General features: G+C 52.6%; 8 protein-coding genes across 12 annotated transcripts; 2 read left to right on the top strand and 6 right to left on the bottom strand.

The window, feature by feature from the left end:
* Window positions 1–7,692: 7,692 nt before the first annotated feature.
* Window positions 7,693–12,578, bottom strand: Jrk (Jrk helix-turn-helix protein). 2 transcript variants are annotated; one of them, XM_021659829.2, is made up of 2 exons: window positions 12,313–12,578; window positions 7,693–10,943 (listed from the first exon to the last, which is right to left on the bottom strand). In XM_021659829.2, exon 2 carries the CDS (start codon window positions 10,512–10,514, stop codon window positions 8,841–8,843), a length of 1,674 nt encoding a protein of 557 aa, XP_021515504.1. In that variant the 5' UTR covers window positions 10,515–10,943; window positions 12,313–12,578; the 3' UTR covers window positions 7,693–8,840. The 2 variants fall into 2 exon arrangements, with proteins under 2 accessions (XP_021515504.1, XP_060245261.1); XM_060389278.1 differs by lacking the exon at window positions 12,313–12,578 and adding an exon at window positions 11,521–12,296.
* A 5,061-nt stretch (window positions 12,579–17,639) lies between these two features.
* Window positions 17,640–20,070, top strand: Psca (prostate stem cell antigen). The gene is made up of 3 exons (XM_021659633.2): window positions 17,640–17,876; window positions 18,977–19,084; window positions 19,454–20,070. The coding sequence occupies exons 1-3, from the start codon at window positions 17,825–17,827 to the stop codon at window positions 19,663–19,665; spliced, it is 372 nt and encodes a 123-aa protein (XP_021515308.1). The 5' UTR covers window positions 17,640–17,824; the 3' UTR covers window positions 19,666–20,070.
* Window positions 20,071–24,042: 3,972 nt separating this feature from the next.
* Them6 (thioesterase superfamily member 6) lies at window positions 24,043–27,198 on the top strand. Its single transcript, XM_021659552.2, has 2 exons — window positions 24,043–24,667; window positions 26,329–27,198. Exons 1-2 carry the CDS (start codon window positions 24,155–24,157, stop codon window positions 26,437–26,439), a joined length of 624 nt encoding a protein of 207 aa, XP_021515227.1. The 5' UTR covers window positions 24,043–24,154; the 3' UTR covers window positions 26,440–27,198.
* Window positions 27,199–29,461: 2,263 nt separating this feature from the next.
* Slurp1 (secreted LY6/PLAUR domain containing 1) lies at window positions 29,462–35,371 on the bottom strand. The gene is made up of 4 exons (XM_021659414.2): window positions 35,264–35,371; window positions 30,827–30,991; window positions 30,336–30,455; window positions 29,462–29,771 (listed from the first exon to the last, which is right to left on the bottom strand). Exons 2-4 carry the CDS (start codon window positions 30,882–30,884, stop codon window positions 29,617–29,619), a joined length of 333 nt encoding a protein of 110 aa, XP_021515089.1. The 5' UTR covers window positions 30,885–30,991; window positions 35,264–35,371; the 3' UTR covers window positions 29,462–29,616.
* Window positions 35,372–36,699: 1,328 nt separating this feature from the next.
* On the bottom strand, window positions 36,700–39,183 carry LOC110562634 (ly6/PLAUR domain-containing protein 2). Of its 4 annotated transcripts, XM_060390558.1 has the most exons (4): window positions 39,115–39,183; window positions 38,741–38,869; window positions 37,396–37,515; window positions 36,700–36,978 (listed from the first exon to the last, which is right to left on the bottom strand). In XM_060390558.1, exons 2-4 carry the CDS (start codon window positions 38,796–38,798, stop codon window positions 36,773–36,775), a joined length of 384 nt encoding a protein of 127 aa, XP_060246541.1. In that variant the 5' UTR covers window positions 38,799–38,869; window positions 39,115–39,183; the 3' UTR covers window positions 36,700–36,772. The 4 variants fall into 4 exon arrangements, with proteins under 4 accessions (XP_060246541.1, XP_060246543.1, XP_021515146.1 ...); XM_060390560.1 differs by lacking the exon at window positions 39,115–39,183 and having other exon boundaries at window positions 38,820–38,933; XM_021659471.2 differs by lacking the exon at window positions 39,115–39,183 and having other exon boundaries at window positions 38,741–38,870.
* Window positions 39,184–46,991: 7,808 nt separating this feature from the next.
* On the bottom strand, window positions 46,992–50,830 carry Slurp2 (secreted LY6/PLAUR domain containing 2). The gene is made up of 3 exons (XM_021659856.2): window positions 50,727–50,830; window positions 47,612–47,716; window positions 46,992–47,341 (listed from the first exon to the last, which is right to left on the bottom strand). The coding sequence occupies exons 1-3, from the start codon at window positions 50,776–50,778 to the stop codon at window positions 47,205–47,207; spliced, it is 294 nt and encodes a 97-aa protein (XP_021515531.1). The 5' UTR covers window positions 50,779–50,830; the 3' UTR covers window positions 46,992–47,204.
* A 1,128-nt stretch (window positions 50,831–51,958) lies between these two features.
* Lynx1 (Ly6/neurotoxin 1) lies at window positions 51,959–57,203 on the bottom strand. Its single transcript, XM_021659838.2, has 5 exons — window positions 57,044–57,203; window positions 56,663–56,798; window positions 56,012–56,194; window positions 55,699–55,800; window positions 51,959–55,564 (listed from the first exon to the last, which is right to left on the bottom strand). The coding sequence occupies exons 3-5, from the start codon at window positions 56,061–56,063 to the stop codon at window positions 55,368–55,370; spliced, it is 351 nt and encodes a 116-aa protein (XP_021515513.1). The 5' UTR covers window positions 56,064–56,194; window positions 56,663–56,798; window positions 57,044–57,203; the 3' UTR covers window positions 51,959–55,367.
* Window positions 57,204–61,721: 4,518 nt separating this feature from the next.
* Window positions 61,722–63,338, bottom strand: Ly6d (lymphocyte antigen 6 family member D). The gene is made up of 3 exons (XM_021659626.2): window positions 63,086–63,338; window positions 62,400–62,498; window positions 61,722–62,230 (listed from the first exon to the last, which is right to left on the bottom strand). Exons 1-3 carry the CDS (start codon window positions 63,135–63,137, stop codon window positions 61,998–62,000), a joined length of 384 nt encoding a protein of 127 aa, XP_021515301.1. The 5' UTR covers window positions 63,138–63,338; the 3' UTR covers window positions 61,722–61,997.
* Window positions 63,339–66,085: the final 2,747 nt, after the last annotated feature.

Raw genomic sequence — 66,085 nt, 5'->3', positions numbered from 1 at the left:
TTCCCCTCTCAGGATCTGCTGGTTTTGAGGCCCATCATGCCACTCTAGACAGGGAAGCAGAGACTGAACGGCAAAGGGAGACATTGATGAAACTTTGATTGTGTACCTTGAAATGGATTATTCCCTATAATATGAAAGCTGCCTTTGTTAGGATGTATTTTTAAAATGCCACGCAGTCAACAGATCCGATATGAGGAGATTTATTTGGGGGAAGGAAAAGGGAGAGGAGTTAGGGCCTGAATGGGCCATGAGGGTAGACAGACAGTGGGAGAGTGTAGGAGAAGAGAAAGAGGAGCATGGTGGGGGAGGGCAAGAGAGAAAGTCAGAGAGATCAGGGAAGGGAAGAGAAACTGAGGCGGAGGGAGAGGCTGGGAGTGGCAGATAGTTTATAGCTGGAGCACCTGGCTCAGGTGATGACATAGGACACAGGTAGTGACATGGGACGTTGTTAGGACCCTGAAGCCTTCTGAGGGCAGGCTAGTTGAATTGCCCGCACACCAACATAACAGTCTTAGTCTTCAGAAAGCCCAGTACATATTTCTAAAGCTGCTTGTTTGCTTAATATTGTCATACATATGTACTGCATTTAGATCATTTCCATCTCAGTGACTCCTCAGACACCTCCTATACACACCATTCTCTCTCAAACTCATGACCTTTTCTTTAACTATTACTGTTTTACACACACACATGCTTACACAAGATTATTTATATGTACAACTTGTTAATTCCATTTGATCTTATTCATATGTGCACAGCCATCTGCATTGGATAACCCCTCAAGGAGTTTATCCCTAGAGAAAACGGATTTTTTTCCTGACAATCATTGACTGCCTGCACTCTTCATCTAGGATCTTGTGACATTCAGCCATCAGTGTTGGCAAATCAACTGATATTGTCATTTTCCAGGTCTTGTTTGACAATAATGCTATTGGGCTTTCATATGTCTAAGTGGCATCTTGTAACAGTCACCCTGATCCTCTCGCCCCTACAGTCTTTCTGACCCATCTTCAATGTTTTCTGAGCCTTAGATGTAAGGGTTGTACTATAGATGTGCTAATTAGATCTAGACAAACCACGGTATTTCATTCTCTACATTTTGACCACTTGTGGATCTCTGTAAGTCTCCATCTAAGGCAAAGACGAGCTGTTTTGATGAGGGGCAAGAACTACACTTATCTGTGGGTATAATGATACATATTTAGAATACAGTTAGAAAGTATATTTGATTTAGAAAAAAAAATGATAGCATGAAGTTCTTCTCTATGTGTATGACCTCTCCAACCACAAACAGTTGTCTGGGTTTACAGAGAAGGGCATGAATTCCCTCCTATTGAGTGGACCTTAAATATAGTTAGACATCTGTTGGTTAAATACAAGATACAAGCGTCTCTGTTGAATCACTGGGGATCTTTTGTGGGCCAGTGATGACTGTGGGTCTCGGGCTTAACAATGTATATTGACTTTGTTATATTGATTAAATGTCCCTCTTTGAAGCTTGCACAGCACCTTCCGATTCTATGAGAACTAGGCTTCCTGGAAAGGGTAGTCTCAGCTTGATTCCTCCAGAGCCTACATTTGAAGAGTGTGGTGTTTTGAGCCATGGAGTCTTAAGAACAAGTTACGGATGGGAACCAAAGCCAATTACAATTGTTTATGTCACTTGGGTAATGTCTTTGACCCAACTGAACATTAATTCCAGGGGAGGTTTCCCTTGCCTGACACTAGTTTGTTAGTCCATGGCTCTCGGGGAGATCATGAGCATTTTTATCCCATGAAGCATAATTCAATTTAAACCACATGATTTTAATCTTACCGGTAATGATAGCCCCATGACCTTAAGAGACTCCCATTGGCATCTTTTATGGAAGATCTATGTATTCCAGGCCAACCTAGAAGTCATGAAACTCCTGAATCAGCCTCCTCCGTTGTGTACCTTACAGGTATGTCATCATGTCTGAATAACCCAGTGTTTTAAATTCGTTTGCTTTATAGCAGCATTTTGGTTACTGCTTAAGTTATTATCCTAGGCAAAATATGAATGAAAATAAAGCAATGCCTTTATTATCTATCAATGAAAACTCAAAAATATTGGCCTGTAGGTAAGGGGAGTCAAGGGAAGGGAAGCCGAGTCTCTTCCCTGCCTGCTTCCCATGAGCACCCACAGCATGTAAGCCACTGGCTTACAATTTAGGACTGGATTGCAACTGCCACAATAGTTAGTGGGTCAGAATAAGAAAGAGGAGGCTGTTTGAAGTCCAAGCACAGCTTCCTCCAGGACAGCAGGTGGAGCTACAGAAAGCTGAGGGCTAGTGGATAGTACAGCAAGAAATAATTGCATCTCCTCTGCCTAAGAATCACAGTGTGCTGGGAGCTGTTTCAAACCCTAAAGAAATGCAGTAAAACACTCGGGCCTGCTCTTCTGGGAACATTCAGGAAGCCCCTTCCATTGGGCCAAATCCTGTCCATTTCCAAATAACCCATTTTTTTTTTCTCCCTTCATGGGCCCAGGTAAAAACAGAGCAAGAGTTCCATGTGAAAGTCCTCCTGGTCTGCATCCCCGTGGAGCTCCTGCTTTCCACTGACCTGGTCTCTCTATCCCTCCAAATTGAAACTCTTTGATCGGCACTTCAAGCAAGGCCAAGAGGACAGTGATTGGTGGCCTGTGGTCTAGTTCCTATGAGATTATAGACTCAGGAGGCAACTGGCAATGGAAATATCATAAACTCTGTTTTTAAATACAGATGAGGAATTGGCCTCAGCTGTTCACAGGAAGAAGGAATTTCTAATCAAGTAAGCCATGGAAGGGGTTTGACAGACATATAACAACAATAGCAGGCTGTTCAGTGAGGGCGACAGTGTCAGATGCACAAATGGATGGGTGGTGAATGGGTAAAAGATGAAAGAGTAGCTGAGTGGATAGATGTGTGTAGACAGTTGGGTAGATGGAGACTTGATGGATGAGCAGAAAAGTAGATGAGTGGGTAGATGGCTGGATAATACATGGATATTAGATAATGGGTGGATGAATGAATGATGAATAAGCAAACATGGATAAATGGGTGGGGAGATGGTGGGTGATGGATGGTTGAGGAATAGGTGGATAGATGGATGGATGGATAGATGGATGGATGTACCAATGAATGATGGATGGGCAGACATAAATGAATGGATAGACAGATAATGAAATGGAAGATTTTTGGATGATACATTAATAGTTACAGATGATGAATGGATGGATGATAGATGTTTGGATGATAGATGATAGATGGGTAATAGATGGATGGCACTTGGATGATGAAAGATGACTAAGATAAGCAAGCAGACGGATGAATGGATGAGCGTATGTGTTGTGTGGTTGGATGGACAGACAGATCTATAGGTAGATAGAAGACTGTATAGTGTATGCGATGAGTGGATCAATGAGCAGATAGATGGGTAGGTGACCAGGTTTGTAGATGGCCAACACTGTCTGTGAACACCTGGTTCACACTTGCAATTGATGCCTTTCTTCTTCTGAGCCCATGGCAAACACACAAGGGGTCAGGGCCTTTCTCCTCATGTTGCCTTCTGACTTGGTACCCAGGCCACTGCGGCAGATGCTCTTGCGTACAGTGCTATCTCCAGGGCATGAACTTTACTTAGTAGGCACTGCACAAATTCAAAGAAAGAGACAAAGCCAGTCACCTCTGATGCTGCAGCCATTGGCGGTCACATGAGCAACCAGCCTTTGGCATGACTTCTGTTGAGTGTTCCTTCCTCTTGGCTCCTTTCCCAACCTGCTTTGCTGCCTTCTCATAAGGCTTGCCAAGGAGCACAGCGATTGGGAGACAGAAAGTGAAGAGCAGAAGCACAGGCAGGCATTTCTTCCTTCCCTCTCTGCCTTGTGTGAATTCTCAGGCACTGCTTCCAAATCCCAGGGTGACTGTCTCCTTTTTCATCCCTGCAGGCTTCCTCACAGTCTAGGGTTCCTGGTGGCCCCAGCCTGTTCCCTGAAGTTTCCTGACCCCATCCCAGACTCCAGAGTGAACACCTCCTCCTTGGGTCTAGCTGATTAAGCCACATATACCATGAGGTACCATTTCAGCCATCATTATATTCACACTTATTTCCCTGACAGAACTTGTAGCCTCATTAAACACCAGCTTCCTACCTGCCAGGTCCTGTCAGCCTCTACTCCTCTTTCTATCCTGGGACTCATGTCTTTCTGAGATGTGTCATAGACAGTGACCCCACACAATTTCCTGTGCCTGACTTGTTTCACCAAGCAGATCCTTCAGGAGTCAATATGCAAATGACCCCTAGCCTTACTGTGGAAACATCAGTACCAGCCTTACCCAGACTTGTAGGGAATGGGGTGAATAAGCCTCAGAAGAGGTCTGGTAGATATGGATGCTGTCAGGCCACTGAGAGATGAGGTAAGAGAGGACACCGAAGGCCTACAGAGGTTAGCACAGGGTTAGATGCTGGGCATGGTAACAGACATAACTATCCTTTATAAAGCTTTTAAAGGACTTACAATGACATTCTGATCCCATTTATCAAATAAGAAGTTAGGCCTGTCAGGCCATAGTGCCACTTAATGTCAGCAAATAAAATCCAATTAGTAGGAAAGGCTCAGAAGTCCTTGACCAGAACAGGAGCTAAGGGCCTGGCTTCCTCACCATGAGAGAAGCTGCCTAGCAGAGTGTGACCTTGTGGATGGATGGCAGAGTGGCCAAGCTACAGTGGAGCCTGACACAGAGTTGACATAGTATATAGGGACCAGGTAGCCAAAGCAGAAACTGTAGTAAATGGGCATGGAAGAGCTGGGGGTCCCTTCAGCAGGGGTACCTTCCAAATACCCATGAGGGCAGGGATTCCCAGGAAGGGGAACAGGTAGGTGGCTGGCTGCAGAATGTCCAAGGCTTGAGAGAGGCTCTGGCATGCTCAGGTTTGCTTGTATAATTGCTACTAAAACAGAGATGGGAGCCTCGGGAGTTTGTGCAGGCTTCACCAAGCACAAACCTGCCTAGCCTTAGAGGACTGGGAGAAAGGTATGTAGGGTGTTCCTGTAGGAGAATGTGTCGGGGGCTGCAGGTGGGTGTATCCTAATAGTCTCCTTAGCACATCTTAGGATGTTCACAGAGCAAGGGTTTTCTCTCCTACCACAGGTTATGTCTGCCCTCCCAGCAGAGGGCACAATCAAACTTTCTGTTTCATGTCTGTGCAGAGATGGCGTGCAGGAAGAGAGCCCCCTAGTGTCTGTCATTCGACTCCACGCTGCTCCTCTCATGGGTACTGGTTTGTTGTTCCTCCAACCTTCCCAGAATCCTTCTGCAGGAAGCCACAGCCCCAAATCCTCAAGCTTCACTGTGGCCTGCTTCTTAGGAATCCCAGACTAGAGAGCACATGCCTTTCCCCAGTGGTAGGACTGAGTCAATTCAGTATTCGGGGCAACTGCCTGCCCTGATTCAGAGATCACAAGGAACACAGGTAAGAGGAATTGTAATGGCTGAGAAGTACACAGTGAATTACTACCACTGCAGCTGGCAGTGGGGACACAGTTCTATTGGGTGATGTTTCTATCGAATTCCATGGAAGGACTTTTATTCATGTATGTAGCTGCAGAACTCAACTTCTGTCTTTTCTACCTCCTTTCCTTTGTGAGATGTGGACAAAGCTGTCTCTCAGGGGCAGCTCCCTTCAGCCAGGCAAGGTCCTCCATGGGCCGGTGCTGGGCTAGGGGTACAGATGCAGGATGGTGCTAAAGGCTGAGGCTATGTTCTCAGTGATGCAAGAACATGATGCAGCCAGGGCGCTCGCTGGACAGGAGGTTGCGTGCTTAGTGGGAGGATAACCCTGGCCTAGGAGTCCTACTGTCAACTTCACCCAGAAGGTTCAGCATCCATACTGAGCCTCAGGACCTTGGAATAACCCCTATCCCCATCATACAGGAGCTCCCATGGCTTTCCAGCCTGAGGATGCTCCCCGGAAGGGGCACCATATCCTGGTTTACCTCCCTCCCCTGAGGCCTAAGCCTCTCTGCCATTAAACGCAAGATAAAGGGTAAGGAGAACTAGGGGTTACATCTTTGGATTGACAGCTGGCTCTGTCAATCATCAGGGAGCCCTGAACTCCCTACTTAAAAACCTATTATCCCACAACCAGCATGACATTCACTGGGGATGCAAGGAATGCTCTGGTGGGGCTGGTGGCAGGCAAGGACAAGCAGGCAAAGGGCCATCATGTAAATGAGCTGGAGCCAGCACTAACGGCAGTCCACTGCACAGCCACAGCTCCACCATCTCCCACGCGTCACAGGTACCACCTCGCTAAGCTCAGGGTGTCCTTTCACTAATGGTCGGGGTTACAAGAGGAAGATCCCAGCTCCAGTCCCCAGACTTGGAGGCTGCCTCCCCCCAGGGTCCTCTTCTAACTAAACCTAGACTCAATCTTAATGAAGGTGACGGCAGCCATCATTGCCCCATCCAAGTTCTTGTCCCATGCCTCACCCGGCTACTCACATGGTACCCAGGTCCTGTGCATCTGGTCATGGAGGACCTGTGCTGCTTCCCAATGGGCTCTGACTAGGTAACTGGGCAGGGCACAGACTCTTCTTCTACCCACTCACCCAGTTAATCCACCAACTTGCCCACCCATTGCTCATCATCCTCAATCCACAGGACAGAGGCTGTGGCTTCCTGTTGTGAATGTAGTTGTGTGGCGACAACATACGGGGCTGTGACGGGATGCTTCTGCTCTTCTACCAAGCAGCAAGTGCTGGTTGGGAGGGGTGTATGTCCTACTCAGGCCCTCATTAGTAGGAGCAACTAGATGCCTGTAGGACTGTCTTCCCTGGACACCCGCAAAGGGCCAGGCAGGGCTCAGGTAACCATGCCCCAGAAGAGGGAACTATACACCTTGGAAATAACCTCTGCCTCTCACTAGACAAGAAGCCACTATGGACATCAGCTCCTGTGCCCAGCTAGAAGCAATGAAGGAGCAATCTGGCCCTGCTGAGAACACATGGTTTGCCAGTCTCTTGGAAGTAGGGGGCCAGAGCTGACAAATTAATCTCCTCCCAGGAAGTGAGGTGACATGGAAAGATTCTCACAAATACACAGGGAGAAAAGGCTATGCTGGGGGCAAAGGAAAAGCCAGGGAATTCTGACCCCTGGGGTCCAAGAGCCTGGTTCATGGTAAGGCAGCACATGCCTGTGATCCTAGGACACAGGAGGCTGAAGCAGGACTGCCAGTTCTAGGTCAGCCTGAGTTACATAGGTGTCTGAGCATGTTGGGGAAGTAGACAGCATCTCCGGGGGACCAGAGCACATTCTGCCCTGGAGAGCTTGGGGCTTCCTGAGATTCTCAGTGGACATCTAGTAGGTGGCAACACCAGGAGTGGCGCCTCAAGGTCAGCCAGCACTGGTCCTAGAACATGGTCTGATGGGCACAAACCTTCTTAGAGACCCAGGAGCTCCCCTAGCCCTGTCCCATCCTCCTCCAGTGGGAACTACCCTGCACATGCCCATCATCTGAGGCTGCAGGGTAGCTGACCCGTAGCAGCTCAGGCAGCTGCAACAGAAACACATCAGTCCCCACCATGAGCCAGAAATCACACAGCACATGAGCATGCAAATGTTACCCAGACACACAACGTGGTGACAGAAGCACGAAAGTCAACAGGGACCAAAGAATCACAACAAAGACTTCTAAAAACAACCTAGTTATAATTTTCACACATGCAGGTAAAACAAGAAGACATCCATCCACAACTAGAGCCATCTAGGACCATCCTCGGTATTTGGACACACATAGAAACACAAAACCATTATTCCCCAAGCCCCTCTGGCTCTCAGAGTTATGGGCAAAGGTCTCTTGGTGAAGCAGCTGTTGACCACTGGAATGGAAACTGTGGCAGTTCAGCTGCACTCCCACAGGCAGGGCAGGTCGAGGACAAAGCCATGGTGAAAAAACATGAGAGCGAACAGCTGCAGACAAAGGGCACTGGGAGTCAGAGGCAGAGCAGCCAGTGCTACTCATCAGCTACAAGGTCAGGAAGTCATGTCCTCTGAGAACTGGTCTCCACAGAACCAACCAATGCAGACGCATACTCGACAGGAGTATGTCCCACCCATCCCCTGTTGATCTCCAAGCCACCAAGTGCTGTTCTGTGACGTCATGCAAAGTGTTCACATAAAGGCCGTTACTTCGACGTTCTGCGGAGCACAGACTTCTGGACATCTTGGCCTCTGAGCAATGCTGAAACTACCATGCAGTGTCTCGGTGGGACCTGACCCCTGAAGGTCAGGCCTGCTGCTGACACTACAGAGCCTTGCTTGTTGAATTTGTCGATGGCTGAGGTGGGTGCAGACCAAGAGGATGGCATGGTGCCTACACAACTAGTAGTGGGGGAATTGAACACTGAGGTCAGGTGCTGAAGCCAGTGCCCTCGGGACTGGGCTTGGGGTTCACCAGTTGAGAAGAGCAAGCCTCCTGAGGGCTGGAGGTGACCCCTCAAGGCACTTCAACCTGATAGCGTGGCTCAGTCTTCCAACACCAGACTTGGAAATGGCCCACTGGACCCAGCTGCAGCTAGGGGAGGCTCCAGAGTGCTGAGAGGCCACAGGTCTCCTGTCATTCAAATGATTCATTATCTGTGCTAAGAGATACAATAAAACCACTAGCCAGAACATATGGAGCCCTCTGTAAACAAGGAGCCACACTCCTGAGCTGGTGTCCCTGCCTGCTCTCTCCCTCATCTGGGTATGCTCTCCTGCCTAGCAGGCAGTCTGAGCCCCACAGCTGCACACGCTAAAGCAGGGCTGCAGATGGTCAGCAGGTGCAAACAAGGTATTTCAGCTGTCACCTGCTGTGGACGAGCAAGGCAAGGTAGAGAGAGTTGTGCCCATACATACACCGGGGCACTCCTGAAGGGCCTCAAGTTTGATCACGGCCCTGAGAGCCACCCGGGGCCGCCTCAGCTGCCGCTGTCTCCTGAACACTGTGTGCAGTGCCTGCAGCTGCCCCACCTCCTGCATGGTAAAACATGGCTGCTGCTCTGCAAACCGCACAAGTGCTTCGAAGGATGTGGCTGCCTGCTCCCAGGCTGCCTCCTCATCCTCACCAGTATCTTTCTCTGACTTTTCTGCATATTCAGTGGCCTGGGCTGGCGCCTCAGCAGCAGGGGCCTCATCCACGTCCTTCCCTGCCACAACCCGCTCTTCGGCCCTGCTGTTCTGAAGCCTGTTGCCAGAACAGGAGGGCCCTTCTTTTACAAGTTCAAGGATGTGTGCGAAAGTCTTGTGAGGCTTGATGCTACAGCACTCCGCCTCCTCCTCAGAGGAGGAGCTTTCAGCGAATGGCACGGTGGGCCACAGCTTCCTCCAGGCCCGCCTGAAGACCTGGCTAGGCACAGCATTCCAGGCACAGGCCACATTGACTATGGCATCATTCATGCTGTGGCGGGGGGGAAAGGCCTGTAAGGCCATAGGAGGATTAATAAAGAGTCTCATGAAGGCTCTGCGAATGCCTTGCTCTGTGGGCTGCAGTAAGGAGGTCACACTGGAGGGGAGGAAGATAGTAAAGACATTCTCTGACACCAGCTCTGACTCCTGTGGGTGGGCCCGGGAATGGTCCAGCAAGAGAATTGCCTTGCTGTCTTCTGGTAAGCCTATAGTTCTAAAGTGCTCTCTCACTGAGGGGACAAAAATATGATGGAACCAGTCTGAGAAAATCTCCTTGTCTACCCAGGCGTTACCCTGGGCCTTGTAAGCAACAGGCAAGTGCTGGATGCCTCTGAAGGCTCTGGGGCCGCCACCCTTCCCAATGGCCAAAGGCTTGATTCTGTGGGAGCCTGTGGCATTGGCGCACATCAAGACGGTCAGCCTGTCCTTGCCCTGTTTGAAGCGGGGCACAGTCCCATCATCCGGGGTAGAATTTGGCAAGCACCGCCAGACAAGCCCCGTCTCATCAGCACTGTACACCTGCTCAGGAGACAGCCCATGCTCAGCTGCGAGGCTCCTGAAAAAGCCACAGAACTGTTCAGCAGCTTGGTGGTCAGCCACCTGCTTCTCGCTAGAGGCATCTAACTTCTTAATGCCATGCCTGGCCTTGAAGCGCCAAAGCCACCCTCCAGAAAACACACAGGGCTCCGTCAGTCGCATCTGCTTGTAGAAGTCCTTGGCCTTTTCGATGAGCATAGGGCCCGACACGGGGATGCCCTCGGCACGTTTTACCAGGAACCACTCATACAACACTCGGTCCAGGTGCTCCAGCTTCGGTGTGTGCAGGGTACGCCGCTGTTCCAGTGCCTGGCGAGAGTCTGAGCTGGCGAAGAACCTGAGCAGCTGGGCCTTGTGGGCTTTGATGTCATACAGAGTGGACATGCCCACATTATACTCCTGCATCAGTGCCTTCCTGCTCTCCCCTCGCTCTAGCCGAGTGCAGATATCAATCTTCTCCTTCAGGGTTAGCACCACTCGCTTCCGCTTCTCCCCCTTGCCCTTGGCTGCAGCCTGCTTGGAGGCCATTGAGGAGGCGACCCAGGCTGGGCTGGGCCTGTCCTTCCCTGCCTATGTTTCTCTCTGGCTTCCTTGGCCACAGTCTCTTCCTCTCTTCTCTACCTGCCCACAAATCTGATGCCAGGCTCAAGCCAAGTCCATTCTTGGCTCTGCCCTTTGCCTACAGCAGTCTCTTGGCTGTTTCCCTTTAGTACTGGGGCCCCAGCACACTTAGGCCTCAGATCCTAATAGTGTAGTCAACTGTTATTCTCTCCAGGGGAGGTGACAGGGCTGAGCTACCCTGGACTGCTAAGGTACACTTGGCCTCCACACAGACAGCAGAAGATGGCAGCTTCTTCAACAGTGTCCAGGTTTCAGGTTAGTGAAGATTTGATGGCTTGAGCTGGGGATACGTCTCCCTGGGATTCTCAACGTTGACTTCCCCGTACATTTCAGGAACTGGAAAGCAGAGGAGAAAGAGAAACGTCACTAAGGGCACTCAAGAAGTGCTTAAGATTCAACTGGAGAGCATCACCTCAAATATCAGTGCCATTTGGCATGAGGTTTGCTAGCCAGCCTGTTAACCAGCCCTTCCTTGCAGACTAGAGAGTAAGCAGCACTGGCAACCTTCATAACTGTCCAGAAAAGGTAACCATCACAATGCATTCCTAATGAATTCTGCCTTCTCCTTCCCTGGAAACCTTATCTGGGCTGCTCCTTCCAATTAAGCATTAGATGAGCTGGAAGATCACAGAAGTGGCACAAAAGTGCACTGGGGACCACAACATAAGCGACATGAGACATTTATTCAAATGAGCAAGAGCTCTAAAGATAGACAGGGAATGACAACTTGCCACGAGCCAGCTGTGTAACCCTAATCCCTCAAGTCAGGCTCCTGGTCTGCAGAACATCCTGTTGGTCTCCGAGGGTTTCCCTTTGTACTGGCACACACGGCATTTGCTGTGTGCACCTCACTGTGGAGCAGAGGGAAATCAAGGCCACAGTCTATTCTCAGGAGAAATGTTTAATGACAAACCCAGGCTGCCGAGGAATTCTGCAGCAACTTGAGAGGCAGACAAGCTTCCAGGAGGCTCAGTTCGTGATGGCTGTATCTTTGTGCCTGCCCTGCAGATGTGTTGAGAGTGGTTAAGTGGCTGACTACACACACTTCAGAAATAAATTTTGCCAAGCTGAGTGTGGTGGCCCACACCTGACATCTTAGCACTTGGGGGAGGCTGAGGCAGAACTGCTTTGAGTACAGGGCCACCTTGGGCTACCCAGTAAATGCTAGAAAGAGATAAGAGGAAGAGGGGAAATTTGAATTTTGTACCACTTTTGGATCCTCCTAAACATGGCTGCAGAACCCCAGAAGGCTTCTATCCTTGGGACGTCAAAGGAAGCCCTGATAACCCCGGGCCAATTGAACAGAGGCTTAATAGGGGTGGGAGTATAAGCATGAAAAGCTCCTAAAGGGAGAGGCCAATTTCTTCGTGTCGGTTCTGAGGTGTCTGGAGGACAACCTGCTACCGGGCTGCAGACGGGACGACACACTGGGAGAAAAATTCAAAGCACGGGCAAGGGACGAATGAAGGGTCCCGGGAGGGGCGGAAACAACCGAGATTGCCCGGTCTGCGTTCTGGCGGAGCGCCTGGCAGCCGAGGAGACCTGATCCTGGGGAAGGGATCCCCGAGTCCCGAATTCGACTCGATCCCCAGGAGCAGAAACGACGACACGTGTCCGGCTCTGGGGCGGGAGCGCAGGCTTGGCCTCGAGTCCCGGTCGCGTAGACGGCGGCGCAGCAGCCCCAGCCCGGCCCGGCCCCACTCACCTGCGGACCCCGAGCCACCGCTACCGGCCGGAAACGCCCGCCACGCAGCTCCCCACCGGTCCGCTCCTCGCAGCCTTCCCCGATCCACTTCCGGAGACGCTCTAGATCTGGAGGCTTCGGTCTCAGTGTTGTCTCGCTTTGCTACACCGCGGCTGAGCGAGGAAGCGGCTCGGGCCCGGCAGCTCCACCGCACGTAGAACAAGGAAGGCCTGGGGGAACCTTTCATGAGGGACGGAAGCCCGGAGCCGAGCGTCCGGTCCTGGCAGCCCTGTCCGGGCGAGCACGGACGGGAGGCTTAGGACAACGCCACCTCGCGGTGGGAGGTTCCCAAAGGCCTGCGGGTTGCCGGGACCCCTTTCCATCCCTGGGACCTTTCCTTTAACTAGAGTTCAAAACGTGCCCATTTAGACGATTTTGATGATGAGATTTAAAAAGTAGTGCATCGTGGAGGCTTTGAGAGACCTTGAGGTGAAATGAACCATTTTGCATACGGAACATCCCTGAATCTTTGACGACTGAAAAGGGTGCTGTGGTGAGCTGTGCGGTGGCTCGTAAGGGTTCCCAATCACAAATCCCCTGAACCTGTGAGTACAGGCTGTTAGTACCCGTGCTGAAAGCTTAGCAGACGTGACAGAGTGAAAGTCGTTGAAGTGGGAAGTTCATTCTGATTGCCTGGTGGGCCTCCTGTAAGCACAGCGTCCGTTGTTAAAGGATCAAATGAAGGAAGAAACTGTAATGAAGATGGTGAAGTGACAGCAGAGACTGGGACCTGTGCTTTGATGATGGAGGACCATGAGCCAAGAAGTGCAAGAAGTGCTCACAGGGGCTCCAGAAGGTCAGGAAACAGCCTCGTTTTGGACTACAAGCCTGGTGACATCCTGATCTCAGTACCCTGGCCCACAGAACTGTTGTTTTGTGCCCCCACACTTTGGTCACAGTACCATAGAAACACAGATTGTGGAAACTTGCTCCTTCTAATTCACACCCTTGCCCGAGCACCCAGAAACCTTCTGCCTGCTTTCCCTACCTTCCCTTGTTGGATCCTTTGCTCTCAACATTCACGCTTCTTAAGGACCTCCAGTACAAATGTCCTAATAACATGGAAGACTGCATGCCTCCCAAATCCATGTCGCCTTCCAGAATCTCTTCCCTGATGTCCAAACTTCTGTCTTCTACCCAGCACCTGGACATAGCTGTCCACATGCACCTTGAACATGGTGTTTCTGAAACAGGGATCAGGAGCCTCTTGACCAACCTGGCTCCACCCATTGTGCTTCTAGGCAGTTCCAACTCCCCATTCCCTGAGGGTCACCCTGAACTCTCCCTCACATCCCACATCCGTCTGACCGGTTCTAATTGGCCCTGCCCCCAAAATCATTTTTTTCCTCTCTCCCTCCATCTGTCTGACTTATGGTTTGAACCCTAGTCATCTGTTGCCTCCTTCTTGGTCCTGCTGTTCTGCCCTCAACTCATCATCAACTATTGCTTCTGTGCTGTGAGCTGTCCTGAGAAAGTGGCTTGGAACAGCCATAGTCTTGTAGAGCATGACTATGGGTTGTGAATAGAGTTCAGTGTATGTGATGCAGGAGGAAACCGAGTCAAGAGCACATGGGGCACATGGTTGACTGAAACCAAGGACCCTGAGAAATATTTCTGACAAGTTTCCTGGACTCCCCTGGGGTGGCCGGCTCCGTGCCTGCATGTGGCTCTCTCCTGCCACCTTGTGAACCTGAGATCACACAGTTCTCCAGGGGTAGGGCTTGGCATGGAACTGAGGCTTGGCGCATGACTCCAAGATCCTTAATCTTATCTCAAGGACTGGGTCTACTCTAACAGTGGGTAAGGGATCAGAAAGGGAAGACTGATGTTCCCTTGGCCATGGCACTAAGAGCTCCCCTCTACTCCCTTTCACTAATGCATGGAGTCAAGCACTTGAGATCATATGTGTACCATTGCAGCTTCCTCAACAGCCAGACTTGACCTCCTGACTTATTGGCCTCCGATAAGGTCAATCTTGACAGATCACTTATCTACCCATGGTCTGGCTTATGTTGGCCATCTTTCAAGCCTCTAGGTCATACCTGCAAGGCTGTTCCCTGTGTCAGCGAGCCTTTGCCTGGAGAAGGCCTGGACTTCAGGGTTGCCCACTACTCAAGTGGAGAATACCAACCTCCACTTCCTCCTTGCAAGATTTCTCAGGCCTACCTATCTCCCTGATTTGTCTCCAAAGAGGAATGGTCGCGTGAAGACAAACAGGGAAAGGCAGGGACATTTCTGAGAGATTTAAGACAGAAGGTTAGCTGGTGACAGTTGGGAGTCAGTGGGAAGTGGGTGTTTCAGACAGAGCCATGAGCAGTGCTGAGGAAAAAGGACTTCTGGGTAAGCAGGTACCATAAAGATTAAAACTTGGATATGTCCCAAGATTGAGCAGGGCCTGTGGAGTGTCAGGTCTCCAGTCCACTGTCCAAGGGATTACTCCAATTTTCATATTTGCCCTTACTCTCACAGTACACACATAGTGTGCATTTGACTTACACCGCACACTTGGCGCATGACTGGCACAGCACAGGTTTCCATTTCTCACACAGAGCTTGCAAGGAGTGGCTTTGACTTCCAGGACCCAACATGGGGACCTTAGTAGGAGAGGATACCCAGCTTCCTGGAGGCCTGGCTACATGTGTCATATCCCTGACCTTAGGGACCATGTTTCCAAAGGCCTGCGGTGGCATAACAGAAATCAGTTGTGTTTTTGCATTCCACATGCTGACTATCCTTTTAAAAGCTACCCATGTGCAAAATTACAGTTCCTCCCAACTATGATTTGTGTCCAATGTGATGACCTCCTAAGAGGAAATAGAGGTCTTTGCTATGTGAACTGGCAGGCTCTCCTGGGGAGTATGGTGGGGCAGAGGAGGAAAAGAGAAAACAAGAAAAACTAGAGACTCGGGCAGTGGAGCCAGGCTAAGGGTGAGTCATGTCAAGGTTACACCCAGACCTCATTCACTCGTGGAGGGAGTATTCCCTTTATGATAGGCCTTTGTCAGGAAGTGTACCACCAGAAAACCCATGCTAAGGGTTTTCAGGATTGCATGTAGCGCATACCCTAAACATGAATGGCAAGAGTCAGTGTTACGTTCATAGCTCAGGTGTAACCAAGATCGGGTCTCATACTGTAACCATAATCAGGCTCAGTGTATGAATGGAATCAGGGCTCAGTGTGTAAGCAGAGTCAGCGCTCAGTCTGACCAGGATCAAGACTCAGTGTGTGGATAGGGTCAAGTTTCAGCTTGCAACCAGAGTGAGGATCATTGTGTAACCAGGAGCAGAGCTCATTGTGTGCCCATGATTAGGAAGAGTGACCAGGATCAGGGCTCAGTGTGTATCCAGGATCAAGACTCAGAGTGTGACCAGGGTCAGGGCTCAGCATGTGGTCATGATCAGACTCAAGATGGCCATGCCCAGGACTCAGGGTGTGACCACAATACTGCCCTTTTGGGGGACCAGAGTCACCGGAATGAGTGTTCAGTGTTGGGCTGAAGTCAGAGTTAGGCCTGTGGTGAGGGGTGGGGCTGTAGGGAAATCACAGCTACAGTCTTCAATATTTGAGGTGAGGCCAGTAGGCCACCCTTTGGCCAGAGGTGTTTGGAGCCCTGTGGTGCTGGCATTGCAGATGTTGAGAAGCTCTTGGCCTATGCCCACTATATCCATCCGGTGCCCCTGGGTTGAGACAAGCAGAACTATCTCTGGGCATTGATGTGGGGAGAGAAGGTTTGCTCCGTTCAAGGACCACTGCCTTTAGAGTGTTCACTTCATATCAAACCTGATCGACAAACATTTACACACCTGTAAATATTTGGGGAATGACTGTTCTGCCTGGTGCAGGGTGCCAGTGCCTCCAGTCCTGAGACAGATAAGCAAGGTCTCCAGGGGCAGCCATCCAGGTGGGTGGGAGTGCGTAGACACCCATACATGGGCACAACCAAGCTGTGGGCACTTACCGCACCCCCTGGGCAGGCAGGCCTGTGGCAGTAGGGGATGTTCCAAGGGGAAGTTCTAGGTGGGCAGAGAGCAGGAGAGCATCTTGGAGAGGGTACCGTCACCTGTCACCTTGTGTGACCTTGAAGGCAGGCTCTCGTCTCTCCCCTCCCCCCTCTCTCTCTGAGCTACAAGCTCCTTACTGCCAAAGGAGAGAATTTCCAGTGAAAAGGGGACCAGCCCAGGAGTGCTAGAAAGTTGGGCAGGGGAGATCACAGAGGGACTGGGGTAGGGCCAATCTGTGTACTGCATATGGTCCAGGCATGCTGGGGTCTTGTATGGTTCCTCAAGGCTAGAGGGGAATACTTAACACTCTTCTGCGCCTTAAATGCCAGGCTGTTCTCAAGGAACTTTTAGGGTGAAGGAATAATCAGAGACCTATTAGCAAGGACAAGAGAATATCAGAGAGTGCTGTCCCTGGTTATGGGCAAGCGGATGGTGGCCATGGCCATCATTTCTACCCAATGTCATCTTGCCAGACAACAGTGTACCAGCAGGGTCACCAAGAGAGCTTGGCAGAAAGATGGTGGATGTAGGTGAGCCTCGGGTTGAGACCAGAAACAAAGACTGCAAATAGCCCAACCAAAAAAGCCAACAACAGCAGGAAGCACTAGGCCCCTGGATCTGAGATCAGAGCTGGGGACGGGGATCCAAGCTGGCTGGGGAAGACCGACCAATAAGATCATGGCTTCTGTTAAAAAGAGGTAGCCACTGCCACTACAACCCAGCAGTGAGGCTGCCATGGGGAGAGACGGCCTGACCTCTATCCCTCCCTGCTTTATTTGGGCTGAATGCCTCCCAGACCACAGAGCAGTGTACAAAGTGAGTCTGGGGACAGTAGAACATATCCAGTGGTGGCCAGGCTCTGTACTCCTCTTTCCCTTGGGAAAGCTCCTGGAAGCTGTTTCCTGACTCTCTTATAGCTAAATTCCACATTGCAGCAAGGGACCTAAACAAGGTCCTGAAGATGGATCTCTTAGTCCAGGACCTAGCACCCTCCATTGCTCTAGGACATGAACTTATGGCTATCCAAGCTCCTCATTGGCTCTTGGGTTCCACATCTAAGGAAGGCAGCCCCAGAAACACCCCTATTCAGTGACATCTAGCAGCCACCTTTGTTCTTGGCCAAATAGTTAAGGGGAAGTAGAGAACCTCAAGAAAGTAACATTTCAGATCTGGCCTCATTTCTCTGAGCAGGGCAGGTGCAACGTGGGTGCCTTCCAGCCTTGTTCTGTGGGTGGCTACAAAAAGGCTTCTAGCAGAGACAGCAGCCCCACCCTGTAAAGACTGCCCTCCAGAGCTAGAAAGAAGGACAAAGGCATTGGGAGGGGTGTGACAGATCAGATTGGAATGGGCTGGCCCTTGGGCTTCCACTGGCTCCAGGGAACCTGTCACTGTTGAGAGTAACGGAGCCTCCCCTTCCACTTAGAGCCGTATAAAGCCTCTGGAGGCACATTCCCAGCTGCTCACTGCGACCATGAAGACTGTCCTCTTTGTCCTGCTGGCCATCTCTGTGGCCCTGCATCCAGGTACGCTTCAGACAGCCACAGGGCCGGGCTAGGGGAAAGAGTGAAGGAGAACTGTCAGAGGGGCAGGGCTAGGAGAAGAAAATGGGAGAAAGAAGACCAAATAGGCCAAAGCAACTTTGCAGTGAGGACTCTCACTACTGTCCTTTGAGAGGCAGGTTAGGAGGGGCTGAAGGGCTTCCAGAGAGGCCACAGAAGAACAGACACATGTGGCTATTGGTCCTTAGGGAGGCCCAGGGACCAAATGTTGAGAAGTGTCATAGAGGGAAGGGGGAGGGAAGGAACAGGAAAGGGTCCTTGGGATGTCTTGAAAGGGTCTGCCCCTGGCTACTTTTCCCTGCAGTGGGAGAGTTCCCCTGAGTGGGCAGTCTGTGATGATCTAGTGTGTTGGGCCCTCCTATCAAGGGACCCCAGAAAGGTCACTACACTCTTAGAGCCTCAGCTTCTTCTTCCAGACAAAAACAAAAAACAAAAAAAGCTGTCCCTAAGTCCACTAGAGACCTAAGCAAGGATAAAGTTTGTAGCCACTGAAGTCAGGTTCCTACAGACATGACTTAAACCGTAGCTTTGTCATTTTTGAAGAGAGAAGACAACCAACACACCCTGACATCTGGGGCTTCTTGCCCCAGGCACAGAGCAGGATGAGCCTGGGGACCCTACCATTGCCACACAGGATGATGGGGGCCTAGGAGGGGCTGAGAAACAAGCTGAACTTAGAGAACAAAGACAGGTGGACCTCAGGGCCTAGTAGCCTGAGGAAGTCAATGAAGCACCTCCCTCCAGCTTAGTGCCCAGTGCAGCTTTTTCCAGGTGCGACCTCTCTCAGGGCTCATGGGCATTTAATCAAAGTTTTAAATTCCTGAATAGTGAGTAACAGCACAGACTGTGGGCTCTGAGTGACCAAGCAGAGATAGGCTGGCACAGAATCCTCCATGAAGAATGCCAGAGTACTTTAGGGCTTCTGTCACCTCTATGCCTCAGCAGTCTGGAGGGAACCAGGATGGTCTCTCTCCACTCTGTGTGGGGATGAGAGTGTCTGGTAGGCCTCTCTTGAAGCGCAGCTGGCCAGCCTCTGAGCCTCAAGCCTCCTGCTTCACCCACAGGTGCCGCCCTGCAGTGCTATTCATGCACAGCACAGGTGAGCAACAAAGACTGCCTGAATGTGCAGAACTGCAGCCAAGAAGAGAACAGCTGTTGGACATCACGTGTCCGTGAGTGCCCGCTGCCCACCGCTGTCCTCAGTGCCTGTTGCCCTGCCATCCGGCCACTCTGCTGTCCTGCTTTTTCAGACTCCTTCCCCACTCCAGCTAGGCAGCAAAGAACCTAGACCTTTGGGCTTTGCTGTGATTCTTCCCCTGTCCAGCTGCCCGCCTACCCATGAATCTACACATTCCTGTTCAGCCATCCCCAAACTCATCTCCACCTTCCTACCCTCCACAACCTCCTCCCCTGCTCACTCATCCACCAAACATTTCTGGTACCCGGTGGGGTTGGGTCTAGAGCTTTAGCGTGCTCAGGAAGGGGCAGAGAGGTGAATAGCAAGACCCGGCTTTAATGCAGGTGTCGCTCTGTCTTCCCAGGGGCCATTGGACTCGTGAGGCTGATCAGCAAGGGCTGCAGCGCAAACTGTATGGATGACTCAGAGGACTACTATGTGGGCAAGAAGAACGTCACGTGCTGCTACACCGACCTGTGCAATGTCAATGGGGCCCACACCCTGAAGCCTGCCACCACCCTGGGGCTGCTCACTGTGCTCTGCAGCCTGTGGCTGTGGGGCTCCAGCCATCACTAGGCTCTGGAAAAACCCCTACTAAAAACCCCTACTGTGCAGGGATGCCCCCACCTCAACTCCTAACATCCACACAGGGCTGGCCTGCCCCCTTGGGGCTCTCTCCTCTCTGCAGCTGCTCTCTCTACAGCTGGCACTTTGCCCACCCCTGCCAGTTCTGCTCAGGCACTTCTGCTGCAGGACTCCCTCTCCACTCTGTTCTCCGGGACTTGAGCCAATCTGCACAGCAGCACTCGGGGAGGGCCTGGTAAAGGCTGAGATAAGACGGAGAGAGCAGAAATGAAGCTGGGAGGTGGGTGTGAGGTGTCGGGAGTCCTAAGAGGTGACGCTGGGTGGAGGACCCTGCCCCATGTTCATCGAGCCCTCAAACACAGTGGTCCTGTAATAAATATATGTTGGGTAAGCGGAGAGAGCCTCTGTTCTTAAGCAGCCCGTGATGAGCCTGGTCCCCACCTGGGCAGTGTCTATCAAGGGTACCAGACATGCCAATGACCTTGGGAGTTAGAGCCCTGGTCTTGGTAGGAACACAGGTGTGGCACCAGGCAGGAGGTAGGAGTGCATATCTCGGGACACCCAGCACTTGCTGTGACAGACTCAGGCACATTGCCAAGCTTCTCTGAGCTTCTCTGCCCTCTCTGTGTAAGGGTGAGCCCAGAGCTTCCACAGATAAGAAGATCCCTTGGGAAAGAAGGCGTTCTGCAGCTCCCTCCAGCCTCGGTGAATCTATTATACAAAACTTCGTTCTAGCTGTGCATGGTGGCACTTGCCTTTAATCCCAGCGCTCGAGAGGCAGAGGCAGGCATTTGAGGCCAGCTTGGTCTTCATAACAGTTTCCAGGCCAGGCAGAGTTACAGAGCAAGACTCTGTCTCAGAACAAACAAACAAAAACCACTTTGTTCTAAGGTTTGCATGATGCAAGCACATAGGAAATAAAAGGAGCAGGAAGTGAGCTGCCCCCACACCACACCACAGAGGAGTGTGTCCAGGCCATACTCCTGAAAGACTCCTCTTGAGCCTGTGTCCATGCAGTTAGAAGCTTGGAGGGGCTGTCTACAGGACATGCCCACCCCTCCCATTCCAGGAAAATCCCTTTTGAAGGAAGCCTGTTTTACACTTATGAAAGTCTAGACGCTGGGTGGGGACCCGCAGTGTTGAGACAGTAGCATGAAGAAGTCAAGGAAGCACTTCCCTCCAGCCTGGTGCCCAGCCAGCTTTCTCCAGATGAGATCAGTCTCTGGGGCCTCTGACCTCTCTCTCAGGTATCACAGGCATTTGATAAAGCTTTAAATTCCTAAACAGTAACAGCACAGACTGGGCTTTGGGTGCCCGAGAAGAAGAGGCACAGTGGACAGAGGACCAATGAAGGGCTCAGTTGTATACTGAGCTGGGGATCAGAACCTGAGTCCCAGAGTTCAGTGGTGGTGGTCCCAGAGTTCAGTGGCCAGTAGCATGGGAGTCATGCTGAGGGTGAGCCTGGCCAGAGGCTCCAGGGTTCTCTTCGAAGCAGATGCCCTCAGCTCTTGTGTATGACCTCAAGCATAAGGCCTCCTTCTCAACCCTAAGGTAAAAGTGAGCACACAGCTTTTCTAGACTGTCATCTGAGTGATCCTGAATCCCAACTTCCCCCTTTCCCTATGGGCCTCCCCAACATTCTGCCTCCTTCCTTACCCACATACAAGCCTACCTTGCCCAGGGCTGTGTCTAGGTTCTAGGAGGCCCTGTGTTCTCAGGAAGACCTAGGGGTCCTACAGAACATCACATCTCCTAGAAACATGGTATAGGACCTGGGTGCAACAGCAGCCGTGTGTGTGTGTGTGTGTGTGTGTGTGTGTGTGTGTGTGCGCACGCTAGCACTCCAGGTGGTACTTCTGGCCACACTGCCTAGGAAATCTTCTGGTTCAAGCTTGCCGTCTTCTCTGGAGATAGTGGAGGACAAGACAGTTTGCAGGACCCTGCACCTCTCCATCTGCTCAGCAGTCATGGAGCATCGACTTGGTTTCAAGTGCTCTTCCTGGTACACCACATCCAGCAGCCACCTAGGCTTGGCTGGGTTCTCCTTGGCACTCCTGGGCACCCAAAACCACCTCATGACATGGAGCCTGCAGGACAGCAGACTCAGATAAATATGGAAATATTCAGTTTCTTAACACAAGAAGTGGGAAAACAAAGGGGAGAGGATGGCAGAGCTGCCTCACTCAGGATGATAATCCTCGCTTGGTAGACTCAGCCCACCAGGGACCACATCAGCTGCCCCTTAGCCAAGACTACTTCTCCCTGTGGTTGGTGTCCATAAGTTCCTACAGGCATAGGGTACCCCAGGGGCAGAAAGACAGAGGGACAAAAGGCCTTCACAATCTACCCTGGAGACCTCTTTGTAGCGAATTGTTAGAGTTAGGGTAAGGAAAGTAGAAGGCAGAAGGTGCCCCAAGATATAGGGGGCCCCTGGGTGCCAGGGTCAAGCCTATTACCTGGCATGCTCCTCTAACTCCTACATAGTTTCAGCTCCCAGGGTAGCACTGCTCATCCAGTGGGGGCGGAGCCAGGGGAGGATAGGACAGCACCAGAGTTGGGTTGGGCTGGGTCTAGGGCATGTCATCCTGCTGGAGCCTGCACTGCCACCCTGTGTCTTGCTTCCCTCACACCCCCTACCCCACCCCCCACCCCCCCACCCCCGTTATCCAACATGAATTGCAGACCTGCCTCTAGGGCAAACACAGGAGTCCTCAAAGAGCCAAAGGTCCCTGAGCAAAGTTTCTGCACCCAGCATTCCCATTCACCTAGTGCTGGCAGAGGAAGAGGGTGTTGAGCAATCCATAACACCACATTGCATTCTTCTGTAGACACCGATGTCAATTAAGGTGAGGGAGGCCCTCAAGTCAGGGCTCAGCTGTGAGACTCAGCATTACTTAGGCATGAAAACTACGGCCAGTTGTGTTCAAATCCCTTCGAGAGGACCCTGGCAGTGTGGTCCAGGCTGGGGTAGGGGAGAGGAAAATGGAAGCAAAGTGAACAGTGTGTGGCAGCACCAAGAACAGCCAGCAGAATGGCTCAGAATAAGCAGGGTAATAGGAGCAGAGGAGGCTGGGAAGGTGGGTGCTCGTTCACATTCTTCTCTGTCTCAAAGGCCTACCAGTGGGTGGGTCTCTCCCCTGGAGGCACGAGAGAGGCTGGTGGACGGAGCAGGTGACAGAAAACCTATTCTCTGAGCAGTGAACTCAAAGATCATTACTTAGTCACTTCCTCCTGAGAGGGTGCCTCTCCCCAAGCTAGAGTGCTGACCAGGGCAAGGTGAGTGTAAACCAGTATGCCGGAAAGGTTCTTCTTCCGATCCCTTGGAAGTACCCTGATAGGCAGTGAATTCTTTGCCTCTTGGAGTATCCAAGAAAACCCCAGGCACCCACTATGCCATAGCTCCTGGCCTCAGAAGCAAAACAGAAAAAGAACTGTGTTCTGGACAGAGACCACGGCAGACCCACCCAAGGCAGCATGGGACAGTGGAGTGATGCCGCCCAGGGTCTATGGAGCGCCAGCAGTCCACCCATCCCTGGACCCCCTGCTGTCACTTGCATACAGGATGATTGCAGAGTCCGGCAGGCCATGGAGGAGAGCCAGCCCGACCTCGGGTCCTCCCCCGACTCGGAATGAAAGTGACTGACATTCTACAAGCCGTGGCCGTGGCTGAGGCTGGCATCTTTAGCCTGGTTGGTAAGTCATGTGCATTCATCCCACCCCCTCTCCACGCCCCACTTCTTCCCCTCCATCTTGAATGCTACTTGCATTTAAAAAAAAGGAAAAGGTAGGAATTATTGGGGTGCACTTGGGGTGAGCGAGATTTTTGGCAGGCAGGGAGTAAGTACTAGGGGACAAGTAATGTGGATGCAGACTGAGACTGAAATGCGCCCGGAAGACCGGATCTAAATCTAACCCACTGCGAACGTCCCCAGGAGCCTTGAGGAGGCCGGATGTCTTGTGAACAGGCTTGTGGGTCACAGACAGCCTCGCATGGCTATCCCCAAAGACGGTCAGTTAAAAGCAGCATCCATGGCGATTCATTGCCCGTTTTCTTGAAAAAAATTCCTCAGCTGCTCCGGGGAAGTTCTGGAACTCTTTGGCTGTGTTCATCTGAGGGACTGGATCTTTGGAGGGAGCAGCAGGCTTCCTGTCGCTTCTAAACCTGCAGGGCTGAGCGCGGCGGCCAGGTGGCGCTGTACTGCTCCGGGTGTCCCCCGCCGCGCCCCGCCCGGCCCCGGGAAAAGAGAAAGCGGCTTGACTGGACGACTCGGAACAGACCACCGAGGGTGCGCGCGGGGGGGGGAAGCGGGATCCGTGCTCCCGACTCCAGCACGCGGAGCAGCTGCCTCCGGCGCGTCTCCCCCTCGGATTGTTGGGAGAGGTGGTGCGTTCCGGTCCCCAGAGCTTCCAGGCTCTCGGGCAGGACCGGCGGCCGGCACCTGCGCAGCGGGCTCCTGGGCAGCCGGCGCCCGCTGCCAAGATGCTGGGGCTGCTGGTGGGGTCTTTAGCTCTGGCACTCGCCTTCTTTGCGCTGCTTGACGGCTGGTACCTGGTGCGCGTGCCGTGTGCCGTTCTGCGCGCACGCCTGCTGCAGCCGCGCGTCCGTGACTTACTGGCCGAGCAGCAGTACTCGGGCCGGGTGCTGCCGTCGGACCTGGACCTACTGCTGCACATGAACAACGCGCGCTACCTGCGGGAGGCCGACGTGGCGCGCGCCGCTCACCTGACCCGCAGCGGTGTGCTGGGGGCGTTGGGCGACCTGCGAGGTCATACGGTGCTGGCCGCCTCGTGCGCGCGCTATCGCCGCTCGCTGCGTCTGTTTGAGCCGTTCGAGGTGCGCACCCGCCTGCTAGGCTGGGACGACCGCGCCTTCTACCTGGAGGCGCGCTTTGTCAGCCTTCGCGACGGCTTCGTGTGCGCCTTGCTGCGCTTCCGGCAGCACGTGCTGGGCACCTCGCCCGATCGCGTAGTACAGCACTTGTGCAAGCGCAAGGTGAGCGGCCCCACCCCGATGCCCCGACCCCGATGCCCCGACCCTGTTCGGCTCTCAGCCCCCTCCCACTAGGAAGACCTCTTTGAAGTTCTGAGATCGGTCTTGTACCAAAGGCATCTTTGAAGTTTTGGGACTGCGCTTTTGTACTTTTCCTCTGTGTCCACGCTGGTACCCTTCTTGGGGTCCCCAGCATCTGTGAATCAAGGCTTTACAACCAGGCTTAGCCATTTGAGAATCTGGCCCCAAGCCCAGGGATTTTCCTCCCTCCTTCTCTTCTAGAAGGGAGATGCTCAGAGCAAGTCTCAGGGGTCTGAGTCCTAGTTCTGTGTGGTCTACAGTGCTGAGTCACCCTTTGGTCTTTGGTTTTGAGCAGGGGATTAAAAGATGGTCAGTTAGAAGCAGTTGTTGGGAATTCTGGTGGACCGGAGACCCTCTTTTACAGAGTTTACAGCTCAGAGGCCTGGTGTTGGATTTACCCCAGAGGACCGCAAGCCTTGTGTCTTTCCAAGGTTGGAGGGAGGAGAGCCCTATGCCAGCTGGGACCCGAGGCCCCTCCCCAGGGCCCACTCCTTCTGCATGGTGGCAGAGCTAGCTCCTGCAGTATGGCAACTGTGACCTTGGAGACAGCCTGGGTAGTGATGGTTGCCAAGGCAGACTCATGAAAGGTGCCAGGCCATGCCCCACCCTATTGTGCCATCTCTGCTCTTAGGCAAGTGCCTCCTCTAGAGCACAAAAATGGCCTTACATCGGTGCTTAGGGGCTATATCACCGAGACTCAGGGGATGGTAGCCATTGGCCCAGTCTGCACAGCGATTGGTGGTAGATAAGGCTCCCTGGCTTTCTGGCTCTGTTGAGTCATGAACTTCTAGGGGCTGATTGGTACAGTGCGTTTCAGGGGTGAGGGGACCGGGAGTGCAGCCACAGCAAGCAGGGACAGCGTAGAGGAGGTTGAACTGTTGTACCCTGGCATCCCAGCTCAGCTGGAGGCATGGGGTTGGCGGGGAGTTTCCCTGGTTACCGGCCTATATCTTGGGTTGGGTTGGGTGCCCAGGCAGAGGCAGATACGGTTCAAGACAGGCCAAGTCTGGGGTTAGGTTCTGTAAGCTGAGAGGCTAGTCTCCCGTGTGCCAAGAAGGAGTAGCCATGACGGTAGGCTGTACCCAGACGATAGGCCAGCCGTTCCTACCTGCTAAGTAGCACTCACCACAAGAAGAGGCCTCTATCTCGCCTCCACCCTCACCCCTCAGTGCTCAGAACCCATCTGCAAGAACTTACAGCAAGGTACTCTGCTAGAGGAGCACCTCCCCATGCCCCACATTCTGCTTTGTGATTTGTCAACCAGCCAATCTCGCAGGCTTTTGCCTGGTCCTGAAGACAAGACACCTCAGGCATGGTCCAGCAGCTGAGGCCTGGCAGAAGTAGACGGGATAGAAAGAGCTACGGAGGAAGGAGGAAATAGGTCCAAAGGGATTAGGAAGGCCCTGGGCAGGTGTCACAACGGGATGTGGGTCCCTCGAGGTCACCGACTAGGACATGAAATAAGCAGAGGTCCAGAGGCAGGAAGGCAGCAGCCTGGCTGGTTGCCCCCTTTTCCTGTGCCTCTCCCTCAGCACACAGCAAAAGTTGGCTCTCTGGAGCTTCACCTTCCTGTCCCCCTGCAGGTGGAGCCCCCTGAGCTGCCAGAAGACTTGAAGCACTGGATCACCTACAATGAGACCAGCAGCCAGCTGCTCCGTGCCGAGAGTGGGCTCAGTGACAGAAAGGACCAGTGACTGCACACCCTCCCTGCACTGCCTGTCAGCCAGTCCATTCCACAGAACGGGCCGCCTGGACTACACTCCCAGACAGAGTGGCCATGGACAAGCCTGGCTCCTTTTACCCGCTTGACGCTCCTCTGTGCTTGCCTCATCTTGGGCAGCTGGTGGGGTGGACATTGTTGTCCCTGCCCAGCTTGTGCCCAGAATGCTCAGGATCCCGGAGCAGAAGGGATGGCGGCACAGAACCCGAAGTCAGGGCTGCTTGTGGCTCAGCAGGCCAGAGGAGTCCTGGTTATGGCTGGGGCCCTTGTGGCCTGGCTCTGGGGCCTGCAGCTTACTCAGGGACAGTGGGCCCTCTGGAGGGTCACCTTATAGCAAGGAAGATAGGCTAGGCCCCAGCCCAAGAGCCCCTGAGAACACAGAAGGGCAAGCAGAAGCTGGTCCTTGGCTAAGATTCTGGTGATAGCCACCACTCTTGATATACCCTGTCTAGTCAGGTCACCAAGGCCAGGAGCCCTGGTGTAGGGGGTCCCGTGACCCTGCCTAGCACCTGCCCTATCAGCTCAGGTAGAGGACAGCTGCTTGAAGCTAGGAACTGCCTCCATGCTACCTCTCTGGGAACCACACCTGGAGTCAGAGCCAAAAGCTTCAGTGATGTCCTGATCTTCCCCTCCTCCCCCCCAGCCCCCGTGCTGCTCTGCTTGCCTTAGTGCTATCAAGGCTGCAATGTGTTTTATTTAAGGAAAGCACAAGATTAAAAGAGTTTTAAAGGCATGTGTGCTGGGAAGGTTCTCATTTCTGCAGCCTTGCCACCCCTGCACCGACCTACCCATTCCCTGGATATGTCTTCTGCAGGAACATAGATATCACAGGGTGCCCAGGCTTGTGGGTGAATTTAGGGCTCAGCCTGATGAGTCATGGTATGGAGGCCAAGAACAAGCAGCTGGCTAGAGCCCCAGCTGGCCTTCCTACGTTGGTCCCCCTTCTTGTCTACCCTGAGCCTATGAACCTTGCAGCCCTAGTGACACATACCTGGTCCCATTTTTCTGTTCCCTTCCTTAGAGTCCCAGGGGCGTCTCAGGAAGTCAGGAACAAGGTGGGGGTGTGGGCAGCACAGGGCTGTGCTTCACGCCCTTTGTGGGCAGGGAGACGGATCCTCAGGACTTAGAGCAGATGTTTTAGGAGGGGCCTGGGGAGATCTGTGCTCTACCCAGCACGGGTCCAAAGGCCTGAGGGCCTGATGGGGTAGGAGTAGGGGTGTAAACCAGACTCAATAGTGTGGGCAGGGGTTGGAGAGGTTGTATAACCAGCCAGTAGTATGCAGCTAGGAAGACGTATCTCACACCTCTGCCTTTCCCACCTCCTGCCCTGCCCCTGCCCTGACCCTGTAGGTACATGGGTGGCTACTCATTGTCTTAATTTCAGGGGCTTCGGAAGAGGGTTTTTCCCTTTCAGGGTTCAGTGGAGTAGAGGGCAGGAGATGGGCAGTGAGTAAAGGGCCGAGGGTAATCTGGAGGCCAGGGTCCTTGGGAGGGTGTTTGGCTGGAGCGTAGCAGGTATCTTGAGTAACTGCCAGACAATCCCACTGGGACTCCAGAAAGGAAGTGGTGGGAGCAAAGTGGGGCTTCTGTGCCTGACTTAGCGGCTGCCTCCAGGCCTGGAGGGACCCACTGCCTGGACATGGAGTTCTCTGCCTAATGACCTAGATGTGCGGTAGTGTAACTGGGTGTGTTCATAGGTGGGTAGCTTCAATATCAACCATGGGGCCAGGCCTTCTGCAGTTCCTCACTGGGGACTAGATAGCTGAACCACGATTGTGGCTTTGCAAGCTGGCTCCTCAGGTGCTAAGTCACAGCTCTCCTGCCTTCCCGGGACCAGCATTAGGCTTGACAGGGTTCTCCCGTTCCTACATCTGTGTCTCTGAAGAGGGCGGAGGCAGTACCCCAGCTGCTCCACTGGGGGGTGACATCTGCTCAGTCTCCACAGTGAACCAGTAGCCCTGGCCTCTTGCCTCCAACTCCTGAGCTCAATGAGCCCGCAATGCAGGGAAATGGCCCCGGGAGGGGAATGGCAGGTATGGAGTTGGCCCTAGAAATGGTCCTAGCTGGCGAGACTTAGGAGGCCAGGTTGGCAGCAAAGGATGTTGTGGGAAATGCGGTGTTTCACATACCTCTCAAGGGTCCTGAGGTACCCTGCCACTGTCCTTGTTACACCCTTCTGTCTTGCGGTCCGTTGGGCAGCTGCCACCTTTTTCACAATACCCAGTTTAGCAGTCCTGGTTGCCAGTGGGACTCAGGGTCATGGCCTCCTAGCTGGGAGAATCCAGGAAGTGCTCCGTGATACTGCCTTAGTGCCCAGGGGCCATCTAGGTCTCATCACTGCCACACACTTCAGAGAGGGTAGAGCAGGGTGGAAGGGGAGGCAGCAGCCACAAGGCAGAGGCTCCTGAGTCCTAAGGAACTTGGTTTTCTGGCTGGAGAATCAGCCACTGAGTGGTTACTGTCCCTCCATCCTTTTCCCTCAGGAAAAGCCCTGTCTCAAGGGAGAAGACAGGCCATTGTAAAGGGTGTGTGTGTGTGTGTGTGTGTGTGTGTGTGTGTGTATGTGTGTGTGTGTGTGTGTCAGATCTGTGGAGAGGACACCCCAGGGAGACTAAGGTAGAGAGGTTGCTAGGCTTTGGTTCACCTCCCTCTGTGATCTTCTGTTGTGTTCCTGGTAGATTTGGACAGACCACCCATTCTTTCAAGTAATTGAATTACAACTTCGAGCTTCCTTTCTGGGACAGGATGATGTTCAGGGGGAGAACATCGGGGGAGGGTTACCTGGGCTTAGGAACCTACCCTGGGCTGAGATGGGCCACTGTACAGGAAGGGTAACCCAAGAAGCCTGTCTCTTTAGCTGAGATATGAATCCAAAACACCCTGCATGAGGATGATGGTTGGGGGCTAGCCTATAACATGCCAGAATACAGCCTGTCTTCCCTGCAGGCTGGATCTTTGACCTCCCAGTGTCTAGCAAAGGACAGAGGATCCTTTTACCCTTGGCTTATTTTATTTTCCACAAGTTTGGTGGACAGTGAGTGACCTGAGACCCAGTGAGCTCTGCTCACAGGGCCATGCAGGCAGAGATGACCGCAGGTGGCACCAGGCCCTGCCAGGAGAATAGATAATAGACGCAAGGCTCCCTTGGTGGCTAGAGGCCTGTCGCCAGTCCTGGGAATCCTGAGTTGCAGAGATCACGGTAGCAACAGAAGACAGGATGGGCAACTCCGATGCCATCAGGGTCGGTAGCCAGGCAGGAGCTGGAGCAGGAGCGGGTCACCATGGGACTATGGTCGAAGGGGAATGCTGCAGGATGGGGAGACATTAGAGTCCAAAGTCACTGCAGCTCCTGTCTGTGGCTCTACACCCTTCCCATAGTGCTCTGCCTTCTCAATCCACCCCCAAATCAACCCAATCCCAGATCTGCCCAGCCCCCAGCTGTGGCTCATATTTTCATTAGCGCTAGCCTCTGTGGAGCACGTGCACTTCCTGGTCCCAAGGCGAGGCTCTAGCCTAAGCCACAGTAGCAAACCCTGACAGAGCCAGGGTCTGAGCCAACTCTTGCCTTCTACCCATCCTCCCACCGCCACCACATATCTCCATGCCACTATGTCAGTGAAGGTGCCCGAGGGGCTATGCCTTTAAGTGCAGTCACCATCAGCAAGGTGGGAGACCAACCTCCTTGCTTCAACACACTCATACTCACACACACACACACACACACACACACACACACACGCACACCATTCCTGCCCCTCTGTCTCCTAGGCTGAGCAGAACGATGGTGGGTGAAAGGGAGCATGGGGGGAAGGTAAGCCTGACCTCAGGTAGACCCCCACCCACCCAGCCCTTGCCTGAGCCCAGCTTTACCTGCTTCCACCGTCTCCAGTACAGTCTTACAGGCGGTGTCTTCCAGCTTGCACTGAGCAATGTTCTTGCACGAGTTAATGGCTGTGGGCTGCTCGCAAGTATAGCACCTGAAGGCCTCACCTAGCAAGGGGTGGGGGTGGGGCACAGTCTCATCACCGAGCTCTAGGGGCCCGTATCAGAGCCAGGTAGGAGGGAGACACAGTGACCTCCTGAGATTCTTCAAGACCCAGAGAGCTGACTGACAGACTTGAACATGACACATCACATCCATCATCCATGTCTGTCCTCCCTGGAGAACAGGCCATGGCCATGACTCCTGTCCCAGGGGAAGAGTTGAGATCTAAGATGCAGGAATCCCACCAAGGGTCCAAAGGATGCCCTGGCCCCCAAGCCTCCCATCACCTCTCTCCCATTAGGAGATGGGGTAAACTGAGGTCCACAGCAGAGTGACGCCCCTCTCCCCTCCGATAGCCTCACCCCCTGCCACTCACCAAAGCCCATGCTCCAGGCCACCAAGAGCAGCAGCCACATGGCCCGGCAAAAGGTCATTCTTCAGCGCTCAGGAGCTGGGAGCCCTGGCTGGCCTCATGTTGAGGATTTATACTCAGCCTCCGGCTTCGGCTCCTGGGTGTTGGCAGGACCTGCGTGACTCAGGGCTGGGGATGTGGGCGGTGGATGGGAGCCATCACCACTTACCATCCCGGGCGGGGCCCCTCTGCGGACTTCTCCGGGAGCCCCTGTCTGGGAGTCTTGGTCCTTCTGCTGGCACACCCCCAGTCCCAGACACCCTGCCCTGCTGTCCCAGCCCAACTCCAACTGAGGAAAGCCTTTTACAGCCTGGCCCAACTGGCCTTCCGAAGAGCCTCTTGCCCCACCTATGTCTATGTGAATCCAGGAGGCCAGTTGGCCCAGTCTTGAGGACCCCTGAGGCCCAGGTGCAAGGCTGCCTGATGCAAGTAGCCTCACAGAAACTGCATGTCCATCTGCCTGGCCAGATCTGCTATGTGCCCAGACATACCCACAAAGTAGAGGCTGAGCCACCGTGGAAAGCAGGGAGTGCCTGATGAGGTGTAGGTGCTGTGAAGGTGGAGGCAGATATGGGGTCTTAGGTTAAGCCCTTCACCGCCACTGCCATTCCCTTGACCACTAATGAATGGCTTTTAGACCAAGCTTGACTTCTTGGCTTTAGTCCTGACAACAGGCTTCTAACTACCGACGGCCTTCTGGCCTTACAGTCTTCTGGCTTCCTATGCCTTTTCCTGTGTTGGGCCTTTCATTATGGGCACACTGGCTGTTTTCCTATGCCATAAGGACCACATAGGCCTTCGTCCTCCATAGCCCTCCCTAGCTGAGGTCTCCCTGTTTTCTCTGTTCTCCAAGGTTCTAATGGTTGGCTCTGTGGATGGATAGGGGTTAGGCAGATGAAGGAAGGAAGGGTAGAAAGACAGGTGGATGGATGGATGGGTAGAGGATGGGTGATGGATGGACAAGTGGATAGATGGATGCAGGATGAATGGATGATTTAATGCATAGATGAATGGATTGTACTTGGCTTAAAAAAGTGGTAATAGATGGCTGACTGCATAGGTAGCCTGGAAGCCTGCATGAGTGTCTCTGTTGGGAGCTGGTGAGTGGGCCACCTCTTACAGGCTTTGTTACAACAGAGTTACAGCCTGACCTTGTGACAGGTTGGGAATGGAGATGGCTCTCTGGGGCCAGGAACCTAGGAGGCATGAGTTATTCTCTTGGCCTCTCAGCTCTTTCTACATGTGGCCTTGGGATAGACCCCTTGTCCTTCCAGACCTTGGCTTCCTGTTTATGGGTTGCTGGGGCAGAAGTGACATGGCACTGTAGGGTGAGACCAGTTGTACAAGGTGTGTATGAAAAGTAAAGAGAAGGCGTAACAGAGGGAGGGACTGTAGTTCCTACAAGTCAAATAGTGGGGCTACTCTTCCCTGGGGCTCTGTCCACAGACCACACCCAGAGGTTGGGAAAGGAGCCAGAGAATGTCTGGTTCTGAAGCCTGGGAGACTGAGCCTAGCCTTGGCCTGCTGGGTAACCCCCGCCTATTCACCAGGCACTCACTCTAGTCTCCCTTTCTTTCATCTCTAAGCTGAGCAGATGAGCTCAGCAAAAATGGGTCTTTATGGCCCTATATGGCCCTTTGGACCGCAGTGCAGGTGAACTTGGGGCCCAGGGCTGGGAAGGCTTGTGTACTGAGGACAGGAGATACTGACATGAGGCTGACGAGACGTTTTCTGAAGGGGCTACTTGTCCTGGCTTTGGAAAGGAAGAATGACCTCACAGGTCAGTAATGGCAGGAGAGGTGCTGGAACAGAAGCCAGGAGAGGGTACACAGCATCCTCCAGGGTGACCCTGCCACCCCTCTAGCCCCCGACTGGTAAGATTGGGACTGGGTCAACACTCCTGGGCAGGGCAGAATTTATGCCTTTGTTTGACAGCCTCTTTGTGCAAGTCCACACCCTTGCCACTGGTCCCAGGTGTAGAACCAGGACACCAGGTCTGAACCCAGCACAAGATAGTGTGTGACTTGTAAGGCTAGCCCACTTCTCTGAGCCTGGGATGGAGGTTCTCCAAGGACCTGAGTGCTTCAGGTGCTGCGGTGTGGCCCTGGGCCAATCATTCCTCCTCTCCAAGCCAGTCTAATCTTTAAATTGGAATGATGACTGTCCTAGCCCTTGGGGTGGCTAGGATGCCAAAATGAGGGAATGTGTGTAAAACCTGCCCGGGCCAAGCAAGACTGCCTGCAGAATTCAACAGAGGATCTGACAAGATTCCCTCAAGTCATCTCTCTTGCCAACTGCCCCGATAGGAACCCCTAGATCCCTCTCCAGACGCAGCCAGTCACCCAAGGCAACCACCAAATTTTATGCAAGCTGGAGCCATGGCCTCTGCCTGTTCCCCTCCATCCGTTTGACCACTTTCCAGCCCTAGCTGTAGGCCAGATCATCCTGTCCTGTTTCTGGGAGTCTGGCTCCTCCTCCTTGGCCATACCCTCTACCTTCCACTGAAAGGCACTGGCTAAAATGCAAATCACACCACTTGCAGCTCTCCTCAGAAACTTTCTCTGGATTTCTGTTGCCTTTGGGACAGAGCACCCCACCCCTTGGTACTTGATGCTTACCCGCCCTTCCTGACTTCTGCTGAAGGATTAGCTTCACAAGTGAAGGGGCATTTTCCCACTGTTCTAAGTTCCTTCCTACTCCCAGACCTGGCCATGCTGACTATTGAGAGCATTTCATGGAGGAAGAAGGGAGGAATGGAAAGGGGATGGCTGCATAGATGGATAATAAAGAGAATAGATGGATGGTTTGAGAGGAAAGGTTGATGAGTGGAAAATGAAGAAAATGGTAGGTAGATAAATGAAATGATGGGTGAGTAAATAAATGGGTGAATGGTTGAAAAGGAGGATGGATGGGTGGATGATGGACAGAGGACCGGTAAGATGGATGGGATGGGCAAGTAGATGAATGGATGGATGAATGAATGGATAGATTAAAGAATGGATAGCCACCAGGATAATGGTTGTACTTGGAAAGTGGAGGTAGGAGGGCCAAGAGTTCAAAGTCATCTTCAGCTACATGGTGAGTTTAAAAACACCCTGATCTGCATGAAAGCATGCCTCAAAAAATGGATGAGGAGATGAGATGACAGGTGGATAGGGGAAAGGAATGGAGAATGGATGGGTATATGGAAATATGGTTAAGTGGGTGACGGATAGATGATAGGAAAGGTGGATGGAAGGATTTGTGGTTAAATGTATGGATAGATGGGTAGACAAGATGATGGATGAATGGGTAGAATAAAGGATAGATAGGTAGATTGGACGACAGGTGAATGAGAAGATATAAGATGGATGGGAAAAATCAATGAATAAAAGAATAGATAGATGGGAGAATGGATTGAATGGATGGATGGATTGGATTGATGGGCATAGCTGGTCTTTACTACTTTGTGGGTTCTTCTTTTTTTCATTCCTTTAGTCCCCTCATTCCCAGTTTCAGCCCCTAACACTAGGTAGGAGAGGAACAAGGATAGAGGGGGAGAGAAATGGAGATCTCTGAACCTAATGTCATTTGTTTCTTCTTTGACTAACAAACTACATCCACCACCACCACCACCACACTCACACCCCGAAACAAGCATCCACCACCAACCCCGAGTATCGGGACTCTCACATTCATATACCCTCTGAACGTTCTCAGAATTCCAAATGTCATACAATCACAGAAATTATCTGCAGCTGGCAAAAACGTGCCTCTGCTAGAGCACGAGGCAAAACATAGTCAGCTGCTTCAGACAGTCTGAAGCAGCCCTATAACCCCACACCTGGGATTAAAATGAAAACACTTTCTTACAATCTCTCTCTCTCTCTCTCTCTCTCTCTCTCTCTCTCTCTCTCTCTCTCTCTCTCTGTGTGTGTGTGTGTGTGTGTGTGTGTGTGTGTGTGTTTTAAAATAAACCCAAATTCCGGAATTGTCACTGCAGATGGGGTGGTAAATAGAGGTATAAAGGGTGGGTAGATGAGTGGTAGTGTTTGTGAGCAGCTGAAGTCAGATGCTATCCATAGAGATAGAGATGATGCTATCTATAGCCTAACCTAGAACTCAGCCCTGGAACTCTGATTGACCTCTCCCCAAGGTAAAAATGGCTTTTCTTCTAGCCTTTTGCAGAACTCAGCACTCCAGGATTGAAGAGCTCACCTCCTTTCAGGACTGTCCGTCTCCCTGGAAGAAGTCTGTCTAAGATCATGCCGCTTGGGAACTTAAATTTGGTTCTCTGTTCAGGGCAAGAACAAGGCTAGGGACACAGAGGTGATCTGTTTACTCTTGACTTCAAGGCCAGAGGGATAGTATTAGGGTATGTGTGCTAGAGCTGGCAGGCCCCAGAAGAGGATTAGAACTTACCGTATCAACCAGGCCTAGGATGGAGTGGGCCACTGGAACCCAAATCTTTCTCTCTTTTTTTTTCTCTGCCTGGGGCTAGCTCTTCTTCCAACTAAAGTCAGAGGCCATTGGACCATAGGACCAGACTTTGCCCTATCTGATTCCTGCTGGCTGATGAACTTCCTGGATTGCCACACTGGTGAGGCTCCTGGTCAAAACAGAGGCCTGCGGAAGCACATCCCTTTCTGGCCAGTGCATTAGAGAGGGAACTGGCTGACAGATTCGGGTTTAGTTAGTCCAAAGACAGGGGAAAGTCTCCAGAAGATAGCCTCACAGCCAATGATGCTGAGTTTGAAGAACATTATGTGTTCCATATAACCTATAACTGGACATAAGCCAAAAACTTGATCCCTGCTTATAAACTGGGACTTGATCTCTGGTCATAGACAGCCCAGATCTCTCATCACAGATGGGCCTTGTGCTCAGTCTCTGTGGTGGTCTGTAGAGTGCCTGTGCATTTGTAAAGGGCCATGTTAGACAAGAAATCTCAGGTGAGAAGGTGAGATGTGGTGACAGGACCATTATCCCTGTTGACAAAGTCAGAACTCAGAATCTCACCCCCATGTGTGGGTATCCAAGCTAGCACAAGAATCATAGAGTTTAGTTATCTCTGTTCTGGAAGTCTACCCCCATTCTACCTCTACCCTCAGAGGCCCCCAGACAGAGAGTAGTAATGCTTGGGATTGTTTACACCCCAAGACTTTTGGTGGGTCTCACTAGACTGTGGGAGCCCTGTCCTCAGGAGCTGGCCCAGGACTGAAGAGCCCCACAGGAGACAAGGATGGGAACTCCCAAGTCCTGAGGGCAGGGAATCTCCCAGGTCTTCAGTCTCCTGTTCTCCAGGTATGGGGTGTCCTCAGTGGTACCTTGTCATGGAACCCTAGCTTGGGACCAGAGCTAACTACCCTTGTAGGTCATGACCAAGAGGCAGATTCTTGGATCTAGGGACAGGGGCTGGGGCAATGATAGAAGCAAGAAAATGACACTCATAGCAGCCTAGCTGGAGATGCTACAGCTGAATGAGGAGCTGCCTCCTCCAGAGGCCCAGGGCAGGGAAAGTAAGTGGGGCGATGCTAGTGAGGGGCAGCAGAGCCATCTATAGGTCAGGGCAGAGACAGACAGGTTCCAGCAGGAGAGGGGAGTGTCTTATCCAGTGAGCTTCTCCTCTAGCCCAGCCTCTGCCCACTTATCAGGCTCCCCACAAATCCTCAGACCTAGAAGGCAGCAATCTCCTGGTCTGCATGGGTGACTGCCATGCTTATGATATGAAAATTTAGGAGACAGGAAAGACTGAGGGAAATATGGATGGAGGCAGAGATGTAGCAAGGAGGAGGTCCCTCTCTCTGCCCACAAGATAGGTCAGTACCCAGAAAGGAGACTCAGGAGGCTGATACAAGTGGCTGTTGTACTTCTTTAAGGCATCAGGGAACTGGGCTGTCCAGGACAAGGTGGAACCAGGTGGCCTTGGCTTTACAGCAGGAGATCCAAGAGAAAGAGAAGTGTCAGGGCAAGGACCAGGCCACCAGGGCTGCCCAGGCTCGGTGCCCCATCCACGTTGCATAGATCAGAATTGCAGCAGGACACTGGCCGGGTTAGCCCAATGCCATCCACGTCTGAAGGCTCACACCTGCTGGCACAGGACTTGGTCACCGTGGAGTCTCCCAGGAAAGGGAACACTAGGATACAGAAAGTGTCAACAGTAAGGGCCAGCCCTTTATTGCCCCTGTGCCTCAAGCCCAAGGCTCACCCCCTCTGGGGTCACCCACCCCACTATCCTAGATTCCTCTTTCACCAGGACCACTGAGACATACAAGGGACTGTCTGTGAGGTGACTTGTATGTAATACAGAAGGTAAAACCCAGGCTATAAGGCAGCTGTCCTTCCCAGGGATTTCCGACAAACTGTAAGTGCCTCCCATCATGAAGGGAGAAGAGAAGAGACAGAGGCCTGATCGCTGGGACAGAAAATCTCTTGGAAATGGCAGAATGAGGGTGCACTCTGTCTGGAAGCCCCAGACAGGGGTCAGGGGTCACTAGTCTGGAGAAGGGTTATGACACTGGATCCCAGTTCTGTCCCACCCAGAACCAACTGACCACTATCCCGGGAGTAGAGTGTGGTCTTGCACATGATTTCATCGCTGTGGCAGGTGGTGATGGTGACACAGTTGGACGCGCTCACCGGATCCGGACAGGTATAGCACTGTAAGGCCATAGCTGGGAGAGAAGTGATGAGAGGGCAGTGAGCTGGTCTTCCTGTTCAAACCTCCCCCCCACCCCGCCACCCCGAATGTCTGCGGGCAATTCCCAGCTCTGCATGGAGGCTTAGTATAAGGAGGCAAGACACTAGCCAGCGGCCAGCTGCCCTCTAACCAAACTCAGGGAACATACCATGGTGATTGAACTAGGGTCTTACAGAATGTGCCCCTGGAACAAGGGGCCCAGCCTGGGGCCAGGATGAGGAAAGCTGATTTGGAATGGTTATCAAAACACACACACACACACACACACACACACACACACACACACACCACACATACCACAGCTGACAAGCCAGTTTTAAGCAGACATTGTTAAGGCAGGAGCCTTACAGGAGCCCAGACAGAGAGTAGTAATGCTTGGGATTGTTTATACCCCAAGACTTTTGGTGGGTCTCACTAGACTGTCCTCAGGAGGAGGAAATTCGTGTCCCTCAAAGCAACCCGGGGGAATTCCACTTCCTCATCACCAACTGCCCTTCTGCTGAAGTGCTGCCTGTCCTGGGGTCAGGCGAGCACATCCTTGGAGCACTGGGTGGGAGCTGCACCAAGGAGCTAACCAGGGCCAGCTGGAGGGGAGGGGTGCGGGTGCAGAGCCTGGCTAGAAGGCACTGTACTCCATCTTGCCAGCATCCCAGACCCAATCCCAGAAGCCCCAGTTTGCTTGGCTGTCTCCAACTGGCCCAAGCAATCCAGACACACAGGATGTCACCTGCTCCCCTCCCTCAGTGACCTGGTAGGGCTTCTGCCTCTGGCCTAGTCAATCTCTCCTTGTAAGAAATGTGTGGAACAACCTGACTTGAACCCACACCACAACCTAACTGGTCGATGTCAGCATAAGGTAGGCACCGCTTGTTCTTTTAAACCTCGAGTCCGGTGGTTTAACCCCATCTCTGAACATTTCTGGGTCTCCTTTCCCCCTCTACATCTCTATTGTACCCAGAGTTCTAGGCTATCTGCCCCAGCATCCCAGGTCTCCCCTCTTAGCCAGCTCAAAGGCTTTCCCTAGCAAACATGCCAATATCCTGTCACTCCCAGCTGGCACCTAGGGCTTTGGAGCTGGCTTCTACTTGGTTGGTCCAAGCTCTGCCTTATTCCTCTCTGAAACTCCTGATGAGGTACTCCCTGTCTGAGGAGAGTCCCGGGGAGCACAAACCCTGCCACCCCTATTCCCAGATGCTCACCAAGCTTCCCATAGGTGCCCAATGCCAGTGCCAACAGCACCATCCAGATCCCCTGCATGGTTCCAGTGTTCACTCTCACCTGCACAGCGGGGATGCCAGAATGCCTACAGCGGTGGTCTGACCGGTTGGCTGAGCAGATTAGAGGGGGGATCAGATTTCTGGAGGGCCTGCCCTGCCTCCTCACCAACACCCCATTCTCCAGGGCACTCCTCGAGCGCCTTCCAGACCCAGAAGTCTCAGACTCCAGCTCCACCACTCAAAGCTGCTGTTCTACCCTTCCCTGGCCCTCCTTCTCTCCAAAGGATGTGGGGACTGCTTTCTTTTCCCACTGGGGGCCCTCCCACACCACCCCTGCAACTCCTAGCCAAGGGAACCTTCTGGACTCCTTCTTCCCTCTTGGATAGATCAGGAGTCCCCAGGCTTCACAGGATGGGACAATGGGGGTTGAGCTCTCCTGCCCACTCCCAGCTTTCTTAAGGACCTTATGGCCATCTTCTGTCTGAGCCGAGCTATGGCCTGGCCGCTCTTGGCTGGAATTTTTCCAAGATGATCTTGTCCCTCTGAGTTCTTCTGAAGTGGTCAGTGGGAAGGCAGGGTTGTGCTGAATTGCCACTGACAACCAGCCCAGAGTTTGTTCTAAGGCTTAAGGAACAAAGAACTTGTTTGATCAACAGAAAGGTTTCTGGAGGAAGGGTGAGATGGGGAATGCCCCGGGTTGCTTTGAGGGACACGAATTTCTGCTTCCTGGAGGGCCATCCACTCTGGGCTTGTCTGCACTTGTTTCAAATGGCTCCTAGGCTGATCTCAGGGAGGACTTTCCTGGATCCATCCACCCCCTTCTAACTCCCTCCAGGAAAGGTCAAGGGGTTGGAGTAGCAATTCTTAACCTGTGGGCCATGACCCCTTTGGAAAAACCTCTATCTCCAAAAATACTTACAATCTGATTCACAACAGTAGCAAATTTACAGTTAAGAAGTAGCAACAAAAAATAATTTTATGTTTGGATGTTAAAATAACATGAGGAACTGTATTAAAGAGTCAAGGCATTAGGGTGGTTGAGAACCACTGGGTTAGAGGAAAGGAAGTTTCTCTGTGTGGGGGGTGGGGTGGGGGGTTGGTCCTTGCCGCAGACAAGATGCTGTGACAGAAATCCCCATGATCTGGCAGCACCAGCTTCATGATTCCCCACAGGCATCTCCCAAGCTCATCTTATCCCAGGAGAGATGTGTTAGAGATGGGGGCACAGCTGCCTGCCTGACTCTTTGCTAGTGGTCAAGACCACACTGCTGCTGGGCCTCCAGGAAGGCTCTTTGTGGGGCATCCAAACCTCACTACTACCCTGGCTTTGCTCTTGCTGCCCTACAGCAAGGGGTGTCCATTCTTGCCTCTGTCCTGCCCTTCTGTTTGGTGTGCCCTTTGGAAGTCTTCACCATGATTCTTTTTATGGTCCTAGGGAGGTCTTGCTAAGCAGCTCTACTGAGGGTCTGGCTTCACCCTGAATGGAGGTCTTCGTTTGTCTTAAACACTGGACCAACCACTGTGCTTCCAGGGCTTTCCCAGACGAGTGTGAGTCAGAGACTCGGCCTACCGACTGTATTTTTCCTCATGACAGTTCTGGAGGGACAGACCACTAATTAATTTTAGTGTGGATAAAGAAACTAGGTTCTGAGAAGCTAATTGACTAAAGCAAGGTCACCTAGCAAGCCAGGCAGCATCCCAAGCCTGTCTGATTTTGCAAATCATTCACTACTCACAGCCGTGACCACACAGCTATGGGGAGGGATGTGCTGAGAATTAGACAGCCCACTTTCCACCCATGTATGTCTGTAGGTCAAACCCAATCCCTCCACCGCACCCAGCTCAGTGTGGCTCCTTCCTGTCCTCGGGCCCAGGGGTTCCACCTCTGCCTTACCCCCTGGAAATATACCTGGCCCCTAGGCGTTACTCCTAGAGTTTCCACCCACACCACTGGGAGACCCAGGTTGTACCTGGAAAGTTTCCATTTTGGTATAGGGAGGAATGTAGCCTAGCCAGGGTCTGGGTTGGCTCAGCCTGGGAGGCCTCTGTTCTGGGAGGCTCACACCCTTCCCTTCTCAATTCCAGAAACCTTCGGATCAAAGCTTAGTATGGGACTAGGGCCAACGCTCACAGAGTAACCTGATCAAGACTGATGCCATAAAAGGATCAGGGCACAGAGTGTTACCAGGATCAGAGTGCAGCCTATGACCAGGGCTCAGAATATAAAATAGGATTAGAATCAAAACTCAGAGTATGACCAGAACCAGGATCAGGATCAGGGCTCAGCATGTAACCACGGTCAGGACTCAAAGTGTGAGCAAATCAGGTCTCACAGTATAACCAGGAATAAGGCATGGTGGTTAGGGTCAAGGCTCGATAGAAGCAGATTCAATTCAGTGTGTGACTTGAGTCAGGCTTCATGTGTGTCTGGGCTAAGGGCTCAAACGGTGACCACGGAGGACTGCTGCTACACCAGGACAACATGGCTTCTCTCCTGCAGCTGCCGATACCGAGAAGTCATGCTGGAGCTGGGATGCAGGCTCAGATTTCCGTCTTTTGGCCCCTCGCACACTGCACAGCTACTGATTTTCTGGGAACACGAGGACTCAGCAGTGGAGTCTTTGTCCAGAACTTGTCTAGACCCCTTCTGTCTGTGGCTGCAGCACTGATGAAATGTCTCTACCATGCTGTGGTGGACAGGAAGAAACCCGTGGGCAGGGAGGGACTCTGAGTGCATGCATTCCTGCCTTTGCCGCTCAAAGTGATGGAGACCTGGCTCTGGATGTCTGGGAAAGGAAGCACTGGTTACCACCACCCTGGGCCCAGGACAAGCTGTGGAGGAAGGATGCCCTCTCAAGTTCGGGAAGGCCCGCCGCCTCTGCCTTCCCTGTCTGCACCGAATGTTGTGGCTCTCCCTTCATCCTCTTACATCACCCTCCAGGACCATCTGTATGCCCTGTGAGTACCTCTGCTTTGTGGACAGATGCCCTGGCCTTGAAGGGAAGGCTGGCCATGCTGGGCCAATTTGTAATTCTGTACCCCACCCACAGCCACTAATGGTTATGCTGGCCATGCTGAGCCTCAACCCACTGTGGGAATAATACTCACATGCCTTCCTTCCCAGGTGGCCATGCCACCATCCTACCCCCCCAGCCAGGCTCTGCTTACTCCAGAAAGGCCAAAGGGTATCTTTCCTTGGACCCTGACTCTTCCGTGCCCTCCAAGGGGGCATCCAGGGGAGCAGATGAGCGGTTCTTAAATATTCCCACACTGAAAAGGAAGTAAGCTCACAAACAGGATCAAGGCTGGTGCTCCAGAAAGAGACCACTGTGAACTGCTCCTCCAGGATCTTTCCAGAAGAATGCTGGTTGGACATGAGCTCTTGTGCACCAGCCACTGGACCCATGAACATTAGACATTCACAGTTTCATCCTGAAAGGGAGGCAGTAGATAGCTTCTCCACACCTTTGCAAAGAAACATTCAAAAGAACATTCTTTTGAATGTTTCTAGAAGGTCAATGTCTGGTCCCAAGGGACTTGGAACCACCCCTCCACAGGTTCACTGTCCCTGCAATCATAAGCCACCCTAGTCCTTACTGTACAAATAGTACAATTTTTTTCTGGCGGTTTCCAGGAAGGTAAACATGGCAGTGATTGTGTTTTAACTCAAGCCCTTCCCAAAGGACCTATGAAGTCCTCAGAAGAAACCGTTAGAGATCACCCCCCACTCAGACCCTCTGGCCTCAGATTCCCCAACTGCACCTCAGCCTCCTGGCTAGCCCACCTCTGGAAAGTCCGCCTTGAAAGCTCTGATTTTGCAAATCAGTCACCTCGAACGTGGCCATGGCGTGACCACACGGCAGTGGGCATGGTTGCGCCAGAGTTAACTGGATTACACAGGAGACACAGGCATCTACAGAAGCTGCATCCGGCAGACTCTGTGGACGCTTCAGTCTGTGTCCTCCAGGGAGCAGCACCGGAGGCCACCCCTCCCACGGGCCTCACCCACTGCATCTTTCATCAGGTGCTCCTTAGTCCCTGTGTAGTAAGTGAGGAGGCTCTGTCCTGTCACCCCCACCTCAGCACTCCTCTTTCCTTGGCCTCCTTGTATGCGTGTCCTCTGACCATTTCCTGTGGCCCTGCCTTGTGGGCACACGTGTACTCCTTGGGGTGGTGCGCTTCTTGGCATGTGAGACAAACACTTCCTTCTTGGTCTTCCGTCTTTCAGTTTTGCTCATGATCCTGTCTCCCAGGTCTCCCTGTATAACCTGGCTTGCCTGAACCTTCAGTCCCAGCCTCCCAAATTACTAGGAAACTACCGTGTATATTATTTTACAGATTCCTATATAGTAATTTATAGCTCTCAATTTAGTTTTTGCATCTTGTTTACCTTTTTCTTTACTTCTTCTTTTTGTTTGTTTGTTTGTTTGTGTTTCTAGACAGGATATCTCTGTGTCTCCCTGGCTATCCTGGAACATAATCTGTAGACCAGGCTAGCCTTGAACTCAGGAATCTACCTGCCTCTGCCTCCTGAGTTCTGGGATGAAAGGCATGTGCCATCACCACCTGGCTATTTTTTCTTTTTAATTTTCAGTGGCTTTATTGGCTATATTTCACATACCTGGCGGCTCACACATTTCAAAGTGTATTGTTTGCTGAGTACGGTGGTACTCACCCTATAATCCCTGCATTTGCGAGGCTGAGAAATGATTGCCATGAGTTCAAGGCCAGCCTGGGCTATGTAGTGACATGCTGAAGGGGGGTGGGTGGGGAAGGCACACTGCAGAGCTCAACAGTTGGCATAGCCACGGACATCTGCAAACACCACCAGCTGGGTTGGCATGTTCCATCAATCTCCAAAAGGAAGCCCATGGGCTTAGCTATCGCACCATCCCTCCATTCCTGCCGCATTGTGAAAGACACGCTTGGTCTTCAGCCAGGTTTCTTGGCACGCAACGCATCTCCTTAAAGCTCTCGGAATCTCTGTGGCAATAAGAGTGTCTTTTATAAGTTGATGAATGACAAGTGGATGGATGCCCCTCAGTAGTTCAAGGACAGGGCTGATCACCTAAGAGATACCTGCACAATTAGAGGGTGGGGACTTCGATCCCCACCCCAAGTCTCCCCTGAAGACAGGAGAGGGACTGAAACCTGAGCTGATCACCAGTGGCCAATGATGTAACCGATCATGCCCACGTAATGAAGCCTCCAAAATACCCCAAAGGGACAGGACTCTCAGCTTCTAGGTTGCTTAACATAGAAGGTTCTGGGCTTCTTGGGAAGATAATGAGAAATTACCCACGCCTGGAAAGGCATGGAGACCCTGATGTTCCTTAGAATTTTTAGTGTTCCCAAGAATTCAGGCGACACCTTAATCCACTTTTTTAAAAAATCAAGGCCATGACCAAAGGTGTCAAAACACCATTTGGAAAGAGAGAGAGAGAGAGAGAGAGAGAGAGAGAGAGAGAGAGAGAGAGAGAGAGAGAGAGAGAGAATGAAGGATCGAGAAAGGCTCAGCCTTGGGGACAGAGCCCTCAACCTGTAGGATCTGATGTGGGCTTCACATAGTTGGTATCTTGAGTTGTATTGACCTGGAGAATGGCCAGCTGGAGCCCACTGCGGGATTGCTTGCTGGTTGACAAAAGCCCTGAAACTTGATGATCCCAGGATGAGAACTTTCCCATCAGGCCCAGTAAAACTAGACACAGGAAGGAAGTTGTAAGGGGAAGGTTCCGGCCCACTTGTCTGGAACAGTGATTTCCCCAGGAGCCTTGCCAGAAATTCCTTGCTCTGTCGGCACCCTGTCCTTTACACGCCCAGCACCCAACACCCAGATTCCTGTAACTGCAGCCACTCAGACCAGGTGCTTTGGACATCATGGTTAGAGCCACTTCCACCAGCCACAGCTGCGGAGCCCTGTCCCGCATTCCTGAGACCAGCAGGCTGCTGCCCCAAAATCTCAGGCACACTTTTCCCATTTGCCTTTCCCCCTGTCACAGCCTCTGTATGACATGTGTTCCTGTCATCATGCTCTGTCACGCCCCAATAACTATCCTGCTCTTGGGGGAATCTTTCTGGTATTTAGAGTGACCAAAGAAACCTACAAGCGTTTTGGTGATCAGGGATGCTGAATGGTGTGTTAGAATAAAATTCTTTGGGTGTCCCCTCCTGCCCTGTATACCTCCTTGTTTCCAGTGCGCCCCAAATCCCTGCCATTTCGTGCAGGCAGAGTCCTAAAGAACCGAGTGTCCTGTAGTGTTTTCAAGAGTCAATCCTGCAGAGGTGTAGGTCAGTACCTCATTCTTGTAGATCGGTGACTAGGATTTCACAGCCTGAACATGTCATATTATTCGTGTTCACGCACAGCGATGGGCCTGTGGGTTTCTACCCTGTGGCCACTGTGTGTGAATAGCTCAGTTCTGAGTGGCTTTGGGCCAGTTTCTGTAGACATGTTTCTATTTCTTTGTTTATATCCAGGGCTACCCCTCCTGGGTTATACCATAACCCTGGGTTTAATTACCCAATTAATCCCTTGTGAAATCAGAGTCATGGCCAAAGCCTTTTATCTTCTGAATGGGCTAGCATTTAAGGAAACTCTTTTCAGCCTTGAAGGAAGCTGAGGTAGGAGCTAGCCTGGGCTATACAGTGAGAACAGTTCTCAAAAAGAACCAAAAGGCCTTTGTGTCTTTTGATCCAGTGAGAGAGGTCTGGAACCATCTCTTCTTGACTTAACATCTGGGTACCAGTGCAGCAGCTAACTGTCCTTCCACTGCCCTGAGCATCACTGCTGCTCATTCAGGCATTGCCAGCGTGAGTGTCCTCTTTTCCATGCATTGGCTGATGCTGAGGCCCCAGCTTTCCATCAGTTACTCTCCACTCGTGCATTGCTCTCCTCAGGAGTATCACCTTCTCCAAGTGTTTATTTTATGTGAGAACTTTGCCAAGCTGAGAAAAAGCAAGTCGAGGGCTGGGCCTGCCCCCATGTTTCCTGACAGGTACCAACTATGATTTGCTTCTGTGCCTCCAAAACCAGGAGCCCGAAACTTATCCCCAGGCCTGGTTGGGAGATGGAGATTAAATATTTACTGGGCACAAATTCTGGGCATTTAATTCCCCGTGTCCATACTAAGGTGAGTGGATTTGCCGTTTGGGCAGATCTATCCAATTTTTCCCCATGGCACAGCTTTGCCATTGCAGGTTCCTGATGGGTACCTGGAGGCAGAGTTCCTGCCCAGGGATACACAGGGTTTGGTAGATGGGTAGCCTTCTGGGAGACATAGGCAAAGCGAACCAGGCAAAGACATGGTAGGAAAGACAGAACAGGACAAGGTGCCAGACACACAAGGCCAAGGAGGTAACAGGTTTCCCCGAGAGCTACTGACAGCAGAGGTGGATGATCCTTGAAGGCCTGTCATCAGTGAACACCATTCTTCCTCCACAGAGGCCTCCTCCACCTGCCCAACTGTGTGTTTGTCGGAGGCTTCTGGAGTCTCATTCAGAGTGAAGGTGCTCACGTGTCTGGGTTCCTTTCTGCCTTCAAGCCAGGTTAGGGTGTGGCTCAAGTGTCCCAAAACCCACATCAAGGGTGTTGTTTATGTGCCACAGCCTCAGGATATAAGCCCCAGGCCTTATCCCTGGTTATACCCTGAGACCTGATCTTGTTCACCTCCCGACCATGCTCACACACTAAGCCCTGACCCCTGACCCTGATCTTGGTCACACTCTGAGTTTTGATTCCAATTGTATTCTGGGCCCTGATCCTGATCACAGGTGAACCCTGATCCTAGTAACACTCTGAGCCCCGATTGTTACACTCTGAGTCTTGATCACGTTGCACCCAGACCACCTAAACTGCAGGTCTGGATGTTTCCTGCCCCCTAATCCCAAGTTTGGAGTACTCAAATGCACATCAGCCCAGGTGAGGGTAATACTCAAGTGCCCAAGCCTCAAGTTAGGGGTGCTCCTCAAGTGCCTACAGACTCAGCTCCTCCTAAGAGCCTGCTCAAGGGCAGAGCAAGCAATCTGCATCTCCTGTGCCTTTCAGGCCCTGTGTCTACCAGAGATATGAAGTTCTCAGTAGAAGAGAGAAGATCAGTGGACAGCCTGGGCTAAAGAGGCCATGATTGGTAAGAGATGGGGGAAGGGGATAAGGCATTGTCTGAATCTAATTCCCTCTATAGCCAAGCCTAGTGCCTGATACAGTACTTCCACTGGACAACCATACTGTGTGATCCAGGTCAATTTTATTGGGAGATTTGTTGTGGCCCACAGATAGGGACTTAAGTATGTACCATGGTGCATTTACACAAGGCTTCCTTCAGAACTTCTGAGGAAGTTGAGTTGGGGGTGCCTTGGGCTGGCCAGGCTGGAATAATCTCTAAGAACGAGGCCTGGGCAAGAGACATGGTATGGTTCTGTGGAGCCAGCTGGTAGTGGAGGAGTGTGGTCAGTCCTTGTTGCAGAGATTGGACTGGCAGCAGGCGATGGATACATGAGGACCCAAGCCCAAGCTGGGGACATCAGGGCAGCCATTGTAGCACATCTTCGTCACCAGAGGCAGGTCTGTAAAGCTGATGGGAGACCCTAAGGGGTAAGAAAGAGACCATGGTGCTTCCTGAAGCTCTAAGCTCCCCAAACCTCTGTTACACCAACAATTGTCACCCCTTCCCCTGCCCCCCGCAAGCACTGAGAGACCCTACCCCATCCCTGACCCAGGCAGAGACTGCCAGACATCTACCTACTCTGTTCTTGATCTGATGGGCGCCACACAGAGCCCTGGGCTCTGCCTGCCCAGTGAGCCAGCTCTCTGTGCAAGAAGGGTGTGTCCAGCCCCACCCCTCCCACCACACTCACGGGTGGCAATGATGACACAGTGGGTGGAGCTCCCTGGGCAGCTGGACTGGTGGGAACATCCTCCAAAACCCTTGCACAGGTGGCACCGCAGGCCCTGTGTTACAGCTACGGGCAGACAGGGACAGAGGCAGCGGGTGAGCAACTCCTGCAGAGGGTGGCACCCACTCTCGTACCCAGCATCCCGCTTCCATTCTTGGGCCATAGCTCTGCAGCCCAGCTTCCTTCATGGTGCAAGGCCCCTCGAGACCTTGGAAGAAGGGATAACTAAGACCCTGACGCTCAGCCTGCCACTGTGTGAGATACAAGTGATTGCACTGGAGCTAGCTGCTCTGGGTTCCTCTGCCCAGAACACCAAGGGCTATGTGGAGCGGAGGTGAGACCTCCTGGAGAGGGGGAGCACTGGTTCAGGCTCCTGAAGTCCAGGGGGTGGGGAGGGCTGAGAAACCAGAGACTTTACCCATTCCCCTCTCTACTTTCAGGGACCTGAGAAGGATCATTTATATCCCTGGGGTTTCTGTTCTATGGGTTGAGATAATAGGTCCTCTACCCAGTTAGCAAGGAACCCAGGGCAAGGCTAGGCAGAAGGACGTGGGAGCCCACTGAGTTCTGTTTGCCACTTCTTGGCAAATCTGCATCACAGGTCTTGCCTCCAGCCCAGCGGCTTGCAGTCATCAGGCAAGTGGCCTACCCTGCCCTCCTGGCTTTCTCTGGATTCCCCCCTGCCTCTTCCTGCCCCACCTCCTTAAGCTCCCTTCCTTGGGTTACATGGTCTCTAACTGCATGCCCAGTGCTGGGGACTCTTCAGTACCAATCCTGCTGCTGCACACTGGCTCTGTACACGTCCTGACACTGAGTCGGGACGCTCTTAGGCCCTGTGCCATCTTACTTGGGCTACTGGGTAGGGTCTGAGCTAGGAGGCTGGCTCCTCCCTGGGGCTCCGACTACAGCTATACCTCTACCAGACCTCACCTGTAAGTGTGCTGGTCAGTTCCAGCCACTCTCAAAGGCCTCCATCCTATGCACTACGGAGCAGGTGACAGACAGGAAGTCCCTACTATTGCAAGGTCCCCACTACTTGCCTGGACTGTTCACCAGCCCTACCAGGCAGCCCTGCCTGCAACCCTGCCAGGAACACAAAAGCAACAGAAGCCCCCAAAAATCCTTCCGGACAGGGAAGGGCATAGACAGCAGCTGAATGAAAGGCATGTGCTTGAGGCACCAAAATCGGCTGGGAAGGTGCTGGGGGGAACTGGACTGGACCAATTCTCATTCCTCTTCTCCATCCTCCTACCTCTGCCCAGGTTCATCTTTCCATCATCCATGTAGCATGAGCAAGCCCCAGCACATAGGCCATTTCCGCCTAGGGAGCCTTTCATCTCTGAGGCAGAGGTCCTCCTGGGATGTAGCCACCACGGCTGGCCTTGTTATGTTCATGCTTAAGGCTGTCTCCCCACTCACATTCGCTAGGGTTCTGGAGATGAATGGGGATCCCTTCCCACTCCCCAGTGCTTCCCCAGTCACCCAATATATACACCCTGCTGCATTGATGAGGCTCATGAGATGTTTAGAGAATAAATGAATGAATCTCTAGGAGCTGGGGCAAGAGCCGGGTCATTAAGAGAAAGAATAACTGTCCCTCTTGGGGATTTTGTGTTGTCATCAAGGAAGCGAGGAGGGAAATTGGCTCTGGGTACAATGGTAGGGTCATAGGGACAGACCCCAGGTCAGCATTTGCTTAGAGAGAGAGAGGGTTTTGGAGAAGAGGGTAGGAGGGGTAATGGGATGAGCCTCGGGATGACAGACTCCCCTAGGTCTGGTCCCTCTGCGATGTTGCCAGGGACAGCGGACTCCCTCTGGTCTTATTTTCTCACTCTGGGGTCAGCCTACGATGCAATCCACCATTCCCAGGCCACTCTGAGACCCGGGGAGAGATGGGTGGCAGAGCAGGCACCCAGGAATGATGTAGGACATGGAGCATGCTGAGAGAGGCTCATGGAGCCCAATTCCCTCCAACCGCTAACTGGCCAGGCCTGAGGCTTTCGTCTTGAGAGGCAGGTATGATTTCCACGGAGGAAGGGGCTGGGGAGGCCCCAGTTTGGAGAGTTGTCTCAGGCTCACAGATGCGCATGAGATACTAGGGCGTTGGCTAAGACAGGAGGGCATCTGCCCCAAGGCTGAGCACTCCTCTCTGAAGCCTTAGCCCTGAGAGAGACAAAAGGTCTCTAAACTTTGAACTCAGGGCCGTCAAAGTGGAGCTGTTCTGTCCTAAAGGCTCCGAGCAGCACTTAGGGGGTCAATAGTTCAGGCTTTCTCAGTTCTAAGGGTCCCCATGAGGCCCAACCCAAAAAATGCGAACCAGAGCCAGAGACACACAGACCTCCAATCCCACATCTCAGCTGGACCACAGGCCCTAGGGCATTCCCACCCATGATGAAAACCAAGGTTTTGTTAGGTGAGGCATCTGGGAGCTGGGCTGTCTGAGTTTGGAGCATAGGTTGCTGTTGAGCTGCAGGGGGAACAGTTTCTTTGCTCAGGCATTGATTGGGGCTGGATATAGGAACAAATTAGGCTCGACTAAATGATGTCAAAGCCAGGCATAGGCGGTGATAAATGGTGGTATCCCTGGGAGGCCATCAGCAGGCACTGGGGCCAAACCTCCTGTGACTGAAGCAGATGAAACTAGCTAGCCTGGAGGGTGTAAAAGTCTGAGGGGACTCAAGTCAAGTGGATGAAATCGCCCTAGGAAGGTAGAACAGATAGAATTTAAGCAAGGAGGTTGGGGGGCAGGAGAGAGTAGCTGTAGAAAATGGTCTAGCTGGGGCTCTAGAGCTGGAGGAGGGCAAAGTAGCAGAGGTGTGCCGTGCTTGTGTGTGGCAAGAGTGTTGCTATGGAGTTGGAGATGTCTAAGGGTGGGTTTCAAGCTGAGAAGTAAGCATGAGGACAGTACTGAGTGTTGGGAAGAGGGTTTAGGAATCTACGAAGGCCAGCATCAGAGGACAGAAGCTGGGCAGGGAGGAACCGGGAAAGGGGTACCTCCAAGGGTCAGTGGTGGCCCAGGCTGAAAGGACAGTGATGAGTAAGGGAAGGAGGAGAGTCAGCAGCATCCTTGACTCACCTAGCTCCATGCTCAAGACCACGGCCAGAAGGAACCAGAAGGAAAGCCTCATGTTCTCGGCACTAAGGATGAGGCTTACTTCCTGGCCACCCCTTATACCTGCTTGTGGCTCCCACTCCACCCTTGCCTCCCATTGCCGCTGGCTTCCAGCCCTGAGTCACTTGCAACCCAGCTCAGATGGGAGCTGGCAGAGCTTGCTGCTGTGTGGCCTTGGGGAGCCTGGTACAATTTCACAAGCCTTCTTCCCTCCTCCACGGAATAAGGATGTCCTAATCATCAGGCCTAAGGCTCTCAAGAGAAGCCTTGTGCTGGCTGAAGCTCAGTGTGGGTCCACCTCACCCAGCAGCTGCACGGAGGGCAGTGTGAATGGAGCTTGGACCAGGTGAAACCAGTATGTCTTCCTCGGCAGCTCACTCTGGATGGAGTATGGTGGCCAGGCTTTTGAGAGACCATTTTCCTCATCTGCCAAATCTGGCTTCAGTCCTGGCCTGGCCCTCCCAGGACTAGGAGAGCCAGGAGAAGCATGGCTGTGCACGTGGTCCTAGGTACAAGGGGTGAGTGTTACCTATCAAGAGACTGTACTGGCATAGTACCAAGGAAACTGAGTCCTGCTGGTAGTATTTGCTTGGTAGCAGCAGGAGGGGGAAGCAAAGCCTTGGTATTAAAAAGTTTCCAGGTTGGGGTAAGAGACAAAAGTGACATATTTCAGGGCAAGGGTCCTTTTGCCAGTGGACCAGGGTACAGGCCTAAGGCCAGGTGGGAGATTCCATGTATCTACTCTCGATGTCCAGGTGACTTCGATTTATCTCCATGCTTTATGGAGTCCCCAAATCTGGGAGTTGGGAAGGAAAAGGGATCAGAGATCCTGAGAGAGGGTCTGCTAGAGTCAGACTATCTTCCCAAGAATTAAATAGCAAGAAATTGGGATTGGATCAGAAAGCCAGAAGGCAGAAGTAGCAGGTAGGGGTTTGGGGTCCTGTCTCTTCCATCCAGTTCCTCAGCCTACCCTCAGGCTGGTTGGTCCGTTGATGGGAACTGATAGATATGCCTCTTTCCACAGTATGGAGGTGAGTTTCAGCAAGCCCAGGGTATCCTGCTAATACCTCTCTTGCCTTGGCTGGCTTGAATGTCAGGTCAGGAGCCAGGGACCTTCAGGGTCAGGAGCACCCGCCAAGACAATCTGGGTGGGTGAGGTCCAAACTTAAATAGAAAAGAAGGTCAGGAGGGAAAGATAGAAACATGTCCTTCGTTTGTTTATTCATTCAGTGGTGGTGGACATCAACATTGACAGGACCACTCTGAAGTACAGGTGCAGGGGACTGGCCGGGGGAAAGGAAGCAGTGGCATAAAAGTGGATTTCATGTTTTTTGCTGGGTGAGAGCTTAGGGTTGGCAGAGACACGACCAAGGGAAGTGCCAGGTGTCATGTATCCCACGCATCTTTTGGGGCCTCCTCTGTGCCGACCCAAGGCTTGGCATTGGCTTCAAAGAGCCAGCCGAGCGGGTACTGTCATTGTCATTTCACCAATGAGATGGCTGGAACATGAGCCCGTGCTTGAGGAGCCTAGGGCACGCAGTGCTGCAGGATTGCCACGGTGCTTGCCAGGAAGTAGCCAAGTACCAAGGCGAGGGGCCACCCTACTCCTGGAAATCTTTCCAGAGTTTCAGAATGGGAACCCAAATGCTTGCCACAGAAGACTGAAGACACAGGTGCCCTGCTCCCCAGCCCCCACTTCTCCTTATATGCTTTTGAGGAGAGCCAATCACAGAGACAGTGGCAGAACACGACTCCCACCTGACGGCTTCTCTCTAGTGGGCCAGACCGAACCCCTCACTCTGCTCTGAAGTGTGCTTTGGCCTCATGTGCCGTCCTGGTTTCACCAAATCACACTCCATGGTATCATTGTCCCATCAAGCAGCCTCTCTCCGGTGACTTCCAAGATGCTTCCAGATTGCATCCTACAGACAACCACTGCCAGCCACTCTGGACGCCATGCCTGTTGAGGGGCTACTGTGTATGCCCGTGTGAAAACACCCGCTGCCTTGAGCCCTAATCCCTGACAAAGCTCGTGATGGCTGGCGTGACTCTGCTCTTCTTTCTCCCTCTCCATCCCACGCTCCCTCACTCTCTGTCTCCACACACAGGGTTGGCCTCCCCTGGCCTACCCCTCAGCTCCTCAAACCTTCAGTTCTTGTTTTTCCTTCTAAGGTTTCAGATTTGCATGCCCTTACAGCACTACATTCTGAAATTCTCTGGTTTGTGAAACTGCTTTCATCCCGAGTGTGAATAGCCTCAGAGAACCCCCGGCTGTTGGAACAGCATCCATAGTAGAATGGGTTGGTCCTGGAAAGATGAGGAGGCCAAATGGCCCGGGAAAACTAAGTGCCTCGCTCCTCTGTGCCTCAGTTTCTTTACCTGTCAAAGGGCGCAATAGTGACCACCCCCATACACTTTGCAGAACTGCTGTGGAGTGTGCAGGGCCACCTGCAGCGGACTGGACAGATGTTTATCACAGCACCCCAGATGGGATTCAGGACAGGCCCATCTGGCACTGTTCCCCTCATCTGCACCTCCCACTGGCAGGCTTGGTCCTGTACTAATTGAGCACCTTCTGGGGCTCTGTGCTAAGCACCAAGGGCAGGTTAGCTAGGCACAGTGCTCCCTGTAGGGCTGGGTGGCAGTGTGGGGCCTTGTCTGGTTGGTGTCAAGAGAGAAAGACACTGCCCCCAATGCTGCAGCACTCTCAGTGCCTTGCTTTGGAGGTCATCAAGCCTCTTCCATTTCCCCCGCCCCACCTCTCCCCCTCCCCTGTGCCTTGTGATGGAAGGGAGGACCTGGTCTCGGGCTCCTCCCATTTTTGGCCCAGGATGCCACTTGACTGGGAACAATGGACTTGCACAAGCAGGGTAACAGGATAATGTTTCCCAGGCCTCACCCACTGAGTCAGGGGCCTGCCTCTGACTCTCCTTGCCAGTGCCCTGTGGCTTCCATAGGTCAGTCCCAATGCTGGCTGCTTGCTCGTGGGGTGTGTGTGTGTTCTATGCAAGCTCAGGTGGGGGCAGCATTGGCTTCCTCTCAGCATCCTGCCTTTTGGGCTCTGTAGCCACTATGTGCACATATGCACTTGTGTTCCTCCCTTCTACTTCCTGGCTTCCCATGAGGCTCATCTTCCCTGTAGACAATCAAATGTCTTTTCATCTCCAGGCCATTTCCCACTCAATTCACCTTTGTAATAAGGCTGCACAGTTCCTTATTACAGTTCCTATTCCTGAGGGTCTGGGAAAGCCCATCAGCAGGATCCTCCCCCACCTCCCCAATCCTCCAGCAGCATGTCCTCAGAGGAAGAAACTGAGGCAGAAAACCACATCAGTTCCAGCAGCAGACAGAGCTCAGGTCTGCCCGAGAACAGGAGGGAAGGTCCCAAAGGACGGGCCTCTGTGTCCTGAGATCCTACAGCCTGGGGTGGGGGTGGAGTCTGAGAAAAAGCACTCAAGATGTGGTGACCACAGACATGGCCAGCATCCTGACCGCTGGGCTGGGCCAACTTTAGAAGTTTCCCCAGTGGCACAAGAATTGGGGTACTAGTAAGAGTGGAGGGTAAGGCTCCCTGGGCCAACTAAACAGTATGAAAGGTTGATTGGTGTCTCCTAAATCTGGGCTGGGTTCTCTGGAGTCTTGACTGCCAGCAGTCTTCAGCCACAACTGACCTGGGACTTGGGCTGGCTCCCTGTACACTTGCCTCCCCATAATTTACCAAGAGACTGAAGGACCCCAGGAGCTGCCTGCAGGACCTGGGGAACTGGCTGAAGTCTGCTTCCCTGTCTCAGTCATGCCACCAGCCTGCTGTGACCTGCCTCTGCCCCCTTCCCGCCATGCCCAGAATAGCTCTGGCCAGCGTACAGGCCAGACAAAATATAGCACGGGCCACGTGCTCTCATGTCCCTGCCAGCCTCAAGGGGATATAGTGGCGGTCAAGGGGCCCCACTGAGCTGGAGCTGGAGGGATCTCAGTGGCCTATGGAAATGAAGCCATTGTTAGCTACCCTTGGCCAAGTGCTGTCCTGACACCAGGTCTGGCAGAGTTCCTGAGATAGGTGGAAATGGCAAAAGGCTTCCTCACATGGCTTCCATCTCACATTTGTCCTGGGCAGCAGCTCGACTTAGTAGGAGACAGCCCTGCTGAGCCTGTTTATACTTCTAGCCAGTTCATGATCCCCTCCGGCAGAGCTATCCTCTGGTGGGTAGACTGAGGCAGGGTCCTGATGCTATGAAGGTGGAGTTTGGCCACCAGTTCCATCAAATCAGTGTACCTTGACCAAAAGATGACTCCCCACCCCCATAAACAGCACTCTTCCAGATGCCCCTGATCCTGGGTAGAGGAGGGGACCAGCCTGCCCCACCCACAGCCAGGCACATTACAGAGGTTTAGAGCCACATATCAGCCTTCTGAAAAATGGAAAGGGTATGACCTTGGAGTGAGGTATCTGGATGCCATCAGTCCTTTTGTAGACAGCCATGGGACCTCTTTGTGGCTCAGGAGTCTCAGAGGGAAGAGGGTTGGGTGGCGTGAATGGGTGAGAGGGTGCAACTGAGTCTTTGAAGAGCTTTGTGTCTGAGTGGATCTGCCTGGGGGGACAGAACTTTACAGCAAGCTCCAGAAGGTGGACAGGAGTGCCGGGACCAGGGCCAAGGTCACTGGGGTAGCAAAGCCAGCCCCATTGCAGAGGTAGTACTGGCAACAGGAGGTGGCAGATGCATGCTTGGAGTAGCCATCATACACGGTCTCAAAGCAGCTGGGTACACACGACTTTCTCACCTTCATCCGGTATGGGGTGAAGTCTGCAGGGGACAGGACACAAGACAGTTGCAGTGAGAAGATCAGGACCTTGGACGGCTCAATCTTAGCTTGCAGGTCCTCCAGGGCAGGTGCGAGCCTCCCTCCCTCTCCCTGTGCTCCAGGATATCAGACTCACAAGTACGGGTGGTCATACAGTAGGTGGCCATGTCCGGGCAGCGCATGGGTTTGAAGCAATTGTCTCCATTGTAGGCACACACGTGGCACTCCAGAGCCTGGGCTGTGGGCCAGGATGTGGGGGTCAGAGGACAGGAAGAAATCCTTTTCCTGACAGTCAGACCCAAGCTGTCTCCAGCCAACCACCCATTCCCACTGCGCACCAGATCAGGGCAGCCAGAAGGCAGCAGAACTCGGGCCAGCTTGCCCTCTTTCCACCCACCTGTCCCAGGGTCAGGTTCCAAACGGGTCCCTCTAACCTCTGTCCACCTTACCCACGGGCAAGCCCATCAGAGCCATCAGGAACACTGTGAGCAGGGGTGTCATGATGGAGATGTGAGGACAGTGTGGGAGTGAACAGGCGGACAGCAGCTGGTCCTGGATCCAACTCAGGCCAGGGAAGATGCAGCGCCCAGAGGCCCTGCCTGAGCTCTTGGCCTCCTAGTGGTAAAGCAACCCTGCACAGACAATGACAGAGGCTTGTGATCACAGCTGGGCTGGGGCAGGCCCAAGAGCCTTCCAGCTCAGTGGGTGTCATTGATTTCCAATTACCTGGAGATGGTGTGGGTGGAGGGAGCTAAAGAAGGGAAGGAACCGGCAATATCAAAGAAAATCGAGAGGTCCGGGGGTTCTTAAATGCCAAATGCAAAGACCCAGGGTTTTTTTGGTTTTTGTTTTTGTTTTTATTGGTAGGGACCTTATGAAAACTTGGCACACAGGCTCTTCCTGGCAGAGCCCAGAGTTCAGGAGATTCTCCGGAATAAGATTGGAACCCTGGTTTGGTCTCTTCTTAGGACAGGGATCCCTCTCACATTTGCTCCCCCTGCGTGAAGTCCCCTCCCACCCCCACCCCGCAGAAAGTGTAGACTCCGCTGTGTGAGTCCTTCACCACAGCGGAAGGGGCTGTGATGGTGCTCAGCTCCTACCTAAAGGCTCTTCGGATGCATGCCAGATGACAAAGCTGGACCAAGCCAGAGCTCCACAGGCTGGGTCTGGTGTTTGGGACTGTTGCGGGGACGTGGACCAATATTCTCCTCCCTGCCGACAGACTCGAGCCGGCTCCTGCTGGGAAGTACCAAAATACACTCCCGGAAGACAACCCATCCTTCATGACCCATTTCCCAGGTGCCAGCCTAGGATGCTCAGGTTCTGAATCAGACCAGGCCGGGCACCTCCTGCTCCCTCTCGGGGAGCTCCGCCCCAAACACTGCAGTCCTTCTTAGGGAGGACTCCCCGGGCGGGCTGGGTGCGGGGTGACCTCGCCCTTGCCCTTCACCATCACGAGCCCCGTCGCCTTAGAAACTCACCCGTGGCCGCTCCCGGGTCCCTCTCGCCTTCTGGCTGTGCGTCCGTGCACACTTGGCGCAGCGTTTGTACCGCATCCCAAGCCGGGTAGGCACCGCGGTGACAACCGACCCGCAGTACCAGCACACACCGCGGGCCCCGCCCCGCCCCGCCCCCAGGAACACGCTCCGCCCCCGAGGCTGCCTTCCTCAGCCTCAGTGGCCAGGGTAAGCTCTCTAATTATGGCTCTAGTGAGCAAAGCCTGGGCATCGCCTGGGCATCGCCTGGGCATCAGACTGTGCCCACTCATATGCAGATTCACAGTGACACTGTGGCGGTCCTGAAGCGAGTGCGCACCTCCTGGACATTCTCTCCAGGTTTTATCGAAGCTTTCCTCACCCCCTACTGCCCTGCTCCCACAAACTGCTCTGGGTGGGCATGCTGACTCTGGGAAGAGGCACCATCTGGACAGGTACCTCACTGCACCTCTCTCTTACGTGGGATCCACTAGCAACGCTTGCGAGCAAGCCTTAGAGGATTCCCACGCCTCACAGGCAGGTCTCACCACCAGAAGTCCACCGCTAAATTACTTTATGTAGCTAAAATCTTTTATTATTATTTTTTTATTCTGCTTCAAAAGCAACCAAAATTTAACAGGCTTTCACAAACCCTACTTTTTTGTGTGAGAGGAAGAAAATTAAAAAAAAAAAAAAACCTGCAGCGACACTGCATATGTCACTCTTCCAGCAAATGTACATTACCAGGAGCCTCAGAACTGAGACAAATGTCCCAGTGGTGTATGCATTTAATCCCAGAGGAAGAGGCAGAAGCAGGTGGATCTCTATGAGTTAGAGAGGCCAGCCTGGTCTATAAAGGAAGTTCCAGGATGCCCAAACCTATTCACACAGAGAAACCCTGCCTAGAAAAAAAAAAGCAAAGAAAAAGAAATGAAACAAATAATCAATATGCTCTAGTCCCCCAGAAAACAGATGTTTCCCCGAACCTTGGTCAGTAAAGACCATACGGCAGTGTGAATGGGACTGGCCCCCAGAGTCTCGTATGTTTGAATATCTGGTCCCCAGTTGGCGGAAATGTTTGGGGAGGACTAGAAGGTGTGCTTGTTGGAGGGAGTATGCCACTGCAGGTGGACTTTGAGGTTTTCAAAGACTCACGTCATTCTCAGTTGGCTGTCTCGGTCTCCTGCTTGGGGACCAAGGCTGAGCTATCAGCTGTTTCACCTGCCTTTGCTCCGCCCACAAAATGGACTTTAACCTTCTGAAACGGTAAGCCAAATTCAATACTTTCTTTTATAAGTTGCCTTGGTCACGGTTTTGTCACAGCAATAAAAAAAAAAAAAAAGTAACTAAGGCAGGCCATATTCTGAGCCACCAAATAAATCTTACTGTATATGGCAAGGATGAACATCCAACAGTGCTTTCCTTGGACAGCAATAGACTTATTAGAAATCCGCAGCAGCGGGGTCAGCTAGAAGCCTCAGCCGGTAGCACCTCTTGCTATTCAAGCTTGACACCTGAGTTTGATCCCTGGGACCCACTGAAGAAGGACAAAACCAATTCCTGAAAGTTGTTCTCGGATTCCTCTGCTGCCCCCCCCCCAATAATAGTAATAATATCATCATCATCAACAACAACCACAACAACAAAGGTTTAAAAATTATCAGCAAAAAAATTTACGAATGTGTAGAAGCTGAGTAACAACACATTTCTAAATAACCTATGGGGCAAAGGTGACATCAGGCAGGAAGTTAGAACATATTCCTGGCTGATGAGGTAGACATGGCCCACCAAAGCCACTGATGCGGGCGGAGGAGATGCCATTGAAGTGCTGTTTTAGGGGGGAAAAGAGGTTCCCGATTAGGACCTGAATTTCCACCTTCAGAAACTAGACCAGGAAGAAGAAATTAAATCCGAAGGAGGCACTATATAGCAAAACATGGACAGAGCTGGAGAGACAGCTCAGTGAGGAAAGTGCTCATTTCGCAAATGTGAGGACCCGGGTTTGGATCCCCAGCATGATGGAGAAGCCGGGCTGACCACTGTAGATACAGAGTGTCCATGCGCTATTAGAAAAGAGGGAGCTGTCTGAAGGAATGTGACTCTGAAGCGATGTTCGGGGACACCCAAACTTCTGTATCTGATAAATAAATACATAAAAGCTGTGCTAGGTGGTGTCTGCCTGAAACTACGGTGCTAGGAAGGTGAAGGCTGGAGGATCAGTGGGGCACATCCTGTCTAGCCAATCAGTGAGCTTCACTTTTCAGTGAGACACCTTGTGTCCAAAAGAAATAGATAGATAGATAGATAGATAGATAGATAGATAGATAGATAGATAGATGGAGAGTGAGAGCAGAAGAGATTCAACATCAGCCTCTGGTCTAAACATACACATGCGTGCAAACACACATATACACACACATGCATACAAACACACACAACTACATAACACATACGCACCTACAGCATACATACTAAAAGAAGAAAGGGAAGAAAATCAGTGAAATATAAAAATCCAAACGGTGAGAGAACTGATCAGTTCAAAGGCCAGTTCTATGAGAATGCCCCAAAGGGGTGCCATACAAGTCCCTTTTTGTCCATGGCTGGACCAGAGAAAGGGCTTGGCGGAAGACAGTTTCAGGTGACTGACTAGAGGGGTGGGCAATGGGCACCCTTTATGTCCTCTGTAAGTGATGGGCTATTAGGCTGAGCTGCCAGTGAGCTATAGGTGACCCTCTTTGGGAGGGTGAGGACAAGAAATGTTCTGGGTAGGCTGGCTGGTCCTCTCAGAAGACATGCTCAGTTGGGTTTTTGTTGTTGTTTGTGTTGTTTTGTTTGTTTGTTTGTTTTTTATTTTTTATTTTATTTTTTTTCTTATCAGTTACATTTTATTGACTCTGTATGCCAGCCGTGTCCCGATCTCTCATTCCCTCCCAGTCCCTCCCTCCCTCCCTCATCTCCACCGTGCCCCTTTCCAAGTCCACTGATGGGGGGGACCTCCTCCCCATTCATCTGATCCTGTTTTATCAGGTATCTTCAGGACTGGCTGCAAAGCCCTCCTCTGTGGCCTAACAGGACTGCTCCTCCCTTCGGGGGTGGGGAGGCCAAAGAGCCAGTCATTGAGTTCCTGTTAGAAATAGTCCTTGTTGTTGTTGTTTTGTTTTGTTTTGTTTTGTTTTTAAGACCTTCACAAGCATTCTTATGCTTGGCCTGACGTGGGAGTCACTTCCCTGTTCCCAGGCTGTTTCCACACTTGGAAATAGATAGGGCTTCAGCTCCGGCTCTCCTACTCCTACTCCTCTTCTCTGCCTGACTCCCACGTGCAGGTGGCCTTCTATGCCCAGTACACTTCGGGGCACCTGCAGGGAGAAGGCAGGAAGTGGTGCAGATGGAATGTGGCTAGCCTGGACAAAGGATTCCCTCCAGACAGGTGTCTTCTGTTGCCTGACCCTACCGGCCACTAGGGGGCGCGCCGGCACCAGGTTTGGCCTTCAGCTCCAGGAATGGTGGGGAGTAGGGGGTGAGGGGTGGGGGAGTGAGGAGTGGGGGTGGGGGGGGCATGAGGAGTGGGGGTGTGGGAGGGGACATGGGGAACAGCAGTTACACAGCAGCCAAGGAAGAATATCATCCGATGCTCATGGGAAGCTTTCTAATTTCTGGGGTTGGGACACATTTTTCCTTGCCTTCCCCTCTCTCTCTCTTGCTCATGGTGAATGAATATGTCTGGTAGACAGGGTTGTGACTCTACAGCAGAGCAGCCTGCTACAGGCAATGGTAACTGGGTGTGGAAGTCTGTAAAAAACAAACCAAAAGAAACCTTGCTCCAAGTGAGGACCTGGAGGGACCCAGAAAAAAAAGACTCACGGTGGAGATGATCAAGCAGTTCCTTACGGAGACGTTGAGGCTCCACTGTTAAGGAAGCCTGAATCACGCTTCACCTCTCACAAGCCGCTTTTGAAAGCAGGGTGGTAAGTGTGCCTTAAGGTTCAGGGTGTAGGTGCATAAGGGGAGGAGGGACCCTCATTATCTGGCTGTCGTCTGCAAAGGGTAGGGTTGACCACACAGGCCTGCCAGGGTGCTAATCCTGTGTCTGCCTCTGTGGGCTTGCTGGATAGTGGCTGCTGTGGAATGGGCCCACCTGCTTGCCAGCAAGAACTTCATGTTTGGGTATCTGCTGACTACCTCTCCCTCGTTCAACCCCACAGCCTCACCCCACTCAGGAAACTGCCCCAATCCCAGTAGCACACAGGGACATAGGCGGCGGCAGGAACCCACTGCATGGGAAAGCAGGGGGTGAGCCTAGATACAGGGTCCCCAGGATGTACCCTGCTTTCACCCCTTCCAGCCTGCCTATCATCAGCCTGTACTGAGTCAGACCTCCCACTCCAACATACGCTCCTGGATGAGTCCCTAAGGAATGACTGAGGCCGTCCTGGTAGCTGGACTCACCTTGGACCTTGGCGATTGCAGTGCCCTCGTAACTCTAAGACTCTAAGGCCTCTTTACAGCCTCAGGGGACCAGAATCTCAGGGTTGAGGCCTGGGAGAAGAGTCCTTTGTGCCCATGTGAGACTTGGAGAGAGTCTGCCCCTTCCGGGATGGAAATGCGTTTTAGGCCAAGCACCGAGTGCTACTGCATGCTGCCAAGGCTTGTCCAGGGTACCCACTCACCGCTCCACGCAGCCACAGTATTTTTAGATCATTTATTTCCATGTGGAGATTCAAGTAGAAAAGCAAATGGAATGAGTACATCAGAGGAGATGGATCACGTCTGTCCCCCGCGCTGGGCGGCAGGCCACACCTCCCTGTCCTGGGGCAGGCACTATGCTATGTAGGCCAACGGCCCTTGGTGCCCACCAGGACCCAGCCCCAGCCTTTAAGGATAGCCCCCCCCCCAGCCTTAGCCTCCATCATGACCAAGGATGGGCCGTGGGAACCCTGGGAACCAGGACCGAAGCGGTGCGTTATATGTCGAGAACCATAAGAGCGAGGAGGCTCAGGCTCATCGCCAGGCCCAGGGTGGCACTGCCGAGCAGGGCAGGTACAGGCGCAGCACTGTACAGCATCTCGTTGCACAGGTCGCCCTGGCAGCAGTGTGTGACCCCGGAACCACTGCTGACTTGGCCGTGCTGGCTGTAGTTGGCAGTGCATGAGTCTGCACATTCTTTCTTCACCAGGTTTCCACTCAGAGGTTCCACTGCACACAGGAGGAGAAAGGGCATCAGGCCTGGCTCACCATGCACCCCGGCTCCCACAGAACATCCTCCACTCTTAACCACCATCGACACCCACTATGACTGGCCCGTCCCCAGTATTATGCTTAAGGCTGGTCTCTTGGCTCTGAGGGAACTTGGACCGTCACTCACCTGTGGTGACAGTTTTGCAATATTGGGAGCTGGCCGGACAGGTCTGAGGTTGCTTACAGTTCATAGTGTTGGTGCACACGTGACATCGGAGTGCGCAGGCTGGAGGACGAGAAGGTAGTGAGTCAGTCAAGTAAAGGTCTTTGCCATGACTAAGCCTTCTGTCACTTGTCACCCAACTCCTACCCTAGACCCCACAAAGCGTGTGTTTAGCTCAGAGGGTGTCTGGATGTCCCTTGGAGCCCTAGAGCAGAGGGAGTTCAGAGTGGAAAGGCCCTCAGGATGTTCCTGGTCTTTGCTAAAGACACAGGTGTCCCCATCCCAAAGGTTTGAGTTCCTGAAGAACCTGGAGGAAGATGGGCTACCCACATGCTGTCCAGGACAGATGTGAGGTGAGGATGATAGTAGGGGAGCCTCTCAAGAAAGCTCCATCTCTCCTCCATCTCAAAGCACCCCAGTTCTAAGAGTTAGTGCTAAAATTCCCTGGTTGTCAAATATTGTCTTTTTATGATTCCAGTGAGTTAAGATGTTAAACTCATTTTGTTTTAAATTTCAAGAGGCAAGCATCCCTTAAATTCCAGCTTCTAGCATTTGATGACCTCCTTTCAGGCCCAGCCGGCCTGGGGCTGAGTGTCCAGTATCTAGACAAAGCTACCCACCCCTTCCACATCCCCGGTGCAGCCTCTTACCTGTGCTAACGACCACGGTCAAGGTAAGGAGGAGAAGCAGAGCTGACTTCATCCTAAGAATCGTCTGGAAGCGGTGGGGGTCCCTTCCTCTCCCCAGACTTTATAGATGTGGGTAGGAGCTGTGGGAGGAGTAGGGGCAGGCCAGACAGCAGCATGCAAATCAGGGCCCACCCCACCCTTCCTGGCTCCACACCCAGGAGCCCAGAACAGGCCTGGCTCCTGCTACCTGCAAAGACTGAGGTTCCTGGCTCCCTCACCTCCGAGGCCTCCCTGAGCAAAGCTAGCTGTGGGCAGTAGCCTCCCAGACTGTTCCGGTTCCTGCTCCAGACACTGGATGCTGTGGAGCCTCCATCTCTCTCACTGTTATCTCTGCTACTCTCTCTCTCTCTCTCTCTCTCTCTCTCTCTCTCTCTCTCTCTCTCTTTCTCTCAGTTTCCATGTGGATTACCTACCTATTCCTGGGTCACATTGCTTTTGATTTTCCACCCTGTTACTTTCCTTACCCAATTATCACTGGGAACTTCCTTCAGCCACAGCACATGCTGGATGTCTCAATACCCACAGGTCAGGAGGCACAGAGGTTACGTTCCTCTGCTCTGGGCTCAGTGCTGGCTTGACCCAGTGGTGCCTTGAATCAAGGAACCCCCGGCAAGCAATGGTTCTTGCTGACAATGTAGAAGCAACTATGGGGCAGTGGGAAGGAAGCAAGGGTCTCTGTGTGTGCCGGTATGGCCAGGTGAGGGCTATGAACACCCCAGACCATCCCAGGAAACGAGTAGGGACAGGATAGGATAGGGTCAACTGAGGAGCAGCAAGTTGTGGAGGCTTCTCATTGTTGTGCAGACATGAGTTTTCCTCCACTCCTTCACTTCCTCCCTCTGCTTGGGCCTCAGGCCCCACTCCCAATGAGTCCCCACCCCCATCCCTCACACAATGGTAGTGAGAACATTGTCATTCTCCCACCTTGTAACTGTTGCTGTGCATCTCTGCTTTGCTCCCTGACCTTTGAGAGCTCCTTGGCAGACCTCAGAACCCAGGACCCCAGGCAGTTACTAATAATTGTCTCTATCATTCCCCCTAAGCCCCACTTATGCTTTCTTTGCACGCGTCGGAGACAGTCTTTGCCCTGTCACTTTAGTTCTTGGAGGAAAGAAAACTACCCACTATCTACTGGTTCTGTCTGCTCATCTGGGGGCAGTGTGGAGAGGCCCTGTAGAATCCCCCTTCTGCCCCTGTCCCAGGTGCCCAGGCTATCCTCAAAGGGCTAGGCACAGACAGAGATGTGTCTCACTAGCGTCTCTGCAAATCAGAGGGACAAGCTTCATGATGGGTTGACCTGGATCAGGCTGAGATTCTTAAAGCCCTGTAGACCTTGGGGCAGTTAGATATGGGCTCAAGACCCTGGGGCCCTCCTCTCTGCTTTTCCCTGAGCTAGCTGGCTCCTGAGCTGAATCATGTGGGGGTAAAACAATGGCTACTTGCTGGGGTCAAACTGGGGTCAAAGGAGAAGTGTCTTGAAGGCGTCCATGTGGTTCTTCTTTCTTATTATAAAATGTATTTACTTACTTATTTTACACCCCAACTGCAGTCCCCTCCCTTCTCTCCTCCTAGTTCCACCCTCCCACCTTTGTCTTCCTCCCCCTCTTCACCTCAGAAAAGGAGAGCCTCCCCACCCCTTACAAAACTACCCTGGCACATCAAGTTACCTCAGGACTAAGTACATCCTCTTCCACTGAGGCCCAAGTAGGGTAAAGTGAACTGAAAGCAGGCAAAAGCCCATGTCAGAGACAGCCCCCATTTCACTTGCTAAGGGACCCACCATGTGGTTCTTCTTGGACTGGTTTTTGGACTTGGCAGGACCTGGAATCTGAGAGGGGGCTTAGACAGGAGCCCCTGAAGAATGGCTCATCTCTGTCCCATTCCTTCCCTTTTCGCTAGATAGTGCCTAGTTCCCTGGGATTTGCTTAAGGCAGCTGGAAAGTCCTGAAATTCAGGGTCATTGCTTCCTTGGAAAGGCCAACCTAGCTCCAGGGCCTCCCTCAACACATTAGACACAGGGAGAACAGGTGGGTGGGGAGAAAGGAGGGTGGTTCTGAGCCTTGAGAACGGAACTTAGGTCTCCGTAACAGGGCGGTGATGGTGGAGTTGGTAAATGGGAGAAGATGATTCATTGGGAAAGGTACAGAAACTTCTGGAAAAACAGGTTTGGAGCTTCTCTTGGGTTCAGTGGCATTGTGGAGTCTGGGAATGGAGGGCAGAAAAGAAGTGAGGGTCTGGGCCTAAGACTGAGAACAGTGTACAACAGGTTTCACATTCATACCCTGGGTTGGAGAAGGTACCTGCATGCTGGCTTGCCCCCAGGGACCTCAGGCTTCATGATGGTCATGGGTTTCGGATCTGGAGGCTATAGAGGAGGTCCACAGGCATGGTGGGAAGGGCCTTTGTCCTTGGTAGGATGTGTCAGCTGCCTATTCCCCAGCTGGTTTCCAGCAGAAGTATAAAATAACCACATACAAAATTTTCCCTTAGGAGAGTTTATCATTCTGGTAACAGGAGCTCTTGGGGCTACTGAGGCAGTCAGCAAGGGTCCTGTTGAAGGTGGCCAGGCTGGCACTTGGAAGAAGTTCAAGATGGAATGGGTACAGGCGCCATCATGTCCCTCATGTCTGCCTTCTGCACCTCTTTCATGCACAGCCACTGCATTGAAAGCATGGGCTGTTCTAGTCCTTGTTCGTAGCTCCTGGGCTGAAACCTGATTTCTATCTTTGAGATGCTGGAAAAAGAATATTGCCCAGGAAGTGGGAATAGAGGGACACAGGGCAAGGAACACTGTCACCTGCCCCTCAGGTTTGCCCGTTCCCTGACCTCAACAGGCTGGCCAGGAAGTTGAGGGACAAGCTTGGACCTCTATCTGGAGCAGAGGTCTCCCTGCTCATGTTCCTCCCCCTTGCATTCATGCTGTGACACAGAGATCACGAGAGTGTGAGTGGCCCCGAGGGA

Source organism: Meriones unguiculatus, chromosome 8 (assembly GCF_030254825.1).
Source record: "Meriones unguiculatus strain TT.TT164.6M chromosome 8, Bangor_MerUng_6.1, whole genome shotgun sequence".
NCBI lineage: Eukaryota > Metazoa > Chordata > Mammalia > Rodentia > Muridae > Meriones > Meriones unguiculatus.
Note: the sequence above shows the minus strand (reverse complement) of the source record. Positions and strands in the feature narration are given on the sequence as shown.

What these genes read in the sequence shown, in the direction of transcription:
- Slurp1 (XM_021659414.2), bottom strand. Translation starts at nt 30,884, where the DNA reads ATGACCTTTTGCCGGGCCATGTGGCTGCTGCTCTTGGTGGCCTGGAGC. An exon ending in GGCCTGGAGCATGGGCTTTG is followed by an intron (nt 30,456 to 30,826) that starts GTGAGTGGCAGG and finishes ACCCCTTGCTAG; the next exon opens with GTGAGGCCTTCAGGTGCTAT. An exon ending in ACTGGAGACGGTGGAAGCAG is followed by an intron (nt 29,772 to 30,335) that starts GTAAAGCTGGGC and finishes CCCATCCTGCAG; the next exon opens with CATTCCCCTTCGACCATAGT.
- Slurp2 (XM_021659856.2), bottom strand. Translation starts at nt 50,778, where the DNA reads ATGAGGCTTTCCTTCTGGTTCCTTCTGGCCGTGGTCTTGAGCATGGAG. An exon ending in GGTCTTGAGCATGGAGCTAG is followed by an intron (nt 47,717 to 50,726) that starts GTGAGTCAAGGA and finishes GTCTGCCCGTAG; the next exon opens with CTGTAACACAGGGCCTGCGG. An exon ending in CTGTGTCATCATTGCCACCC is followed by an intron (nt 47,342 to 47,611) that starts GTGAGTGTGGTG and finishes CTTACCCCTTAG; the next exon opens with GGTCTCCCATCAGCTTTACA.
- Them6 (XM_021659552.2), top strand. Translation starts at nt 24,155, where the DNA reads ATGCTGGGGCTGCTGGTGGGGTCTTTAGCTCTGGCACTCGCCTTCTTT. An exon ending in AGCACTTGTGCAAGCGCAAG is followed by an intron (nt 24,668 to 26,328) that starts GTGAGCGGCCCC and finishes GTCCCCCTGCAG; the next exon opens with GTGGAGCCCCCTGAGCTGCC.
- Jrk (XM_021659829.2), bottom strand. Translation starts at nt 10,514, where the DNA reads ATGGCCTCCAAGCAGGCTGCAGCCAAGGGCAAGGGGGAGAAGCGGAAG.
- Psca (XM_021659633.2), top strand. Translation starts at nt 17,825, where the DNA reads ATGAAGACTGTCCTCTTTGTCCTGCTGGCCATCTCTGTGGCCCTGCAT. An exon ending in CTCTGTGGCCCTGCATCCAG is followed by an intron (nt 17,877 to 18,976) that starts GTACGCTTCAGA and finishes CTTCACCCACAG; the next exon opens with GTGCCGCCCTGCAGTGCTAT. An exon ending in CTGTTGGACATCACGTGTCC is followed by an intron (nt 19,085 to 19,453) that starts GTGAGTGCCCGC and finishes CTGTCTTCCCAG; the next exon opens with GGGCCATTGGACTCGTGAGG.
- Ly6d (XM_021659626.2), bottom strand. Translation starts at nt 63,137, where the DNA reads ATGAAGTCAGCTCTGCTTCTCCTCCTTACCTTGACCGTGGTCGTTAGC. An exon ending in GACCGTGGTCGTTAGCACAG is followed by an intron (nt 62,499 to 63,085) that starts GTAAGAGGCTGC and finishes CTCGTCCTCCAG; the next exon opens with CCTGCGCACTCCGATGTCAC. An exon ending in TTGCAAAACTGTCACCACAG is followed by an intron (nt 62,231 to 62,399) that starts GTGAGTGACGGT and finishes TCCTGTGTGCAG; the next exon opens with TGGAACCTCTGAGTGGAAAC.
- Lynx1 (XM_021659838.2), bottom strand. Translation starts at nt 56,063, where the DNA reads ATGACACCCCTGCTCACAGTGTTCCTGATGGCTCTGATGGGCTTGCCC. An exon ending in TCTGATGGGCTTGCCCGTGG is followed by an intron (nt 55,801 to 56,011) that starts GTAAGGTGGACA and finishes CCTGGCCCACAG; the next exon opens with CCCAGGCTCTGGAGTGCCAC. An exon ending in CTGTATGACCACCCGTACTT is followed by an intron (nt 55,565 to 55,698) that starts GTGAGTCTGATA and finishes TGTCCCCTGCAG; the next exon opens with ACTTCACCCCATACCGGATG.
- LOC110562634 (XM_060390558.1), bottom strand. Translation starts at nt 38,798, where the DNA reads ATGCAGGGGATCTGGATGGTGCTGTTGGCACTGGCATTGGGCACCTAT. An exon ending in GGGCACCTATGGGAAGCTTG is followed by an intron (nt 37,516 to 38,740) that starts GTGAGCATCTGG and finishes CTTCTCTCCCAG; the next exon opens with CTATGGCCTTACAGTGCTAT. An exon ending in ACTCTACTCCCGGGATAGTG is followed by an intron (nt 36,979 to 37,395) that starts GTCAGTTGGTTC and finishes TCTGTATCCTAG; the next exon opens with TGTTCCCTTTCCTGGGAGAC.